The sequence below is a fragment of the Nomascus leucogenys genome, chromosome 22a (genome assembly GCF_006542625.1).
Source record: "Nomascus leucogenys isolate Asia chromosome 22a, Asia_NLE_v1, whole genome shotgun sequence".
Classification (NCBI taxonomy): domain Eukaryota; kingdom Metazoa; phylum Chordata; class Mammalia; order Primates; family Hylobatidae; genus Nomascus; species Nomascus leucogenys.
The window spans coordinates 134505611-134577699 of NC_044402.1; the positions used below are offsets into that span (position 1 = coordinate 134505611).

Genomic DNA, 72089 nt, shown 5'->3' on the forward strand with positions numbered 1-72089 from the left:
GTTGGTAGGAGTGTAAATTAGTTCAACCATTGTGGAAGACAGTGTGGCAATTCCTCAAGGACCTAGAACTAGAAATACCATTTGACCCAGCAATCCCATTACTGGGTATATACACAAAGGATTATAAATCATTCTACTGTAAAGACACATGCACACATATGTTTATTGTGGCACTGTTCACAATAGCAAAGACTTGGAACCAACCCAAATACCCATCAATGATAGACTGGATAAAGAAAATGTGGCACATATACACCATGGAATACTATGCAGCCATAAAAAGGGATGAGTTCATGTTCTTTGTAGGGACATGGATGAAGCTGGAAACCATCATTCTCAGTAAACTAACACAAGAACAGAAAACCAAACACCACACGTTCTCACTCATAAGTGGGAGTTGAACAATGAGAACAAATGGACACAGGGAGGGGAACATCACACACCAGGGCCTGTTGGGGGGTGGGGTTGGGGGAGGGATAGTATTAGGAGAAATACCTAATGTAGATGATGGGTTGATTGGTGCAGCAAACAACCATGGCACATGTATGTATACCTATGTAACAAACCTGAAGGTTCTGCACATGTGCCCCAGAACTTAAAGTATATATTTAAAAAATCTCTCTTTTTCTCTCCCTCTATATTTTGGTTCTCCTTTCTGGAGAACCCTGACTAAGAACACACCTGACATCTAACCATTTACTCCCATTTTATAGATGAGAAAATTGAGGTTCAGAGGTGCTGAGTGCCATGCCCAAGGGTATACACCTGGTACATGATAGAGCCAAGATCCCAGTCCAGGTCTTTCTGCGCCAAAACACAGCTCCTTATGCATGAAATCCACAAATAAGAACACAATGACCTACATACAACACAAACTGTACTTCCAATTAAGTAGTTCTCCTTTTTAATCATTCAAAAACTACCTTGGGACTTACAGTGCATGGGAATCATCAATATGTAAATACCTTATTATCCAGGTGATGTGTAAAAGTGTCCAGTAGCACAGAAGATTGGTTAATAGGATGCTGTGTCCCAGCTTTTTACTGCACTTGTACTTGCTTCGAATATTTAGGACCTCTATATAAAATTATCTTCCCCAAAGTCATAATTTCCAAGAAGATCTTATACCCACACTATTTTCATAAGCAGTCAACTGCAAGATCTTTAGAACCATGAGGGGATCTCAATACACAACAATTTAAGATTAACCATTTTGTTGAATGTACGATTATTTCACCTCCCCCAAAAGAGTGAAATTAAAATAGAGAAAAATAAACAGCACACGTGGAATCCTGAGCCTCTTGATGCCTTTTGCCTTGGGCTAAAGTTCTCTGGTGAGTTGTAAACTTCAAAAGTGTCCTCAAACTGGAACCTTTCCATAGGAAAAGTCAGCAGAAAATATTGACCCCAGGATCAATTATTTCTGTTTAAGTTACAGATTGCTGCAGTCAAAATAAGCAGCCAGTGTTTGATAAAGACAGCTCCTCTTAGGAAGAATTGTCATCCCCAAACACATAGAGAGACACTCTCTCTCGATTACAATCGTGATTTCCAGAATGGAGAAGATGACGATGATGATGAAGATATTGATTATGTTTGCTCTTGGAATGAACTACTGGTCTTGCTCAGGTAAGGTATTCACCAACCTGGCCACCTGCTCTGGATGATGCAGAGCCACGCTGGCGCCTGTATCTTGTCTCACTTTGCCCCATGTGCTTGCATGTCCAGGTTTCCCAGTGTACGACTACAATCCATCCTCCTTAAGGGATGCCCTCAGTTCCTCTGTGGCAAAAGTGAATTCCCAGTCACTGAGTCCGTATCTGTTTCGGGCATTCAGAAGCTCATTAAAAAGAGTAAGTGTACAATGTAATCTTCTCTGCTCCTCCTTCCAATGCTGTCTGCCTTTTGTCAGTTCATTGGATATACTTTTAAGAAATTTTCTCCAGTTTAAAAATGATAGTAGCTAGTCATCTCTTTCATACTGTCTCTTTTCTTTGACAGAGAAAGGATTTAATTACAATTTTTGTCATGAGGCTATCCAAACCACTTTTGATGATTGATTCTTCTGCTGTATTCTCCTCTCTAACCCTGTCTTCTGGTTCCCTGCATCCTGCTTTTGTACTTGAAGTCCTCATGATTCTTTCTGAGGTGTTTTATTAAGAACTTCTCATTTATTGGAAATGAGCCTCCTTTCAAATTCAGCAGTTCTGCTCCTAATACTTACTGGAAATAATCTGGCTTTTGAGCCAAAGAAATCCACCTTTCCTTGTCAATTTGGTAATAGTCTGTTTCCTCTTAGCTTTGGGAGCTAAAGAAAGAGTAATCACTTGGGCTTCCAGTGACTAAGTCTGTGATATGCAAGGAAAGAAATGTAAAAATATCCTTCAAAGGAAATGAGAAACATAAGCAGCAAGTCATCTCCCTTCTTCCTGTTCCCCAGGTAATTTCACTGCCTTATTATCATCTGCATGGGGCTCATTTGGAGGTAGGAATGAACGTATTTTCAAGCAAATTTAGGTTAAGGGGGGAGGTAGAGAGGTTCTATAAAGTTGCACGTCTTAGGAATGAAGGCTCTGTATAGCCAGGCAGCATGGGAATGAGAATGAAGACACGGCTGAAGGTCCAGGCAGCAGAGGCCAGATGGGCATTGCTTTCTCTCTGTCTGCCTGCTGCCTTCTCCCATCTCTCCTGGACTGACTCTTAGCTTGTTCCCTCTGCTACTCTGTGGAGCACATGGCTCATGGTTTCCTAGTTCTAGTCTCCAAATACAAGATATTCAGCTTGATCTTCAGAAACTGGCTCCTAGTTCTGTTTTCCAAATTTCAAGGGAAATGAATCAAAAGGACCCAGTTTTATTTTCTAGTTTGATTATAGTTCATGAAGACTACGGGCTATGCTTTTTTTAGGTGCCATTCCAGAATCATGGCCAGAGTGGGGTCACTTGCTCTGGATGTTGTGGTGTGGAGGCACTGGTCAGCTGCCACACCGAAGGTTGAGCTGCTCCTGGATCAGAATACAGAACCCCCTTTCCTTCCTTGTATCGTATTTCAAATGCCAGTTTCCATTGGCATTTAATGAAATCCACTTGTGGTGGTGTGGAATCGGGGTCTTGTTGCCAACCCTGCAGATGAACAGTTTAAATTTACTTTTGATTTAGCTATTGCTCACTACAGAAGAAAGTTGGCAGTTTATTAGATGAATAAGAGCATGAGGATAGATCCCAAGAGAACCAGTTACTGACACCCTGGAAATCTGGCCTGTGGAGATGAGCTATTGTGAGGCACAGCCACCAGAGCGTGTTCTGGCTCATGCACCATCTTGGTATGGTCACCCAGACTTGAGCCCAGACACACATGCACCTAAAAATAGATACAATTATATGTGATGTGTGTGACTCTTGATGAGCACACGAAAAAAGTTGCCTCTCCACCTCAGGTATACGGCTCCTTTACCTGGAGGTCTGCCTATTCTTGCCTCTCCCTAGCCTTTTCTGATTATTCAAATTCATTGGTCAAGCTACAGTCACTGTGCCCTCTTGTTGAGAACTCTATTTCTTCTCCCACTGGAAGGGAGATTCTCTTCCTTTGATCTCTCCTGGTGATATTTTTTCCTATTGGGAGTGTTTCATATTTTGATTTATGTTGTGTGTATTAACCATGTCTTCTATAAACACCCTATAGATGGCTCCAAATATACCAATTCTCTCTACCCCAGCAGACATGAGGGATACACTAAAAGGCAAAGCCCTCAGGAGAGAGTTGAGTGAATAGATCACTAGCACTGGGGTTACAAACAATTCACAAAAGAGGAAATACAAAAGACTAAGAAAGATTTGGAAAAGTATTCAACCTCTCTGATAGAAAAAATGTGCAGAATTAAAATAGCAATGTGAAAAAGAAGAATAACAAGGTAAAAGAATAACAGGGTAAAAAAACATCACAACTACTGCTCGAGAGTTTGTAATTTTGTAAAATTGTATTTGAAAAGCAAGTTGGAAATATGTGTTAAACATATTTACTAGCATGTTAAACGTTAAATTAGTAAATATTTAAAACTTTCAATTGCATAGTTTCACTTCTAAGAATATGTTCAAAGCAAATAAGTGGTTTAGTCATGAGTATTTGGGGGTACGGTTCAATCATTGTAGGGAGAAGGGTTGGGCCTTTCTGCTTTGCCCCCAGGTTTGCTTACCAAGCACAGTGATTTTCTACTAAGACTGCACATCATCATCGCACGGGAGCTTTAAATATTTCTGATGTCCAGGAGGGATGGTCGACTCCTTAAATCCCAGTCTCTGAGGGTGGGACTCATATTCTTAAATGTTCTCCTGCTCATTCTAATGTGTGGCCTGGGTGAAGAACCACTGGGTATTACCAACAGACCTAGATAAAATATTCTTGTAATTGATTTCAAGTTACTCACCTCCTGGGCTCCAAATCTGAAAAAGGATGAGAAAGGAAAAAATCCACATGACTTTAGCACTGATGGTTTTCTTGCTCCAACCTTGACATTAGGCTCACTTGGACTGTTCCCTCAGTGGACACGAGCAGAGAAAGGAAAGGTGGGCACTGGCCCTGTGCTGGGCAGGGGGAAGCAAAGAGGACAAGTTGAGCTGTGGTTTCATAGGGAGCAGTTTCTACCAGGGAAAGAGAGGGAAAGGAGATGGGGAGGGAGGGGAAGGGGAAGAAAGGGGAAGAGGAAGAAGACACAGTTAAATAAACCAAATTAATTTCCAATAGTGGAGAGTACCATAGAGGAGGGTAAGCAGGTTGACATGATAGGCCTTGCCTGAGGCAGCAGTCAGATGGGACAAGTGTCCTCTGATGTTGCATCTTTGAGCTAAGACTCACTCCAGTGACAAGAAGTTCCCACCATGGAAAGACCTTTTGAGGAATATTGGGGTGAACTGGCGGAGTCAGTGGGAGGGCCCTGAAGGATAAAAGACCTTGAGAGGGAGGCTGGCTAGAGCCAAGTGAGCCTGGGAGAGAAAGGTAGGAATGCAGAGAGGTCAGAGAGGTGGGCATGAGTGGGACATGCCTAGGTCGTGATTTTGAGGAGTTTGAGGTCTGTGTTAAGGGCAATGGGTAGCCCCCAGGGACACTTGCATTTGCAAAACATCTCTGCTTAGCTTGGGCCACCGTAACAAAGTGCCATGAACACATAACAAACCATGGTCTAGGTGGTGCATAAACAACACCAATTTATTTCTCAGAGTTCAGGAGGCTGAGATCCAGGATGAGGGTGCCAGCATGGTCCGGTTCTGGTGAGGGCCCTCTTCTGGGCTGCAGACTGCTGATTTCCTGTTGTATCCTCATATGGCAGAAAGAGAGCTAGCTAACTCTCCAGCCTCTTCTTATAAGGATGCTAATCCCACTTGTTTTTTATTAATTTTTTTTGCACACAAAACAATAAACATTTTCTAAAAATACATATAAACAAAAAGATGCATATCAAACATATTAGGAAGGTTGCGCATGGGAAGATGGGGAATAGAAATGGGGGGTGAGAATTAAAGAAAATAAATGAGAGAGGGACTTTGTATGGATCAATGATAATAACTCAATCCTCTATTTAACAAAGAAGAAGGAGAAGGAAGAGGAAGAAAAAGAAAGTTGGATAAAGGATCAGAAAGGGAGGAAAATAGAAAAAATTAGAGTATGACTCCAGGGTAGACCTGTTTTGTTGTCGCTGGGTTGGTTGGTTGGTTTGTCTGTTGTATTTTTCATATGTTTTGCCATGTTGGCCAGGCTGGTCTCGAACTCCTAGCCTCAAGTGATCAACCCGCCTCAGCCTCCCAGAGTGCTGGGACTACAGGCATGAGCCACCACGTCCAGCCCCTACATTGCGTCTGGCCTCCGTGGTAGACCTCCCAGACAGGGCGGCTGGGCAGAGGCGCTCCCCACATTCCAGACGGGGCGGCCGGACAGAGGTGCTCCTCACTTCCCAGATGGGGCGGCTGGGCAGAGACGCTCCTCACTTCCTAGACGGGGCGGTCGGGCAGAGGCGCTCCTCACTTCCCAGACGGGGCGGCCAGGCAGAGACGCTCCTCACTTCCTAGATGGGGTGGCGGCCAGGCAGAGGCTGTCCTCACTTCCCAGACGGGGCGGCCTAGCAGAGGTGCTCCTCACTTTCCAGAAGGGGTGGCCGGGCAGAGACGCTCCTCACTTCTTCCCAGACGGGGCGGCCGGGCAGAGGCGCTCCTCACATCCCAGACGGGGCGGCCGGGCAGAGGTGCTTCTCACTGCTAATCCCACTTATAAGCGCTCTACCTTGAAGACCTAATAACCTCCCAAAGGCCCAGCCTCCAAATATCACATCAGGGATTAGAGTTTCAATATACGGATTGGCGGCGGGGGACAAACAGTCCATTGCAATCTCTCTAGCTGCTGTGTGGAGTGGGGTGTGAGGGGAGAAACTGAGCATGGTGAGATGCTGGTGTGGGGTCTCAAGTCAGGGCAGGGAAGATGCGGGGAGAAGATAGATTTGAGGTACATTTGGAGGCAAAGCCATGGAGGTTTGGGATCCTTGAGGTCTCCATGCCTTATTTGTGTGTCCATTTTACCTTTCAACCTCTTTGCATTTTTTGATTTTTGGCTTTCTAAATTATTCTCAGCTAGCCATTTCTGATCTTTACTTTTTGTCCATTAATAAGGGATTCATTTGAAAAACCTAAGTGACCAGTGATGCCCTATTAGTGAGGGTTCTCCAGAGAAACAGAACCAATATGACATGCATACATATATAAATGGATGCATATGAATATATGAGAGAGAGAGAGAGAGACATTGAGAGAGAGAGAGAGAGAGATTTATTATAAGGAATTGCCTCACGCAATTTCAAAGGCTGGAAAGTCCAAAAGGAAAAAAGAAAATCTGATGAGGTAGGCCAGCAGGCTGGAGATTCAGGGATAACTTATACTTTAAATCCAAAGGCAGTCTGCCGGCAGAATTCCTTTCTGTTGGGAAGATTTCTGTCTTTATTCTATTAAGGCCTTCAACTGATTCGATGAGGTCCACCCACATAATGGAGGGTCATCTGCTTTACTCAAAGTCCATTGATTTAAATATTAATCCCATTCAAAGAATAGCTTCACAGAAACATTCAGAATAGTGTTGACCAAATATCTGGGCACCATGGTTCAGTCAAGTTGACAATATAAAATTAACCATTACAATTGTCAAATGGAATTGCTATGGGTCTTTTATTTTTATATATTTGTATTTCTTTTAAAAATAAAAACCAAAATGTAATCATTACAAAAAGTCAAAAAATACAAGAAAGGGAAAATGAAAAATAACATTCATTATCCATTTATCTGAGAAACACTATATCACCCATGAGAGCATATCCTTTTGGAGTTTTTTTATTCATATGAAGGTAAACAATGTATTTTTAAAGAAAAATAGGTCCATACTATAATACTGATTGTAAATTCCCATAATTTATTTCAGCAATAATGCTGGGTTTTTAATTTTCTCCAGTTGACTTCTTTCTTTTTTTGGAAATGAATTATTTTATTTTATGAGTATCTTGGTAAGTTTTTTTTACTATACTTTAAGTTTTAGGGTACATGTGCACAACGTGCAGGTTTGTTACATATATATACATGTGCCATGTTGGTGTGCTGCACCCATTAACTTGTCATTTAACATTAGGTATATCTCCTAATGCTATCCCTCCCCCCTCCTCAACTGACAAATGGGATCTAATTAAACTAAAGAGCTTCTGCATGGCAAAAGAAACTACCATCAGAATGAACAGGCAACCTACAGAACGGGAGAAAATTTTTGCAATCTACTCATCTGACAAAGGGCTAATATCCAGAATCTACAATGAACTCAAACAAATTTACAAGAAAAAAACAAACAACCCCATCAACAAGTGGGCGAAGGATATGAACAGACACTTCTCAAAAGAAGACATTTATGCAGCCAAAAGACACATGAAAGAATGCTCATCATCACTGTCCATCAGAGAAATGCAAATCAAAACCACAATGAGTTGACTTCTTATTGTTGAGCATTTAGGCTGTCCCCCATTTCTTGAATTACACAGAATAGAAATTTACTGGCAGAGAGTGAGTTCAAATGAAACAGCAAAAATGTTAGATGTTTCTCCCTATTCTTGAAAGACCCCTTCAAGATGCAAAAGAGATTGCAAAGTTATCTCATAGCTCAATAAAATGATCTGTACCCCCAAAAAGCCCACATTTTCATCTTTTCAGCTAAGCTTTTGTGTTGCCAGTTGCTTCCATCAAATTGCTTTTAGGTGAATTGCTGAAGCACACTCTGCAGTGGAGGGCCCCAAACAATGGACTTCAGTTAACGGGAGAGGTTTTTAGTTTTTAATTTTTTAATGAGACACAGATTTAACGTTCAATATATTAAAATTATAAATATATGAGGTAGTAATTAATGGCGATGTTGAGTTTTTATTTCTACTTGTTTTCAGAAAATTCTACTTTTATCAGCACTCATTATGTGTCCTATGTTAGGAGACATAAAGATCCCCATCCTAAGCTTGGAGTTTTGCCACTTTTTTTCCAAAACAAAATGTTCTGCATGTGCCTATTATTCCCTACTTGTAAGTAGTTCTTGCTCTCACAGAAAGAGCACTGCCTCCATCTCTCTCTTCCCTGGGCGGTACGTTCAATGTGCTGCTGACTTCAATTTGCTGCAAGGTGGGTTCAGAAACTAAGAGGGAAGAAGTGACTTGGATCCTGGGGGTGTTGTCAGGTACTGGACCATGGCGGGCTCCCCACTGGCTTCCTGCTGCCCCCTTGTTCCTGCCCCAATCTGTTTACCTTGCAGCAGCCACGGCAATTCAGGTGCTGCTCTTAAAACCCTGTGATAGCATCTCGCTGCAGTGAGAATGAAATCTAAACACCTTCCCGTGGGCTCCAAGACCATACCTGACACGCTCCATCTCTCCAAAGTCACAGTGTATGGTTCCTGCCTTGGTCAGGTTGCTCCAGCCACAAGAGTCCCCAGGGCATTGGCTCTGCTTTCTATTCACAGGATGAGCTTCTTCCCATCCTTCAAGGCTCAGTTTAAATTGGCCTTCCTTGGGAGGATTTTTCTGGCATTTTCTCTAAAACAGCTGCTTCCTTCCCTCACCCCCATTGCCATGTTGTTGTTTTTCTTGATAGCCCCATAACTATCTGGGATGATCTTGTATAATTTTCTTTGATGTGTCCACTGTGTGGCACCTCCTCTGGAATTTAAGCCACGTGGCATCTTCCCTGCTCTGCCTCTGGTGCTGAACACACAGTGAGTACTCAAGAAGTCACAGGACTTTGTGACATCAGAACTCCCCAGATTTGTCATGGAGTTTAGATTATTTTCCTTTGTGGAAAGGAGAATAAAATCATTTAAATTCATTCACATATCAGAACTGCTCAAGCAGGAAGCTAGGGCTGGAGAATGGTCTGTACTGCAGAGAGCATTTGTTGCTTAATTATTTATTTCAAGAATTATTAAAAAATTATGGAGCAATAGGAAAATGACACTTAGAAATATGTACAGTTGATTCTTCTTACTTGTAGTAGTTATGTTCTATAAAATTACCATTAACACTGAATTAGCAAACACAGAATCATTGCTCCTAGGGGAAATAGAAGGTTTGGTTCCTGTGAGCCTCGGGTCACAACATTTTCATCAACCCATCAATACTAACCTTGTTTTTGTGAGTTCCTGCTTAAAGATGCTTAAATTAATATATATTGTTGATTCATTAACATTGAACTCATGACCAACAGCACTGTGACTCCTGCCTGAACAAAGCTTACCTTACTCACATATTTTCCATGTCAGGTGCATCACAGCCTTGTGCTTTGGAACACTAGTGGGTTCTTCCACAGCAGGCTTGGGGGCCATCTTAAACACTAAAGCTACTAACAAAAAGCACAAAAATGCAAAAAAAAGCCACTAAATAGACCATAAAAAGCACACCTGTTTTCAATATGAGAGTTGAAACAAGAAGGAAGAATGTCTCCTTGTTCGGCTTCTATTGATAACATGCATGTTGGGTGACTGAAGATTTTTGTCATTCTGCATTTGTCCCTAGATGATTGCCAAAGTAAGTGCTACTAGTATTGATTTTGGGGTTACAAATAAATTTTAGTGAGTAGGTGAGTTTGCCAATATGGAATCCACAAATAGTGAGGATCAATTGTCACTGTAAAGTGTTAGAAGCAATACTGGCCTTGGAGTCAGAACACCTACATTCTGCTTCCATTTTTGTCACTAAACTACTGTCCGACTTTGTTAAGTCACTTTTCCTCTCTGGTCTGCAGAAGAAAGGCATGGAACTAGGTGATTGCTAAGATAATTTATTGCTTTCATGGTGGACGATTCTGTAATTTTTTTCTCATGGGGTAGAAAGAATGGTTTATAGCATCATAAACTTCAGAAATGCATTGATCACACTCTGATACTTTATTTTTGTGAAGGTTGAGGTCCTAGATGAGAGCAACTTGGTCATGAATTTAGAGTTCAGCATCCGGGAGACTACATGCAGGAAGGATTCTGGAGAAGATCCTGCTACATGTGCCTTCCAGAGGGACTACTATGTGGTAAGTGGGAGGAGACCCGTCCCAGAAACCAACAAAAGGAAAAGCCTCACTTCTTCCATGACCTGGAGTCACACAAAGACCTCGGTCGCTGCCTGGCTAGCATCTGGCCACACTGCTAACATGTGGACACGGTGTCCCCTGGTGGGGGAAGTGTTACTCCGTGGCTGAGCATTGAGCTGTGGAGTCTGAGATCCTGAGTGATCCTGACAAATTACTTTATCCCTAGTGCCTCAGTTTCCTGCTTTTTAACATGAGGATGAATTTGTATCAGGTAAAGTGAATACAACACCAGAGACAAATCCCAGACACACTTAAAATTCTCTTACAAAGGATTACGAAACATTGACTCTTCCTGGCACATGTCACATTCTTTTGCCGTTGACTGTTGAATGACATCTGTCTTCCCTACTGGTTCAGGCTCAGTGAGATCAGGAACATGGCATGTTCGTTTTCGTGTCTCTCATGACCAGAATGTGTACAGCACTGTTCCATGGTGAGCAGGTCCACGCAAACCTAACCCCAAAGGCCAAGGGAGCTGAGAGGCTGAAGAAAGAGGCTCCCAAATCCAGTTTCTCAGAAAAGCAAACAAACAAACAAACAAAAAACACTTCATAGGGACTAACAAACAGAACCCATGTCTTGGGTGGAGGTGAGACAGTGGATCCCTGTGCCATTACCTCCCAGATCCAGGGCTTACATACTTTAGGGAATTTGACCCAAGACCAGGATTTACGGTATGCACATGAAAGCGGAAATCTTAGAGGGATTCCCAGAAACGGGTTAATCAGAAGTCAGCATGGCAGATTGGCATCCAAGGTGGAATAGCTTTAGTCTCCACAGACACTTAGTCAACACCCATGGGCAATAATCCCATCTGAACAGGGCAACGCCAGCAGTCCAAAATTTGCTTTCCAAAGTGTTTGTATTCTGAGGTTCAAGCTCGTGGGTTTTGTTACTTAAAAGAGGATTGTTTGATTTGTTATTTGTTTCATGAAACTACTCACTGTGACTCTGTTTTACAAAGGACTCATACCAAAGTGTCGCAAGCTTCTATTTCTAATGAAATCTGAGGGCGAAGAAGAAGAGAGTGAAGTCCTATGGGGTTCTTCATCATTTCTTTTTGTCCGAATGAAAATTGACTCAGGGAAGCCCAGTTAGCACTCATGGGGGAAATGTTTGCTTTTCCTTGAGACTTGTAATGGGTCAAACAGCCAAGAGATGATTTACTTGATGGAGGCTATCCCTTTCCACAAGCAGCTGAAGAGAGAACTCACCACTTTGTCTTTTCCAGCCCACAGCTGTTTGCAGAAGCACCGTGAAGGTATCTGCCCAGCAGGTGCAGGGCGTGCATGCTCGCTGCAGCTGGTCCTCCTCCACATCCGAGTCTTACAGCAGCGAAGAGGTATGACTGGGGCCTTGTCTCCTCCCAGACCGCACCTCTTAGGGTCTGTGTGGGATTGTGAAAAACAGAGTGGTTTGCTGGGTAGCTGGGTCATCACCTGGGCTTGGGGACACAGAGCTCTGCTGACACAGTGGGATTCTCTCTTGGACACCTACAGCCTCATTGTCCACATCCCCTACTTCTCCCAGCTTATTCTTTCACTCTTGTATGTTCTCTCTCTTTCTCTCTCTCTCTCTGTCACACACACACACACACACACACATGCACACACACACATACACGCACACACACGCACACACACTTGATTTCCCTGGGATTGGGAAATGGCCTTCAAGTAACAATTAGCAAACCTTTAAAGTTTCAGATCTAAGTATGTGGCTCGCTGGCACTGTGGTTTAGTGCAATCAAGAAGGACATTTTTGTTGGACCAGGGTTCAAAACTATTTCTCAGCTCTGCAGTCCAGGTCAGGATACTTGACTTTCATTTAACCCTTATGATCCATGGCTTCTTCATCTGTTAAGTGCTAGCAGTCATAAAGACCACCTTATAGGTTGTCGAGAGAATCTGTAAGCTGATGGACATGAAGGATCTGGCCTGGCACTGGGATACTCAATGGATGGCAGGAACCTTACTTTTCCTCAATTGCATTGAAGGTGATTTGCAATAATACTGCAATATTAATAATATATATTTTTTTCCTTGAAATTATATTATATAAGTGTCCAATTATTGGCTGCTTTCCTTACTAGACTGTGTGTCTCATGAGGGCAGGGAATGTTTGTTTTTGTCAGCCTAGGACAATATGTTTGACACAGCTCACTAAATACTTGTTGTATAAATGCAAGAAAACTGGGGAGGAAATGGACAAGAATATGATAAGAAGAGGCCATCTCTTCACTTTAAACTAGGGATAAAAACATGACATATTATTTGTTCATGTGTAATAGGATAATATTATTGACAGATATTTTTTAAATATTTCCAACATTATGTGGACGATTCTGTCAAACATAATCTTTCTTTCCTTTTCATATTTTTGTTCAGTTTTTCAAGATTTAACTCTGTAGTGAAAATTACGTTAAAATATTATAAAATTTCTACTTCAAGAATTACATATAAAAGTTAGTTTTCCCATATAATTAATATACTCCTGCCTTACCTATTTTGTCTGGAGGTACATTTTAGAATTAGAAAGTAATGAAGCTAATGACTGAGACACTCCTATCGCAGAGGATGGCCTTATTGGTACAAAGAGGACTTCACACAGTTTATTAGGACTTTCTCCACAAAACGTTCAGTTGCGCACGGCCTTATTGATTGATCCCGTTCACACTGGCAACTTTTGAAGGTCAACTCCCAGGTGATCTCTGAACTTGTCCTGGAGCCATAGTTGAAGAACCTTCTTTTCTCAGTGCTGGGGCGAGTACCATGGGCCTCCTTTCTTAGACCCTATTGAAATATTTAGGAAGTCAAATACATTCTGCTGTAACACACTCATACACTGTGGCCCAGCTAACCAGAAACGACAAGGACCAAGCTTACCACTTCACAAATCTTTTGTTAGTCTTGATTTGTGGTTCATATGAGAAAAAAGACAGTGGGGAGGAAGACAAGCACAGTGCTAGCCTTTGTGGAGTTTATAGACACGTCTTGGGGAAAGGTGCCCACTAAGCAGGAAGTACCTTGACTATCAGGCAGGCACTGGGGGCCACATAGTGAGAGGAATGCATGTCACCTGGGGAGCAGACAGCTTCCCCCAGGAACTGACCTTCCAGCCAAGAACTGGAAGGAGGGTACAAGTCAGAACGAACAGGGCAGAGTGTGGAGAGGGAAGGGTATTTCAAGCATAGGGGAAATCAGGTGGGGTACCCTGAATTGCCAGGAAAGCTGGTGGGTTGAAATGGACAGAACTCCATTACAACAGGAATGAGAAAAACATGGGGAGACAGGCACAAGGTGGGGCTGGAGGAACATTAGCAGTCAAGATGGACTTTGAGGGTCTTGTCGAGGATGACTGGCTCTATCCTAAAGGCACAGGGGCTGTGAAAGGGTTTTAAGTGTGTGTGTGTTGGGAGCAGAGGAGGGTAACAGAATCAGATGATGAATAGATTGGAACTAGGTAAGAATAAATATGGAGTAAATATGAAATAAATAAGAGGTGAGAGAGAATGCTAACTGGGTCTAGGGCTTAGTAGTGAATGTTGAGAGAAATGGATTCTGGTTCATTTTATGACCTTTAACACAAAATGAATTTAGTAAATGGCCAGCTAAGTTAACGCCTCTTCCACCCCTGATTTGGAAAGTGGGTTCTGATTGTTTGCAAAGCCTACAAATCTGTTGCAGCTTTCTAATTGCATAGTGAAGACCACTCTCTTTTCTTCCAATTCCAAGTTTTCTAAGAAGACTCAGATATTAAGTTAGCCCTTGTAAAAAACTAGATCTTAAAATAAACTCCCAGGTTGCTTGTTCTTAAAGGTTAGGTGATCATAAACATTTTTGAGCAAATTTATTTTTTAAAATTCTCAAATTAAAAAATTCTACAATTCAAAAGAAGAGAAGAAAGCAGATAGAGACTTAAGTAATTCCTGGAAACTCTGTAATGAATTTCTTGCATGAAAGAGAGAAGAAATGAGAGAACAGCTGGTAATCATTTTCAGTGAAAAAAATGGTGACATTATAAATGTGAAAGACATTAGACTAGGATACATTTAGTCATAGAACAAATAAATTATTGTTGGAAGGAAGAAATAGAAGAAATAAAACTGAAAAAAACTCCCAGAGTAATAAAAATAAAGATCACTTGAAAAACATATAGAAAAATGTAGAAGAATTTCCAGAGTAAGGAATATAAGGTAAAGAAAAACAGAAGCCATGGCAAATAAGCCCCAAAATCCAAATTATGACCAATAAGGACTTAGAGTAAGTCTGGTAAGGACATAATGAAAGCCCTGAATATAAAATATTTGGACTTTCCATGACATAATTTTAAAAAGTATAGTAACAATAAAAAATTGAGAAAATAAATTTCTAAATTTGCAAATATTCTCCTATCATTAACTAAATAGATAGGTGAATTATCGGTAGTTTTTATTATTTCTTTTTCAATCCCGAAAGAGAAATGTGTAGAGGAGAAAAGCTTTCCTTATGGTGCATAAGCACTCACTCAACCTTGTACTGGTACAGGCGCCGTCAGGAGTACGATGCTGAAATGGTGCAGTGTAGTACAGTTGTAGGTTGGAGCTCTCTTCTTCTTTCTTCAGTTTCTAATAAGTGAGCTTGACTTTAGACAAATCCTTCTGATTTGGAGCGGATAGGATGAAGTCAGCTAGGGTTTCAGACACCAGACCCAAAATAGTCTAAGAGAGAGAAACTGAGGAAGAATAATGACAGGAATTCTGAGCTCAGGGGAGGGGTGAGGGGCATTTAATTTATTTACTGCCTTTCATTTCAAAACATAGATATTCAACTAGAAGTAGTCTAAGCCAAAAAGAGGTAATTCCCTGGATCACATTCCCAGAAAGGAAGGAGAGAAGTTGGCTTCAGGGACAACTCTACTTAGAGTCCTTCAGTCCCGTATGTGCCACATTCTTCTCCTTCCCTTTCTCTCCAGGCCTCCCCTCCCCTCTGCCCCTCCCTCTTCCTCCTCCCCCTCATTTCCTTTTCTCTGTCTCTCTTCCTCCCTTTCCTCTTCCCTCTCCCTCTCCTTCTCCTTCCTTCTCTGCCTCCTCCATCTTCTCCTCCTTCCTCTCTGTCTGTCTCTGTCTCTCTGTCTGTCTCTGTCTCTGTCTCTCTGTCTGTCTCTGTCTCTGTCTCTCTGTCTCTCTCTCTCTCTCTCTCTGTCACTGTGCTTCCCACACTCCACGCCCACCCTTACTGCAGAGAGGCTTTCTCCTTGCAGCAGGAAGTAAAGCCTCAAGCTACTCCAGACTTATGTCCTCTGTACTTAGGAGGGAAAGGAGGCATCTCTCTGTTGCCAGTTAGAGAAACCTCTCGGCATTCCCTCTATTGGCCTGGCTTAGGTGTCCCCTCTTTTTGTTCTTTTATACATATAACTTTATTATTAATTTATTTTAAATTTTATATATTTACTTGTGTACAATGTGATGTTTTGATACCCCCCTTTAAAAATACATTTTGGTGGAGATATAATTTATATACCATAGAATTCACCCTTTTAATGTGTACAGTTCAGCGGTTTTTAGTATATTCGCAACTGCCACCACCATTTAAATCCAGAACACTTTCGTCCCGCGAAAGAGAGACCCCAATAACAGTCATTCTCTATTCCTCATTCCTCCCAACACCTGGCAACCACTAATCTACTTTGTGTGTCTATGGATTTGTCCACTCTGATCATTTCATACAAATGGAATCATACAGCCTGTGTTCTTTTGTGACTGACTTGTTTCACTTAGCATAATGTTCTAGAGGTTTATCCATGTCGTAGCATGCATCAGTGCTTCATTCCTTTGTATTGTTCCATTTTACAGAGCCACATTTGATTGATCCATTCATTCGCTGATCGATATTTGGTTTATTTCTCCCTTTTTGGCTATCATAGATAATGATGCTAGAAGCATTCATGTGCAAGTTTTTGTGTACACATGTGTTTAATTCTCTTGGAAACAGAATCCCTGGATCATATAGTAATTCTATGTTTAATGACCGCATAGTGACTTTACGTTTAACTTTTTGAGGAACTGCCACATTATTTCCATAGTAGCTGTACCATTTTACATTCCCACCAGTAATGTATGAGGATTTCAGTTTCTATACATTTTTGTCAATACTTGTTGGTCCTGTCTTTTTTATTTTAGCCATTCTAGTGAGTGTGACATGGTATCTCATTGTAGTTTGTTTTTGTTGTTGTTGACAGAGTCTCACTCTGTCACTCAGTCTGGAGTGAGACAATCTCGGCTCACTATAACCTTTGTCTCCTGGGTTCAAGCAATTGTAGTGCCTCAGCTTCCCAAGAAGCTGGGACTACACGTGTGTGCCACCATGCACGGCTAATTTTTGTATTTTTAGTAGAGACTGGGTTTCGCCATGTTGGCCTGCCTGGTCTCCAACTCCTGGTCTCAGCTGGTCTGCCTGCCTCGCCTCCCAAAGTGCTGGGATTACAGGCATGAGCCACTGTGCCTAGCTCTCATTGTGGTTTTAATTTACATTTTTCTAATGAGTAATGATTGGCCATTACACATCTTCTTTGAAGAAATGTCTATTCAAATCCTTGCCTATGATTTAATTGCACTATTTATCTTTTTATTTAGTTATTTTGAAATATTTTCTCCCCCTCTGTGGGTTGTCTTTTACTTTCTTGATGGTGCCCTTTGAAGAGCAAAATTAAATTTTGATGAAGTCCGGTTTATTTTTTGTTTTGTTGTTTCTGTAGTCTTACATTAGGTCTATGATCTATGTTGACTTGATTTTTGCATATGACGTGAGGAAGGGGTTCGACTTCATTCTTTTGCATGTGCATATCTGGTAGTATCAGCACTATCTGTTGAAAAGAATGTTCTTTCTCTCTTAAATTGTCTTGGTATGTGTCCCTTCCTGGTCCAATTAGTGTGATGGAGGCCAAGAGATTACCTGACTGTTCAGGACGGGGAGGACAGCCTACCAAGACTCTTGGTAGAAAGACTGTGAGCCAAGCAACCACTTTACTTTGTGATGATTGCATGGACTTCTAGTGGTTTCATGAAAACTTCTTGCAGACACCTTTTCCTACTGAACATATTACGGTGACTTTGTACAGAGAAAACTCTAAAATTTGACCTAAACTTAGTCTATGTGCAAGTCTGTGTAACAGGGTTTTGCTTTTCTGGAGGTTGGCAATGTTTGGGAGTACATTCTCAGTCTGGGGGAAAGATCTGTGGGTAATTTAAACTTCACGTAGGTTGCTCTTCCCCATGTGCTTTTTTAGACTTATATGTTTGATACCATATGAAGTTATTTAATATAACGTATTGCCTATTTCATTAAAAATGGATTATATAACATATATCAGAGTCTTCCAGATGACATTTACATTTTTCAGTGTCTTTCCTTTTTCTTTCTTTCATGTGCTGACACGTCCCGATGCCTGAATTTCTTCAGATGATTTTTGGGGACATGTTGGGATCTCATAAATGGAGAAACAATTATCTATTTGGTAAGTTAAGATCTGTTCTTTTTATCTTTTTTTAAAAAATAATTCCATATTACAACTCTTTGCTAGTGAGTTATTTAAAACTAGAAATACATATGTATGTAGTCTTGCAACAATTACAGCCATAGAAAATTAACATTTTGTTTTGCTTTTGCTTATTTTTTATCACGAGGTAATAATGATACAACTATTCACTTAGATATTCCTTTGTATTCACAACAGAGCTTTTCCATAGATAATTCCATGTGATGGCCCCAACATCTCTGCCAAGTAAATGGAGCCAGTGTTGGTTTTCCCCTTAAGAATGTGTAGCTGGGGGGATCAGAAGTAAACAGGCTGAATTCTATCATCTTTCAGCCATACAACTAGATCTGATCATCTCTTTGAATGTCTTGGTTCAGGGACGAAGGGCTCTCCTTCTTTCTTTTCTTGTGTGGCTTTTAATACAAAGTGGGTTGGGTTAGTGTTCTATGATTTAGGAGGCATTTTTCCTATTAGTGCTGACGGCAATAAAACTCAGTGGTGATCTCTCACTGCTTCTTTGCTTAAGAAGCATATTTGTGGCATTAATAATAAAGTCATAGAACATTCTGGAGTAGTGAGAGGAGTCTTATGATCATTACTGTGTTACAGGTCTCATTCCAGATGAGTCCATAAGTGAACAATTTTATGATCGGTCACTTGGTAAGTGGTTTCTTTCCTGCTGTGCCACTAGACCCTTTTCTGATCAATCTGGACTCCTGAGAAATCCTATTTCATAGCTGTTTCCTGTTTCATGGGGGTTAAATCTCTGAAATACAAAATATTTTAAGTAAAAAATGAATAGTAGGGCCGGGCGCAGTGGCTCACGCTTGTAATCCCAGCACTTTGGGAGGCCGAGGCGGGTGGATCAGAGGAGATCGAGACCACAGTGAAACCCGTCTTACTAAAAAAAAAAATAAAAAATTAGCCGGCGTGTAGCCCAGTACTAGACTGAGCAGGAGAATGGTAACATTGCATGAAACCTTGCCTTTGGCAAATCAATTAATAAAAAAGGTAGCCTTGAGGCACTAACTGACTTAAAAGTTACCAAGAATCAAAATATCAAATCTGGCTCAGGAAATAAGCATTCACCATTTTTTTTTTCCTGACGCTCTGTGGAGCATTTCAAAAGTAGCATGAACTCTAATAATCTTCTATTTTTAAACTAAAAAATTTAATTTTTATGGGTACATAGGAGGTATACATATTTATGGCATACATGAGATATTTTGATAGAGGCATACAATGTGTCTAATGATCTTCTTTTTGCCATACTCAACCAAACTTCTCACCAAATAAATGAAACAAAGTTATTTTGTCCCTCTCCTGTACAGATCAGTTTTCTCATTTGGTCCTCATGATAGCCCTGTCAACCAGGTGTGTTACCTACTTATATAGATAAAGAAAACAGTAAGAACTCATGGCATTAATTGGCATATGCAAATTGTCTACCCTTTACTAATTGCTTAACATAATTTTCTTCTTCAGTGTCACAACCATTCTGTGAGGTAGCACTGTGTTCTTTCCCATTTTGTAGGTGAGCTAACTGAGGCTTAGTGAGTTTCTGTAATCTGCTTGTGGCTACATTGCCAATGTAGGACTTTAATCAGGTTTTGTCAGAATCTAAAACCTGTGCCTGTTTCATGTTGCCTCCCAGAAGAGCTGTGAAATCCGCCTGATGTTCAGCATTCCCCATTAAAATGAATAACACAGATATTAACATTTCAATGAGCTCAAAGTCTGACCTTCGTTAGGCATACTCCAGTTTATTTGAAGTGCTAGAGCTTATAATCTGATGCTTGATTTTTTTTTAAATGCCTGTTTTATACCTCATCCAAGTTGTCACTTTGGGAGAATATACAGTTATTATAACAGCATGACCACTGCTGAAACGTTTTTATGAGCTTTTGTTTTAGAATTGTCTTCAGAATCCATGGCTTTTTTTTTTTTTTAAATCTCTGTACTGGTGGCAAAGATTTGCCCTTGGATTTGATGTTGGGAATATTCAAAAGATATTTGGAAATAAATCTGATTAATCAGATTAATAATCAACTTGGGTGTGTTGGTTATCTATTGCTATGTATCAAATTACCCCAAAATTTGGCAGCTTAAAACAATACATATTTATTATCTCACAGTTTCTGATGGTCAAAGACCCAGGAGAAGCTTAGCTGGGTGGTTCTGGCTCAGAGTCTATCAGAAGGTTTCAGACAAGATGTTGACTGGGCTGTGATCTCATCTGAAGCTTGACTGGGGTTGAAGGAGCTACTTCCAAGCCCACTCACATGTTCTTGGGAAGCCTCAGTTCTTCACAGGCTGGTGGACCAAAGGCTTCAGTTTCTCACCATATGACCTTTCCATAGGACTTCTGAATGTCTTCAAATCATGACAGCTGGATCCCCCCAGAGATGATGATTTGAGAGAAAGAGAGAGAGAAAGAGAGAGAGAGAGAGAGAGAATGAGCAAGCAAGAGCACTGAAGGCAAAAGACACAGTCTTTTATAAATTAATCTTGGAAGTGATATATCATCACTTCTGCATAGTCTATTATTAAACACACAGGCCAATCCTGCCCCAATGTGGGAAGGGACTGCCCAGGAGTGTGAATATCAGGAAGCCATCTTGGAAACTAATTATTGTATTGGACAAATGCCATTTGGGACTAAAAATATTATATGGATATAAATTAATGTGACCAATTCTTTTATATATCTCAGAAGATATTTCTAAGCCAAAATCTTAAAAACACATTGGGCCTGGGAGACTATCATTGACACAGAAGTGCAGTTGTCTTAGAGACTGCTTTGAACATGATGATTTAATTTAATTCAACAAATATGTGTGACAAACACTGGGTAGATCCCATGGAGGACTGAAAGATAAATGTGGTAGTTCCTGCCCTTGAGGGCATCCATGGTAGCTGAGACGTCACATGTAGTAATGCAGAGTGGGGAGAAATGAGCACTGGGCCCAGCTGTAACACCACACAAGAGAGAAGGAGAGAGAGTGGAATAAGGAAGGTGAAGTTATCACGCCCTCAGGTATTCTCATGGCAGATGGGTTCAGGTTATGAATGTCACAATCCTTCTCATTAATTTGTAGTAACATTGTCCACGCTGTCTCAGATCTTGATGTGACTGACAGAGCCTATGCTTCCCTTTTCTATCTTTAGAGATCATGAGAAGGGTATTGCCTCCTGGAAACAGAAGGTACCCAAACCACTGGCACAGAGCAAGAATAAATACTGACTTTGAGTAACAGCCTTGAGGTAAGAAAATGCAGGTGCACACATGTGTATTTAGAAATAGAAGCTATGTGGAGTGAATGCCTTAAAACTGCCGACCTCCAAATATCTGCAATGTGCTATTCAAATCCTTGCTTTTTGGCTTCTCTGACCTCCTTCCCAAGACTTCTCCTCAATTGCCTCTTCAATCTCATGCACCCTCAATCTTTTTCCCATGACATTTCTATCTGTTGCCACTGATGTGATCAAGTCTGTCCATCTGAGGAGCAAACAAACAGTAAGGGCACAGCCCCTTCTTTTGGCCCATCTCATCCATCTAAGCAACTGCCTTACCCCCATCCTTCCTTCCCTGCTAAACTTTTTGACACAATTGTGGTCTCTGGTTGCTTCCTCAACCTCCTCACCTCACATCTATGAAATCTCATCTAGCTTCCTTTTCTGGATGTGTACTTTATTTATTATTTTATTCATTTATTTTTCCAGAGGGAGTTTCACTCTCGTTGCCCACGCTGGAATGCAATGGCATGATCTTAGCTCACTGCAACCTCTGCCTCCTGGGTTTAAGCGATTCTCCCACCTCAGCCTCTCTAGTAGCTGGGATTACAGGCTCCTGCCATCACGCTCAGCTAATATTTGTATTTTTAGTAGAGATAGGGTTTCACCATGTTAGCCAGGCTGGTCTCAAACTCCTGATCTCAGGTGATCTGCCTGCTTCAGCCTCCCAAAGTGCTAGGATTACAAGTGTGAGCCACCACGCTTGGCCGGTGTATACTTTAAATACTGGTGAGCATTTGTATGATCTTAGTTTAATTCTTTCCCTATTCTGTAGATTACTCTTTTATCTCTTCTTCTTGCTTGACTTTAACTATCAATGATGCATAACTATTTCCAAACACATGTCTCTTACCACACTCTACGTCCTGATCCAGGCCTTGATATCAACTGCCTATTGGATGGCGTTGCCATTGTGTATCCTGGGTGTCCCTGAAACTCAACTAGCTTCCTGACAAGCTCCCTTTCTTAATTGATGGCATTACCATCCACCTAATTTGCTCAAGCTAAAAATCTTGAGGGCATCACTGACTCCCCTTCATCCTTCATCTTCTTGGAACGTACACTGAGGTCCAGTCTTATTCATTTCTCCCACACATTTCTCTGGCATTGGTCCATCACTTCACTACCATCACCAATGAACTATTGATTGTATTCTTGCCTCAGGTTCTGATCCCACACTGTCTACATTGCTTGCTGTCTTCAGGTTTATTGTGAAACACGGAGGAGACTCTGATCCTTGCCCCATATAAACTAATGCTTGCTTCACGTGTGGGACTGAGCAGAGGTGGGCAACAGCCAGACGCTCGGCCAAGAGGAGGAACAGCCTATCTGCCCCAGCTCTATAGAAAGCTAGAGACGGAGTCCTGGTTTATCATACTGGCACTGAGCTTCATGGAGTTTCACACGTGTATAAATTCCCAGTTACTAGGGATGGGATTGGAGCAAATGTAGCTATCATGAAGGGCACACATAAGAGGAATCTCAAGATGGAATTATAGATGTCGATTCCTTGCATAAGTATTTTACATGCACACATGTGCACACACAAGTTAATAATGAAGCTGGAGTGTTCCTGGGCTTTACAGTCTGCATAACAGTGCATGCTTTCAGGATAAAGTCCAAACTCCCAGTGTACCTCACCATGGCCTTCATGACCTGGGTCTGGCCACATCTCTAGCCTCACCTGGCCGCTCAGCTTCTGAGACACTGAGGTACTTGCAGCTCCTCTGGCTGCTGCCTCTACTGGGACCATCCACCTGACTAGTTCTGTCTCACCGTTCAGGTCCCAGCTCAGTTGTCGCTTCCCTTTGGAGGTCTACGCTGACACCACAAACCACCACCACGGAATCAGACATGATGTCCCTTTTTGGGCCTCTGTAGGTTCCTCATCACAGGGCACTGCCATTGGTTGTTTCCTGTCACCCATCTGACTACCAGACTCCCCAAGAGGAGGTCTCAAGGAACTTCAACTGCCACTGTCCCCAGTGAACTGCACACAGCCCAGCACACTCAATAAATAGCGCTCAGTAAATATTTTTTAAGCGAATGAAATCCTTCACTTTGGGTTCTTGAAATTCTTTTACCAAAAACATCAGTTAAGCATGGTATAATTAATTTTTAACCATTGAAATTTGAAAGAAGTCAACTGACATTTTACTAAAATAGAAAGGAAATTCACCAGTGAGGCCTTCTTGGATGAAAGACACAAATGGTAGGTTTTCTTTTTAATGTATGGCACAACTCTAAATATAAAAACCAGCTCCATACTGAGATCAAGAATCTACTCATTATGAAGCAACAGATGCATCATATTCCTTTTTTATAAATGTAAATGATATCTTCTTTTTTTCTTTACAGAACATCACGGGTTGGGGGCAGGGAGGATAGAGTTCTCAATGGATAGGCTGTATTTTGTTTATTAGTAATATGATAACGTTGGATGTGTATACATATGTGTATTGCAATATAAATTCATCATCTGATTTTTTATGAAGAAATTGATCACTCAAACATTTATTTTTAAAGACAGCTGCAGCCCTGACCTGGACATTGGATTTGACTGAAGTCCCAGTTATGTCTCTGCCCTCCCGTGACCTTTAGCAGGGCGGGTTTCTACACTGTGCTGGGTTCTCTGAAATCACAGAATGAGGCTGGTAAGGCCGGCACAGTGGGTCTAGTGAGGCGGTCAATCTGATGGGATCTGGAATCCACGGGTGTGGTTCTGAGCCTGCTCTCCCATCTGTAATGGTGATCCAGTTCCTTAACCTCTCAGGGTGCAATTCCTTCAAGGGTTTATTATTACTTTTTGCTTTTTCTTGTTCATACTAGACCATAAGCTTCCTTTTTATTTTGAGACAGTCTTGCTCTGTTGCCCAGGCTGGAGTGCAGTGGCACAACCTCTGCTCACTGAAAACTCCACCTCCCAGGTTCAAGCAATTCTCCTGCCTCAGCCTCCCGAGTAGCTGGGATTGCAGGTGTGCACAACCACGCCCAGCTAATTTTTGTATTTTTAGTAGTGATGGGGTTTCACTATGTTGGCCAGGCTGGTCTCAGACTCCTGACCTCAAGTGATCCACCCACCTTGGCCTCACAAAGTGCTGGGATTACAGGCATGAGCCACCATGCCTGGCCGACCATAAACTTCTTGAGGATGCATTCTTCTTGTTAATTATTGCAGTTTTACAAGTAAAAATATTATTAATGATATGTCTATATGAAATTATTAAAAATATCCTTTGTCCGTTTCACAGGGCTAAGAACAGTGTATAGAATACAATCAATCAGATTGGGAGGAAAGAATGAATGAATGCATGACCAGAAACAAAATTACTCTTTTGAAATTGTGAGTGACATTTTTCCACTGGGGAGCTCTTTGAAGGTAGAGACTTGGGCTATTTGTTATGAAATCCCCAGAGCCCTAAACACTGTTCTACGATTCTTTCATGTTGCCAGAAAATGATTTAATATATGAGTAGATAGTGAAATGCAATATTTAAATAAAATACTCTGAATTTTTTTCTTATTTATTGCTCTAAGGTAGGAAATGTAGAAAATCAGGTCCCAACTCTCATGTTGAAAAAATCTCTTTGAGAATCTTAGACTTTCTTATCTTTGTAGCTGGAATAGTTCTGACTTTTCAATTATGTAGTGGCCAGAAGACCCTCAGCACCCAAACCATAGCCGCGTGAGTGATGCATTTTTCTTTATGTCACAATCTTGATTATTAGTGTGAAGTTCCTAAACTATGCCCAAGAGCAGCAAAGGGGGCAGTTCCTATTGAGGCCTTTTGTCAATAAGGGCATAGTGAAAAGAATAAGTCTCATGATTTTATCCATTTATTCAACAAATGTTCATTAAATGCCCCTCTATGCCCGGCCTCTGTGCCCATGAACATCACAGCTCTCAAGTATGCCTGGGTCTGTGTTTGGACCCATCTCATACATTCTCTTGCATAAACCTTGGAACAATCAAATGAGGTTTTATTCCTGTTGTTCTCTCTGTTTCATTGAGGAGGAAGCAGAGGCATTTAGAGGCCCCTGCCCTCAGAGATAGTGTTAGGATTGGAATTGAACTCTTGATGTCTGTCTGTTTCCAAAGCCTCTTCTCTTTTCCTTCCTGTTTTCCTCATATCTCTGTATTTAAAAAAAATAGTATGAGAGGGCAAAACTTCAAGGCTTATTTGTTTAAGAAGCATTTGTCATGCATTGGGTGAAACTAGAAATGTAGTCACCAGCTAGATGGCAAAGACTTTAATTGATTGGAAGTGTTAGCAACATATCTGCTTATCATCAACTATGTGGAAGGACTGGTCCCTAAAACCCGCACCACCTCCACCAGCTTTCTGAGTGATTTCCACTTTCAGGTGTCAGACTCATTCGTGACAACTTCTTGTCATGGTCTCCCATGACAGCCCCCCTACTGAAGGGAGCCAGATGCCCCACAGAAGACAGAAAAGATCCAACCAAGACTCCAGAGGCAGAGACATGGCTATGTGCAGTTGTATTCATTTACATTTTCTCTGATTCACATTCACAGCACACTCTATTAGTTGCTGCATCAAGTAGAGCTGGTTCTTATTGTCTGAGGCAGCTATGGTCTATAAAGTTGCTTCAAACATTGAATTAGTGAATACTAAACTATCGCTCATATAGGCAATAGAGGGTTAGAGTTCTCTGAGCCTCTGTTCCCAACGTTTTCCTCAACCGATTAGTATATAACCTTGTTTTATGTGTGTTTCTGTTTAGAAGCCATATTTAATAGATACTGTTGACTCATTAACAATGAACTCATGGCCAACAGCGCTATAACTCATGCCTGAATGAAGCTTCTCTAACACACACATTTTCTCTGTAAGGCACATCACAGCCTTTTTGCACTTAGAAACACTTGACAGCACCATACTTGGGGGCTATTTTAAACAATGACATCATCAACAAAAAGCACAAAAATGCAAAAAAAATGGGGCACTAAATAGACCATGAAAAGGACACTTGTTGACAGCAGGAGAGCTGAGACATGGAGGCAAAGCGTTGCCTTGTTTGACCTCAGCTGGGAAGGTGTGGGTAGGATGACTCCAAGGTTTTGCTTCTCCGTGCCTGTCTGAGAATGAATGAGAAAGCACCATGACTACTGATTTTGGGGTTTCAAATAACTGTTAGTGAGCAGTGAGTAGGCAAATTCACAAATACAGCATCTGTGACTAATGAGGATTGACTGCTGAGTGGGTTCCTGGCCCCTCGTTCATCCCTAGCTTCTCATTACTCTCCGTTGGTCTCTTCTCATCCTGTCTTTTTAAAAACACCATCTGCATTAGTTCCCCAGGGCCTCACGCAGTCTCTCCTCCTGCATCCGACACCGCCCTGCTCTGTAGCCACTTCACGGCTATCCTATCCCCATGTTCACCCCTTCTCCTCCTGGACCTCATGGCCACATTGGATGTGGGTGACCAATCCTTCTTGAAACCCTCTGACCTCTGAGATTTGGTCCCCTCTCAAGCCAAGACTTCTTACTCTTCACAGACCGGCTTCTTCCTGCTGCCCCTGAAACCATGATGTTCCCCAGGGTTCCAGCCTCAGCTCTCCTTCTGCTCATGGCCTTCCCTCTCCTAGGTGATGCCAAGCACCCCCAGGGCTTTGACACCCAGCCGTCTGGGGATTCTTCCCCCCTCCTCCACACTGTCCCTCCAGCCTGGACTCTAAGCTCGAATCAACGGCAGCCTGCCAGACACCTCCGTCTGGGTATTCCACACCACGTTCAAAAAGCGATTCTTCCCTCGGAGACTCACCCTTCCCCGTCTCCAACTCATCTTCCAAGGTCCCCCAGGCCTGAAGCAGATGCATCTTAGACCTCCTCCCCACCTCACCCAGTTGGTCACTGAGGTTTGCTAATCCTTCCTCCGAAATGTTTCACAGCTCTGTCCTCTTCGCGCTGTTGGCTCCAGTTCCCGCTGCATCTCTAGCCTGCTATGTTCAGCATTTTCTTGGTGGCTGTGTCTTGTCCCCCTCAAAGGCACCTGTGCACTGTCATCAGAGTCGTCTTATAATGAGTCCGGGGCCTTGCTGTGCTGGAGGATGGGGATGAGCTCCCCCAGAGTGTGCGCCTCAGCAATCCTCGCCCACACACCCGCAGAGTGCTCCCTGTCTGTCCCCAGCCTTATGTGCTGCTTCTGTCTCCCAAGTCACGTGGGAGAGCCTCACACAGCTGACTGTTCTCCCGGGGTCCCAGTCTGGGTCTCACCTCCACTCTCAGGCCCGCTCTGCTGAGATACAGTATCCCCGCCCCATTTTATCCTCCGAGTTCACCTTACATGTCCTCTCCAGGAACCCTTTTCCTCGGGTTTCTGGCACATAGGTGTCTCTGGAATTGGCATTTACCAAGCTGTACTCTAACTACTTCCACCCCCTTCACTAGGTTGTGGGAGGTTTTTGAGGTCAAAACTATGCCTCATTGATCTTTGTAACCCCCAGCAAATGCTCAGTGCATACATGTTTATTGAACAGATGAATTGATAAATGGATGAATGGCTGGATGGCGTATCTTGATCTCCAGCCCCACACCTGCACACGGTGGCAGCTGTGGCCAGCCTACTCTTTTGCTTTTGCTTGGTTCCTTCCTTCCTGACCTTACACCACAAACACCTTCATAGACCCACATGGGGACCAACACCTGGCTGAAGCCTCTGCTTGGGGTCTCTTTGATTCTTCCCTTTATGAGAGATTTGAGCTTCCTTTCTGGGGCTGTGTATCTGCTCCCCAGACCCAGTTACCTGTTCTTCCTCCTGCAGGTGTCTCTCGCCCTTTTGATTTGTTCAACGAGCTGCTGCTTCGCATAGCTGCTCTAGTATCTGGTATCATCGGATCTGGTTTTGAATAATGCCAGGAGTCCTGGGTCCCTGGCCTCCAAAGCTGGAATGTGAACGCATGCCACGGTGGTCTGACCCTCACGCTGCTTTTCTCTTAACAGCAAAATGCAATGGAAGGAAGAGAAGTTCCAACAAAGAATGATTTTGTGAATTCTGTGATTTTTCTTCTGATCAGTTTCAGTCTGGAATAAATGCCTTATTTTTCCCGTAAGACTTTTTCTTTCATTGCCTGGTTGTTGTTTTTGTTGTTTTTTAAAAAGTAACATTAACTATGAAATTTTTCAATGAGAAACTACTAAGATTGGTATTAGCTAAGAATTTTAGGAGTTGAGGACTCTCAAAGTGACTGGTGTATTTCAGGTCAATTTACCATGGTTGTAAATTTCTTGTTATTAGAAAGGCAAGCAGCTCCGTGTCAGAAGAGCTCTGTCTTTCTCTTTATGTCTAATTGTTTTTTTTTTTTTTTTTGAGACGGAGTCGCACTCTGTTGCCCAGGCTGGAGTGCAGTGGTGCGATCTTGGCTCACTGCAAGCTCCGCCTCCCAGGTTCATGCCATTCTCCTGCCTCAGCCTCCTGAGTAGCTGGGACTACAGGCGTGTGCCACCAAGCGTGGTTAATTTTTTTTGTATTTTTAGTAGAGACGGGGTTTCACTGTGTTAGCCAGGATGGCCTCGATCTACTGACCTCGTCATCCGCCCGCCTCAGCCTCCCAAAGTGCTGGGATTACAGGCGTGAGCCACCGCACCCGGCCTATGTCTGATTTCATTTTGAAAAATCATCCATGGAGCTCAGGGGACTTTCGGGACAGTGAAACTGCTCTATATGATACTGAAACGGGAGATGCATGACATTATGCTCTGTGAAAACCCGTAGGATGTGGGAAACAGAGTGCACGCTCTAATGCGCCACACTCATGTGAGACGTTAATGGTAGAGGAAATTCTGTGGGGTGAGGTGTAGGGTGGGGAAAGGAGGTATCTGAGAACTCACTGTATTTTCTGTTCAACTTTTTAAGAAACCTAACACTGGTCTAAAAAATAAAGTTTATTAATAAAAGAATTATCTGGTGGCTAAGGAGTAAGAGGTATCACAGTCATCAGTGTCCCCATAAAAATACCCTTGTTGCTGCTTTTCCTCCAGGTTTCTCAGTCTAGGGAACCTACAGCAAAGGGAGCTTTCTATCAAAGCAGGTATTGCCAGGAAGAGATCCAGAGGACTGGGGCTTCTATTCTCCAAGCCTCTTAGAAATGTGCTCCAAATACGTTGCGTTCCTGGAGCCGGGCCTGCTTTGGGGCTAATTGAGCAGTGAAAGAATTTGAGGATGTGAGAATCCCCCAAACCAATCACAGTCTCCTGCTGGGACTGAAACCCACATGCGTTACCAGGGCAGTGGCTGAAGACATCATGAACCCTTGAAAACTATTTCCTGGATGAATGATACACTAAGTCATTATCAGTCACTTGTGCCTGGGTGTAGATGTGATGATTTAATTCTGCCCCATAGCAAACTGCTTTACTTATTACAGCTTTTAAATGTCTGATAAGGCTAGTCCCTATCTCACCCCGATTCTTCTATAATTTTTCCAGAACTTTCCTGAATATTTTCATATGCTTATTTTACTTCAACTGTAGGATAAGCTTGTCAGGTTATGAAGAAAACTCTGATAGCATTTCAAATCAAATTAATTACATCAAATTTACAAATTAAGTTAGAAAAACATGACATCTTTGGATTTTTGAGATTTGCTCCATAAGACTAAAATATACATTTCCATGTACTAAAGTCTTCCTTTATGCCCCTCTGGAGTTTAAGAATTTTCTCATATGTGTTCTGCATATTTCCTTTAAGATTTATTTATTGCTATAATTCTTTTCATTGTTATTATAAATGGGATCTTTTGTCATTATATTTCATAATATAAAATTGACTAACATATATTAGGATTTTGACCTCTCTTCCTGCTGACTTTTCATAGTGTTAATAATAGATTTTCAGCTGACACTCTTGAATATTCCATCTATTACAACCATAAGTTTTTCAAATAATATTAATTTTGCCTTCTTTTCATTTTTTTAAACTTTCTTTCTTTCTTTTTCCTATTTTCTTTGATGAGTCTATTCCAACAGGACTACATTACAGGGTGATCATAGACTCCTCTGTGTCCCGTTCCTTACTTTGACAGCATTCTAAGAAGCATTTTAGTGTTTCACCGTGGACAATGCTGACTTCTGTTTTGATGTAAGAGCGTCTATATTTTTAAGCACATTAAAGTTGCATCTGTTCTTCCACTATTAAGAGCTTACAACATAAATGTATATTGAACTTTATTAAATGTCTTGAAATTATCTCGTTTTGTTCTTCTTTGATTAAAAAAAGTAGAATGAATTGTTAACAAATCATCTTATTAAACCATCTTTGCTTTCTCGGGACAACCCCACTTGGTCATGGTTTACCACTCTGTAAATACGCTGCTGTTTCATTCAGGTTGTTTATATTAAGCTCCCTAAGTGAGAACCGACTGTAGTTTATTCTATGCTGTCTTTGTTTGGTTTTGGTGTCTGGGTTGTGAAGTCTCTTCCATCTCTGTAGTCTTTCCATGGCATCGCCTTCTGTCTCCAAAACCTCCAACACTCTGGTCTAGTAAAGGACCCATCTGTATTATTTTTTAATTTTTTATATATATTTTTTATTGTAGTTTAAATTCTAGGGTACATGTGCACAACATGCAGGTTTGTTACATATGTATACATGTGCCATGTTGGTGTACTAAACCCATTAACTTGTCATTTACATTTGGTATATCTCCTAATGCTATCCTTCCCCCCTACCCCCACCCCACAACAGGCCCCAGTGTATGATGTTCCCCTTCCTGTGTCCAAGTGTTCTCATTGTTCAATTCTCACCTATGAGTGAGAACATGCAGTGTTTGGTTTTTTGTCCTTGCGATAGTTTGCTGAGAATGATGGTTTCTAGCTTCATCCGTGTCCCTACAAAGGACATGAACTCATCATTTTTTATGGCTGCATAGTATTCCATGGTGTATATGTGCCACATTTTCTTAATCCAGTCTATCATTGTTAGACATTTGGGTTGGTTCCAAGTCTTTGCTATTGTGAGTAGTGCCACAATAAACGTGTGTTCATGTGTCTTTATAGCAGCATGATTTATATTTCTTTGGGTATATACCCAGTAATGGGATGGCTGGGTCAAATGGTATTTCTAGTTCTAGATCCCTGAGGAATCGCCGCACTGTCTTCCACAATGGTTGAACTAGTTTACAGTCTCACCAACAGTGTAAAAGTGTTTCTATTTCTCCACATCCTCTCCAGCACCTGTTGTTTCCTGACTTTTTAATGATCGCCATTCTAACTGGTGTGAGATGGTATCTCACTGTGGTTTTGATTTGCATTTCTCTGATGGCCAGTGATGATTAGTATTTTCTCATGTGTCTGTTGGCTGCATAAATGTCTTCTTTTGAGAAATATCTGTTCATATCCTTCACCCACTTGTTGATGGGGTTGTTTGTTTTTTTCTTGTAAATTTGTTTGAGTTCATTGTAGATTCTCGATATTAGTCCTTTGTCAGAAGAGTAGATTGCAAAAATTTTCTCCCATTCTGTAGGTTGCCTATTCATTCTGATGGTAGTTTCTTTTGCTGTGCAGAAGCTCTTTAGTTTAATTGGATCCCATTTGTCAATTTTGGCTTTTGTTGCCATTGCTTTTGGTGTTTTAGACATGAAGTCCTTGCCCATGCCTATGTCCTGAATGGTATTGCCTAGGTTTTCTTCTAGGGTTTTTATGGCTTTAGGTCTAACATGTAAGTCTTTAAGCCATCTTGAATTAATTTTTGTATAGGGTGTAAAGAAGGGATCCAGTTTCAGCTTTCTACATACGGCTAGTCAGTTTTTCCAGTTTTTGTTAAATAGGGAATCCTTTCCCCATTTCTTGTTTTTGTCAGATTTGTCAAAGATCAGATGGTTGTAGATGTGTGGTATTATTTCTGAAAGCTCTATTCTGTTCCATTGGTCTATATCTCTGTTGTGGTACTAGTACCATGCTGTTTTGGTTACTGTAGCCTTGTAGTATAGTTTGAAGTCAGGTAGCGTGATGCCTCCAGCTTTGTTCTTTTGGCTTAGGATTGACTTGGGAATGTGGTCTCTTTTTTGGTTCTGTATGAACTTTAAAGTAGTTTTTTCCAATTCTGTGAAGAAAGTCATTGGTAGCTTGATGGGGATGGCATTGAATCTATAAATTACCTTGGGCAGTATGGCCATTTTCACAATATTGATTCTTCCTATCCATGAGCATGGAATATTCTTCCATTTGTTTGTGTCCTCTTTTATTTCGTTGAGCAGTGGTTTGTAGTTCTCCTTGAAGAGGTCCTTCACATCCCTTGTAAGTTGGATTCCTAGGTATTTTATTCTCTTTGAAGCAATTGTGAATGGAAGTTCACTCATGATTTGGCTCTCTGTTTGTCTGTTATTGGCGTATAGGAATGCTTGTGATTTTTGCACATTGATTTTGTATCCTGAGACTTTGCTGAAGTTGTTTATCAGCTTAAGGAGATTTGGGGCTGAGACGATGGGGCTTTCTAGATACACAACCATGTCATCTGCAAACAGGGACACTTTGACTTCTGCTGTAAAGGACTCACCTTTAAACATCCACAGAGGGCAGGCATGATTTTTCTTTATGGTCTGAATAGAATATTAACTGTATATAAAGTAATATATATTAATTTACATATTTCTGTAATCTGCCAATCTTTGAATTCAGCAACCTTTTCCAAGGCTTTTTCTTCCACTTTCTTCTGGAAAGTTGGCAAAAATATTCTTTATTTTTTATTTCACTTTCTTCTGGAGAGAGAGAATAGTAGCAAACAAATACTAGGCCTGGAATGTTAGATCTTTGCTTAGCAATGGTCATTGGCCCAGGAGAGTGCTGGGGTGTGTAAGGGGTACTGGCATCGGAACTATCTCATATGTTTTAGAAATGTGTCCTTTGGGATTGTGGGAGCCAATTCCATCATTACCCTGGCTACCAGGCCCCAGCTCAGCCCATGCCTTTTCAGAGCACTGCCTTTCCTTGGGCCTTAGCAGACCAGTAGAAATAGAAACACACGTAGTGGGGAACACTGCTGTAGGCAGCAACAGAGACGTCATGGAAGATGCAGACGGAGGCTGTGGGACCCACATACTCTGCACCTCAGCCGAGCCTGTTTCTGAAAACAAACATGATCTACTTCCTTCAAGCCGGAATCCAGGTGTGTCATTAATTTTCTGTTAAACAAAGAGAACTGTGGCTTTTTTGAGTGGAGCACACCTGTCCCCACTTGTGGGGTTGCAGAATGTGGTCACTGCCAGGATTCCCTCTCAGCTCTCACGTCTGTAGAAATCACAGCACAACACAAACAATGGAAAGCCCCTCTGTTAAAATGTCTGGGTGCCACTGCGAGGCTTGCAGCAGAACAATTTTGGCCTCTCTCCAGAGGCAGGTGTGACCGGAGCCAACCTGTCTGGAGTGACTTTTTTACTATGAGACTATCAGCAGCAGGGACGAACAAAACAATGTTGCATTATTTGGAGCCCCTGGGAATGTGCACACCCTTTATAAATGGACTGTGTTTACCCTCCTGTCCCTTCACAGCTGGGATTAAAAATTGCCAGAGTTCAAATATTTAATGTTCTTTCTTGTTTTCTATCCTTGGAATGTCTCAGTGTCGCCTGACTTGTTGCCAACACGTACACCACATTGTTCCTCCCTCGCCCAGGTTATCGCCTGTATGAGAAGCTGGACGGTCAGTTCTTGTCACCTTTGGTGATGTGTCAGCCTCAAAATTAGCTGGTGCCCTCCTCAAGTTTGGAGGCAGCCTCCTAGGGCTATTCTGTTCTATGTTATTTTTCTTTCCAGGTTGCAACAAGAGATTTAATTTTGATCATGAGAATAATTTTATATTGCATTTCACAGTATGTTATTTCATTTCCTCAGTGATTTTGGAATGTTAGTGGTCACAAAAGGATGTATGTAAGAGAAGTGGGAAAGGGGCAAGTTATGAATTACTCTATAGAATGTTATGTACTGCAAAGACGACAAGTTCTATCTTTCTTTCTTGCTCAAGATCCCTGTCAGATCAGACTGCTTGGCAAGAGGAAGAATTTGAGTGAGAAAGTGGTGCTTCCAGATATTTAGCAGACCAGGCTGAGTCCTGATGTCTAAACACAGGCTGCAGGTGGCGTTGCACAGTCAGGGGTGCAGCTATAGTTGCTATGGTAGTGGCTGGGGCCACTGGTCCAAGGAACACATAAAATCTCTAACTGGGGTGAGCTGTAGGGAGCTTCCAGGATCACACACGGACAAAGGAACAATGGCAGTGTCTTAGTCGGCTTGGGGGGCAATCACAAGATACTATAGACTGGGATGTTTAAACAACAGACATTTATGGCTCTCACAGTCCTAGAGGCCAGGAAATCCAGCATCAAGGTGCCAGCAGGTTTGGTTCCTGGTGAATGCCCTTTTTCTGGCTGGTGGCTGACTTGGTGGCTGACTTCTCACTGTGTGCTCACAGTGGAGAGAGAAGGAGCTCTGACCCCTCTTCCTCTTCTTATAAGGGTACCCGCCAATCCCATCATGGAGCCACACCCTCAAGACTTCATCTAAACCTAATTGCCCCCCAAAGGCTTCATCTCCAAATACCATCATATTGGGGATTAGAGCTTCAACATGTGAATTTTGAGGGGGAGACAAATATTCAGTCCATAACAGTCATGAAGCATTAGACACAACAGAGCAATTAGACACTCCACTGACCACGGGAGCTCTGAGAGCTAGGGTCACATATTTAGCGGCTGACCAGCTTCACCCCTACTTTCCCAGTCCAGTGCTAGCCAATTCCCTAAATCAGCAGGAGTGTGTCTGCTGCATCTCTGGACTCTCACAGTTGCTACAGTCCCAGTTCAGCCCCCCAAGATCACCCTGCAAAAGGACTCCCCAGGGTAAGAACCAGTCTTCCTGTAGGTACCAACAGGCAGAGAAAGAGAAAACTCCTCAACCTGCTCATTCTTATTGATTTTCCAACCACATTTATTTCCATGGAACAGCAATAGGTCAGTGACAGAAGCCACAGTCTGAGACCTGCAGATTTCTCAAATGCAAACGTTTGAGTTTGCATGTATACCCCCAAACCACACTTTTTCTTGTTCCCTCTTTCGATTCCACCTTCATCTGTGCCCTCTACCTCACCAGGATATTCTGTATCACTCCGGGGTGGGGCCCCAGAGCTGACCTCTTCCTTGCCCAGCTCAAGTTTGTACATCTCCCTCCTGGTATTTTTGTGCCCTTATAATGTAGGACGTGGTTTGGGTCCCAAATGTCTGTGATGGACCCCCATGTTTTCCTTCCTTGGTAGTAGATTGCTTTGGATATTATTCTTTTATGATCCAAGTTATGCAAAGTATCAAGCATTTATTTTCTTAACTTTCTTAAGTTAGTAATAAAGTGAGCTGAATATTTCCCTTCACTGTCCATTGTTGTTTTGTGCTATTTGTTGTGCAGACCATTTTATTTCAAATGCTGTCTACTCATTTCTAAAGTCCTATTTGAAGGTGAATATATTAATAAATTAAATGGTCAGTTTCTCAGTCAATATTTTACTTGCTAATAGGTTAACCCTGACCAAACCCTTGGACTGGTAGGAAATCCCTTCCATAAAAATAAAAATCTTGAATTTTCTGATCGTGAAGTTGGAGAGATAGATGAGTGGATACAGAGAGTCTCAACTTTCCAGAGCAGAAATCCGCAAGCATAAACCTCTGGAGAAACCATGCCAGGGTAGGGAAAGCTGAGCTGTAATTGGTGAATTGCGATGGCTCAGGATGGACAGGTCTAAGTTTTAAAAACTCCAGGGGACACACTCAAAGGAAGTCTCCACACATTTGTGTTTCACCCTGAGATGCTCTAGCATCCTCACAGTGAACACTGGAGAAAAATACCCTGAGGAATCATATTTACCTTTCAATAAAAAAACTATAAAACATACCAAAAGGGAAAAAACCCTACAGTTTGAAGGGTTTTGATATTTGAACGAATATCAGAACCAGAGTCAGATATGGCAAGAATTTTGGAATTTTCGGTACAGTAATAATTTTTAGAACTCCAAAATTATGATCAATATGCTAAGGGCTTTAATAAAAAAAAATAGACAACATCCAAAAGCAGATGGATAATGTAAGCAGAGAGATCGGCTAGAGATAAAAAATATTGAAAGAGAAATGAAGAATGCTGTTGATGGGCTCGTTAGTAGACTGGACACAGACAAGGAAAGAATCTCCAAGCTTGAGGTTATGTCAATAGAAATTTCCAAAACCAGAAAGCAAAGAAAAAATAGCCAACCCCATCCCCCATCCCCAACCAAAACCAAAACAGAGCAGAATATCCAAGAACCGTGAGATGACTACAAAAAGCATAATATATGTGTAATTGGGAAACTAGAAGACAAAGAAAGAGGGGAAGAAACAAAGCAATATTTGAAGCAACAATGACTGTTAGTTTCCCCAAAATAATGTAGACGCCAAAACTACAGATCCGGGAAGCCCAGAGAACACCAAGCAGGATAAATACCCAAAAGAAATACACCTAGGCCAGGCATATCATATTCAAACTTCAGAAAAATCAAAGACAAAGAAAATGTCTTGAAAGAAGCCAGAAGAAGAAAACACCTTACTTATAGAGAGAGGCAAAGACAACAATGACATGTGACGTTTCCTCAGAAACCACGCAAGCAGGGAGGGAGTGGAGTGAAATATCTGAAATGCTGAGAGGAGAAACCCACTTCTCTACTCTGCATATAATTATCCTTTTCAGGTGAAGAAGAAATAAGGACATTCTTAGACAAAAATTGAGAGAATTTGTTGCCAGTAGGCCTGCCTTTGAAAGAAATGTTAAGAGAAGTTGTTTGACGAGAAGGAAAATGTTACAGGTCAGAAACTTGTATCTACATTAAGAAATGAAGAGCATTGGAGAAGGAATAAGTGGAGACAAAGTAAAACTTTAATTGTTCTTATTCTTATTTGATCTTATTTGAACAAACAGATAATAGTTTCTTCAGAATAACAATAGCTACACTGTGTTCTAATACATATGTATTATGTCAAATACATATGGCAAAGTGTTATTTGAAAGTGGACTTGGATTAGTTGTAATGTGTGTTGGAAACTGAGGTAATCCCTAAAAAAGTAAAGAAAGAAAAAAAGAAATATAATATGCTAAGGAAAAAGAGAAAATAGCATCATATAAAATGCTCAGTTGAAATAAAAGGCAGAAACAGTGTAGAAGACAAAAATAAGAGCAAAGAACAAGTGCAACAAACAGAAAACAGTAACAAATTTGGTAGATATTAGTTCAATGATCTCAATAATCACTTTAAACATCAATTTCCTAAATATTAGATTGGTGCAAAAGTAATTGTGGGTTTTGCTATTACTTTTTTTTTTTTTTTTGAGATGGAATCTCACTCTGCTGCCAGACTGGAGTGTAGTGGCATGATCTCAGCTCACTGCAACCTCCGACTCCCGGGTTCAAGCAATTCTCCTGCCTCAGCCTCCAGAGTATCTGGAATTACAGGCATGCACCACCATGCCCAGCTAATTTTTGTATTTTTAGTAGAGACAAGGTTTCACCATGTTGGCCGGAATGGTCTTGATCTCCTGACCTCATGAGCTGCCCACCTCAGCTTCCCAAAGTGTTGGGATTACAGGCGTGAACCACCATGCCCGGCTTGCTGTTACTTTTAATGGCAAAAACTGCAATTAATTTTACACCAACCTAGTACATCAATTAAAGACAGAGGTTGTTAGAATGGATCAAAGTATGACCCAACATCTTGTCTAAAAAAAAGTCCACTTTAAATATAAAGACACATGTAGGTTAAAAGTAAAAGGATCTATCATACTAACACTAATCAAAAGAAAGCAGGACTAGTTGTATTAGTTTCAGACAGAGCAGAATTCAGAGCAAGGAAAGTTATCAGGATTAAAGAGGGTGATTATATAATGATAAAGGAGTCAATACTCCAAGGAAAAAACAATCATTAATGTGTATGTGCCTAATAAAAGAGCATCAAAATATGTGAGACAAAAACCAATAAAACTGCTTGGAGAAATAGATGAATCCACTATTATGGTTGGAGATTTTAACATTCTTCTATCAGAGATGGACAGATCCAGCAGGCAGAAAATCAGGAAGGACATAGTTGAACTCAATAGCACTATCATTCGGCTGGATATAATTGACATCTACAGACTACTTCATCTAACAACAGCATATTACACGTTCTCCTCAAGCTCATATGGAATATTCACCAAGATGTACCACATTCTGAGCCATAAGACACACCTTAACAAATTTAAAAGAATAGAAATCATACAATGTCTGCTTTCATACCACAGTGGAATTACATTAGAAATTAGTACGGAAAGATAGCTGAAAAATTCCCCAATACTTGGAGATTAAACAACATACTTTTAAGTCACAAATGGGTCAAATAAAAAATCTGAAGGGAAATCCCCCCAAAAATTGAACAAAATTAAAATGAAAATAGAACTTAATTTGTGGGGTGCTGGAAAAGCAGTGCTTAGGGGAATTTTTTAGCATTGAATGCATACAAAAAAGAGGAAGAAAGATCTGAAATCAATAGCCTAAGTTTACACTTTAGGAAACTAGAAAAAGAAGAGAAAATTGAATCCAAAATAAGCAGAAGAAATATAATAAAGATTAGTGCAGAAATCAGTGAAATTGAAGATAGGAACTCAACAGAGAAAAGTCAGTAAAACCAAGAGCTGGTTCTTTGAAAAGATTAATAAAATTTATCAGCCTCTAGCCAGGGTAATAAAGGAAAGAAAAGAAAGGAAAAGATAAGAGATAACACAAATTACTAATATCACAATAAAAGTAGGGACATCACTACAGATCCCATGGACATTAAAAGAACAATAAAGGAATGCTATGAATAAATCTAAGCCCACAAATTTGATAACCTAGATGAAACAAACTAATTCCTTAAAGGATACAATTAGCCAAAACTTACACATGAAAAAATAGACAATTGGAATAAGCCTATACCTATTAAGAAATAGAATCAATAATGAATAAACTTCCAAACAGAATGCTCAAAGCCCAGATGGATTCACTGGTGAATTCTACCAAATATTTAAGGAAGAAATTATACCAATTCTCTATAGTCTGTTCTAGAACATAGAAGCAAAGGAAATGCTTCCTAATTCTATGAGGCCAACATTAACTTAAAACCAAAACCAAACAAAGAGGTTACAAGAAAATAAAAAGTATATAGACCAATATCTCTCTTAAACATAGATGCAAAAATTCTCAACAAAATATTAACAAATCAAATATAATAATGTATAATTAGAATTATTCAAAACAATCCCAGTAAAGATCCAAGGAAGGTATTTTGTGATATCAATACTGATTCTAAAGTGTATATAAAGATGCTGAAAACCCCAAATACAGAAATCAAGAACAAGAAAGCCAGAAGATTGATACTACTCAACTTTAAGATGTAAGTAGAACTCATCAAAGAAGATATACAAATGGCAAATACACATATGAAAAAATGCTGACTATCACATGCCATTAAGGAATTGCAAATTAAAACAGTGTGATACCACTACACATCTACTAGAATGGCCAAAAACCAAAACACAGACAGTTCCAAATGCTCTTGAGGATGTGTAGCAATGAGAACATTCATTCATTACTGTGGGAATGCAAAATGGTACAGCCACTTTGGAAGCCAGTTTTGTAGTTTCTTACAAAGCTGAACATACTTGTACCCTAAGATCAAGCAGTCATGCTCCATGGTGTTTACCCAAATGATTTGAAAACTTACACTTGGATATTTACAACAGCTTTATTTATAATTGCCAAAACCTGGAAGCAACCAAGATGTCCTTCAGTAGATAAATGGGTAAATAAACTGTGGCATATCCAGACAATGGAGTATTATTCAGTGCCAAAAAAAAAAATGAACTATTAAGTCATGAAGACATAGAAAAAAATTTAAATGTATGTTACTAAGTGAAAGAAGCTAATCTGAAAAGACTACATGCTGTACAATCCCAACTATATGACATTTTGGAAAATGCAAAGCTATGGAGACAGTCGAAAGACTGGTGGTTGTGAGGGGTCGGGGAGAGGAAAGAAAGGATGAAGAGTTGGAGCACTGGGAATTTTTAGGGCGGTGAAACTCTTTTGTATGATACTACAATGGTGGAAAAATGTCATTATACCTTTTTCCAAACCCACAAAATGCACAACATTAAGAGTAAATCCTAATGAAACTATAGATTTGGGGTGATGATGTGTCAGTGCATGTTCATCAGTTGTAACAAATGCACCGCTGTGGTGTGTGGGATGTTGATCATGAGAGAGGCTGAGCATGCGTGGTAGCAGGGAGTATACAGGAACTCTGCCCTTTGTACTCAGTTTGACCATGAACCTAAAACTTCTCTGAAAATTAAAGTGTATTTATTTTCAAAGAAGGAGCCTGACCCAATGTCACGATTCATGTGACACATTTGGGGTGTGGGAGGGGTTGGTAGTTATACTTCCATTAGTTTCCTATTGCTGCTAAACAAATTGCCACAAACTTAGATTAAAACAATTCAGATTTATTACCTTATAGTCTTGGAAGACAGACATCTGAAATGGGCCTCATTGGACTAAAATCAAGGTGTTGGCAGGGCCAGTTCCTGTGGGGGCTCCAGGGGAAAATGTTTCCATGTTGTTTCCAGCTTCTAGAGGCCACCTGCATTCCTTGGCTCATGGTCCCTTTCTCTGTCTTCCCCATGAGAAATTCCAGCTTTGGTTTCCATCATCATATGGCTGGTTTTCTCCCGGACTCTGACTCTCTTCTCTCCTCCTTAGAAGAGCCCTTGTGGTTACATTGGGTCCACCTGGATAATCCAGAATAATCTCCTCATCTCAAGATCCTTAACCTAATAACACCTTTCCCTTTTACCATGTAAAGGAACTGTTATGGACGGAATTGTGTCTCCCAAAACCCGTATGTTCAAGTCCTAATCTCCAGTTTCTCAGAATGTGGCTATATTTGGAGAGAGGGCCTTTAAAGAGGAAATTAAAATAAAATTAGTTCCTATAGGTGGGTCAACACGAGTAGTGTCCTTATAAGAAGACGAGATTAGGACACAGACACACAGAGGAAAAATGATGTGAAGACACAGGGAGAAGACGGCCACTCACAAGCCAGCGAGACAGACCTCAGGACAATCCAAACCTGATGACGCTTTGATCTCAGACTTCCAGCCTCCAGAACTGTAAGAAAATACTTTTCTACTGATCAAGTCACCCAGCTGGTGGTATTTCGTTATGGCAGCCCAAACAGAATGGAAGTAGCATTTTCACAGATTCTGGGGATGAGGATGTGAACAACTTTGTGGGTGGGGAAGGCATTTTTCAATCTACCACAACCACCACAAACCATCCAAATGGCTGCCACATGTTGAATGTTGCAGGCCAGGCAGGAATCTTACATGTATTATATTATTTAATTCTTGAAACAACCCTACTGGGTAGCTACCATTACTATCCCAATTTTACAAATAAGGAAAAGGTGACATAGAGAAAACTTGTTGCCTTGCTAGTAAGAGGCCAAATCAAGACTTACATTTTAGCTCTCTGGTTCCTATCTTCTCCCCTGTATTAAAAGAAAAAAACAATCGATGGAGTTGCAGCTCTCTGGATAGATATGAAGCAAAGGAGATGATAGCCACACTGCTGGCCTGATATACCTCTCTGGCTATCAGATGTTGTCAGTGTTTGCTTCTGTTTTTTTTTTTTTGAGACAGAGTCTCCCTCTGTCGCCCAGGCTGGAGTGCGGTGGTGTGATCCCCAAGCTCTGCCTCCCGGGTTCACGCCATTCTCCTGCCTCAGCCTCTGGAGTAGCTAGGACTACAGGCGCCTGCCACCATGCCCGGCTAATATTTTGTATTTTTAGTAGAGACAGGTGGTTTCACCATGTTAGCCAGGATGGTCTCGATCTCCTGACCTTGTGATCTGCCCGCCTCGGCCTCCCAAAGTGCTGGGATTACAGGCATGAGCCACTGCACCCGGCCCAGTGTTTGCTTCTTACAGAATGATTGCAACCCCCCTTGCAGTCCCGCCTGCCTTTCTAAAAAATGTGCATTGAGTGGCTTCATAAGGAAATCCAGAGACCTTGGTTCTCTGAGTCTGATGCAGCTACAGAAACTGTGCAGATGTGGGTGTGGAATTATTTTACACTAAAGGACCGTGTTAAACACTCAGACTTTTGCCTAAATCCTAGACCGAAGGCCTGAAGTTTTCAGCTCATGAAATTAGACAAGGAGCTGGGGTTCATTCCAAGTTTCCCTTTGCCCATGACCCTGGCATTCTTTCTTTTGACATCAAAATAGACACTCCCTTGGCTTCCACTCAACAGAAGATTGGCATCCTGAAAAGCCAAATAAAACCTGCCTCAAAAGGGAAAACAAAATTAACGAACAGACAGGAAATCTGAGACTTATTTTTCTCTGAAGTAGGATACGGGGGAGGTAATGGCTTTGTGAATAAACTGGAGGAGGAGGGAGAGAGAAGCAAAGCTGGGTTTCCAAGGTTGATTCCCCAGCTGCTAAGGGTGTTTTGAACTAGAGGGCACTCAGTGGCAGAGTTTGTTAAGCACCGTGGCTCCGTGGGCTCCCAGGGCCCCAGGCTCATGGCGACGAGAGCAAGGCTTGGTGTTTTCTCCAGGTTCCAGTCAATTATCACAGTTAAATTGGAACATGCATGTCCTGTGGACAGAAATGCAGGAGCTGCCGCAGCTTCTTCCAAAATAGAGCTCTCCTGGCTGCTGCAGCTGCTGACGTCTTCCTGTGTCTCTCAACCTGCTCTTCCTCTCCTTTCTTCCCGCCACGCCATCTCCCCTGGCCTGCTTCCCCTCACTCGGACTGGGGCCCGCTGGGACATCACCCAGTCTACCACCCTGGTGTCTCAGAGGCCACTGTTTTCCATTCCAAACCACACCTGGCATTAGGGACATTCCATTTTCAGATCTTCACTGGTTTGCTTCTGTGGGGGCAAAACTCAGATTTTCAAGAAAATGCATTACATTGTAAAAGGATCCTTCAGATTACAAAAAAAAAAAAAAAAAAAGAAATCAATTCACCAAGAATCCCACCACATACATTTTGTGTCTCTTGTGCTCCCTTTAAAATCTATTGTGGAAATCCTCCCCTGACCAAGAATGGGATTGCTGGCTGACCATGGCTACTCTCAGATAATTAAAAGCTCTGTGGTCAATTCCAGTGCTAAAATAGACCCACGTCTTTAATTAGGACGATGCCATGTTGCAGGATACATGAGCATAGTGCGTATGAATACATACATATTAGCATATGCCCTCAGTACAGTCAACACTCTAAGCCAAGTATCACATTTCTTGCCTCTTCCTTTCAGTTGGATTTGCAGCTGAACCTGCGAAGAGGAAAAGGAGGTGGTTCTGTTATCCACCCTCACCCTGCAAGCACAGGCTGGGGACTGGACAGTTTGCAGGGGACTGGGTAGCTTGGGGCCCTGGCCCTGGCAGACGGTAATCCGGTTCTTCCACTCAGGGCTCCTAAGAAATGCCCTGTGTTCCCTTCTCCCTGGTGTTCTTTTCCCCTGGGCTTAGAGTAGACCCAGCTACATTCCAAATATTACCTGCAGCTCCTCGCTCAGCCCCAGGCCAACCTGCAACACACCTGCCCTCCTTCCCTGTGTCTCTTACCCCTCCACACTTCATGTGAACTGACTCAGGATGACCCCATCTCGTCCTGGGTTAAATAGTGTCACCTCAAAATTCATGTGCACGTGGAACCTCAGAAGGTGACATTATTTGGTAATAGGGTCTTTGCAGATGAAATCAATTAAATTTAAATTAGTTAAATTTGTTTAAGATGAAATCATACTAGATTAGAGTGGTTTCTAATCCAATAATGGGTGTCCTTATAAGGAGAGAAAACAAAGACTCTGAGGCAGAGGAAAGAAGGCCCTGTGATGATGGAGGCAGGATTGGAGTTGCACGCCCACAAGCCAGAAAACGCCGAGGGGTGTTGGAGCCGCTGAGAGCTAGGAGGGAGGCAAGGAACAGTTTGTCCCTCAGAACTTCCAAAGGAAGCAATCCTGCCAACAACCAGATTTCAGACTGTCAACCTCTAGAGCTGGGAAAAAATTAATATGTGTTGGTATAAACCCCTCCATTGGAGATAATGTTTTATGGCAGCCCCCGGAAGAGAATACACTGGCTTGCTCTCCACTTGCCCACATGTAATCCCAGGAAGCACCCATGCATCGTTTGTCTTCATAAACCCCAGAGGGCAGGCTGGTCCTCCTAGCACAGCCCTCTCCTGGCCCTTCCTCCAAAGTGCTTGCACAGCTCTGCTCTGGTCCTTCAATCTCCTGGTGGCAGTTGAATCCCAGTCCTCTGTCCATTTTCTCCATCTCAGTTTTGGATTGGACACCAGGCATCACTAACTTCAAATGGTCCCCTTGAAGCTCCCTCCAAGGCTATGGCTTAGCACTAGCATCCCCTTCCTTTTCCCCAAGGGTGGGCTTCCACAACAAGGAAACTTCTCTCCAGAGAGCTCTTCACAGTCTGTTCCCCAAAGTCTCCTTCCCTCTGACCCCTTTGCAAATCTGTGGTCCTGCCAAGAGCTCCATGCCATAGGCCACAAGTTCTCCTTCATTCCTTTTGAAAATTCTGCATATGGGCTTAGCAGCAGGGTCTTTTTGGTCATTTTGATTTTCCAGGCCCGTCCTAGCATCCTGTTACATGTCTATGTTCTTCCACTGTGGAGGGAGGACCGTGTATAGTAATATCTACTGCCATTCTGACTCATCGTAGTGGGTTGGTTTGTGGTCCCCTCATTCCCCCTCCCCAAAAAACATGTCCAAAGAGAGCCTGTGAATGTGACCTCAGATGAGAAAAGGGTCGTTGCCGATATAATTCAGTCGAGGAAGACACAGAGACACAGAGAAAAGGCAACGTGACCACAAAAGCAAAGGTAGCAGTGATACCACCACAAGCCAAGGAACACCCGGAGCCACTGGAAGCTGGGGGAGACATGGAGCATCCTCTCCTGGAGTCCCGGAAGCTGGGGGAGACATGGAGCATCCTCTCCTGGAGTCCCGGAAGTTGGGGGAGACATGGAGCATCCTCTCCTGGAGTCCGGAAGTTGGGGGAGACATGGAGCATCCTCTCGTGGAGTCCCGGAAGCTGGGGGAGACATGGAGCATCCTCTCGTGGAGTCCCGGAAGCTGGGGGAGACATGGAGCATCCTCTCCTGGAGTCCCGGAAGCTGGGGGAGACATGGAGCATCCTCTCCTGGAGTCCCGGAAGCTGGGGGAGACATGGAGCATCCTCTCGTGGAGTCCCGGGAGGGAGCAAGTCCCTATCAACACCTTGATTTTGGACTTCTGGCCTTCATAATTGTGAGAGAATACGTGTCTGTTGTTCTAAGCCATCCCGTTCATAGTACTTTGTTATGGCAGTCACAGAAAACTAATACCCAAAAAATATATACAAACATTTTTCCTGACGGCAGAACATTATTCTGTAGTATGAGGAAGCCAATCTATTCTTTATCATAAAATATTTAATATTTGAAAATTGAACTACAATAACTAATAAGAAATTAACTACACTTGAACATACATTTTGAGTATCTGACCATTTCCTTAGGAAATTTTCCTAGAGATGGAATTACTGGGTCAAGGGATACACCCTCTGCGTTGGCGCCATATGTGCCTCTCTTGCCTGAAGCCTATTGCTCAAAGCCTATAATTTCCATAAATATTATTTTCTACTAGTTGGTAGAAGACGTGTAATAACTATGATTCATTTATATAACAATGATTTCAAATGAGTCCTTGTGAGCATGAAAAACGACCATCTGAAAACCAGGCACAACCCAGTACTTAAGCTGTCTGGGTTACCCATTTAATATATTTTAGTCACGATTAGCTCACATCCCTTAAATTTGGTGTCAGATGTGTATTTAAAAATGTGCTTCTTTGTGGCTTTTCTTTTATTGGTCTCAACTCTAAAAGCAAATTCTGAAATACAGCAAACTATTCTTAAGTACCACCAACAAAAGTGGTTTGGGTCAGCTCCCTCCTCATTTTTTAATGCCTAATAAAATAAATCCACCAGCTGTGGCAGTAAAGTTAGCTCAAGAAGTCTTTGAGCATCTTTGTTTTGAAGAAGTCGGTCTAGAAGAGCTACTGAAAACTGTGTTCATCTACAGCCAAAGGATCTGGGATTCCACTTGTATTTTGCTAACTTTTAATTATTTTTTCCTTGGGAGTGTTTGTGAGTCACTTAAACTTGGTGACATATTCTGGGCAACAAGGACGGTGGGCTAAGTAAACTCTAAGACTTCCAAGATTTGATCTTCCTGCTAACGTTTAAATGGCCCACATGAAGGCCACTTGCACATCCATTTCCAAGTATTGAGGCAAATATGTCTGAACCACATCATGTGGACAAGTCATTCCCTGTGCTCTGCTCAAAGACGGTGTTCATAAGTTAAGCCCTTGCTAAAATAACCATCATAAAGGTCATAATTATATTAAACAGATGCAATTATACCAGGAGCTGGGCTTGTTTTTTTTTCAGTTGAATAAAACATTTGATTGTTATATAAACAAATATCTTGATACTCAAGGTTATAATTAGGAACAATATAATAAATCACGAAATTATTACCCAACTAGCTATTGTGCTGAGGCACAAATACTAATTGCAAGTTTATAGGCGCCCTATGGCCTCTCATAAGCTTATAAAAAAAAAGTCTGTGTAATTTTAACTCAGGGTCAAAATTACACAGACTTTTATTTTTTTATTTTTTTATTTTTTTTTATTTTTTTATTATTATACTTTAGGGTTTTAGGGTACATGTGCACAATGTGCAGGTTTGTTACATATGTATCCATGTGCCATGTTGATTTCCTGCACCCATTAACTCGTCATTTAGCAATAGGTGTATCTCCCAATGCTGTCCCTCCCCCCTCCCCCCACCCCACAACAGTCCCCGGATTGTGATGTTCCCCTTCCTAAAATTACACAGACTTTTAAAATGATATTAAAAATTTAGTCTAGAAAGAAGTTGATTAGTATAATCAAATAAGAAAAACATAATTACTTTGGCCAATAACTATTAAATAACACTCCTTGATTATAAAAAAGAAACACAAGCACACATGCACCCATTCGTACACACAGGAACACACACACCCATTCATGCACACATGCACACACACACCCGTTCATACACACGTGCACACACACGTGCATATGAACACATGCACACGTGCACACACATGTGCACACAAAGCAGATGCACAGTAACTCTTTGCCTTCCTCTTTCTAGCATCTTTTTCCCAGTGTCTCTTCTTTAGGAAGAGAGAACACCACCACAGAGCATGAAGAGAGGCTGTCTTAGAAAAATTGCCAGGGATAGGATGGTATAACATCCCTTTTGAAGTATATGAAAAGCTAAAAGACATTCGTCCTTAAGTTGCACACAGTATCACCAGAAGGCCCAGGGACAATTTAACTAAATTATTTGGAATTAGGTTTCTTTAATAGCATGCCTCTAGTTTGGTTTCCTTGATTTTTCTAAGTTTTAATTTTTTTAATTGTTTTACAAAACTTGTTGACTCTTTAGAGTTAGATGAAACTTTAGAGACCTTCTACAGTAGATGCAAAAATTCTGTTCCAACATCCTTTCTGTCTCTTTCACAGTTTGGGCCAATGTGGTCTCAGCCAGTGGTGGGAACAGCAGCTCCTTCCAGTGACTGGTTCAGAAATGGGCCTATGAGTCCATGCAGGCCAGGGTTGAGCAAGGGCGACTTTGCTGGAGCCTGCTAGGTACATTTTCCTGCCTTATGGTCTCTCCTTCCTCTACAAAGCTGAAGATGAAGTTGCCGCCTGGCAGAGGGCAGAGCTGAGAGAATCCGAGACATGGAGCCAGAGCCACAGGGTTCAATTAAGCCTCAGACCCATCCTGCACGTCCAGAGCCAATGCATTCTTTACTGTTTAAGTCATTGGGCTGCCTGTTATTGCAAAAGTGTCATAAGTGTGATACACTATCATGTTCGATACATTTCATTTTATGCAAGAAACCAGAGTCCAACAGGCCAAGGCCAAAGGATTTGTCCAGGATCACTGGTTGTTTAGAGCAAGATCAGAAACCAGGACCCAGTCTCCTGATAACAGTCTACAGTTCTTTCCATCTCACAGTCCACAGTCCTGACGAGCTGGAGCAGGTCTTCCACACACCTTTCTAAACACACTGCGCTTTGGTGGATAAACAGCCTTCTTGGAGAGATCTTTAATGTTCAGAGAAAGTGGATAAGGTCAGTGAGGCAGCATTTGTTTGGGACATCATATCTTCATAACCCAACTTATTGAGGTTTTTCTTTTCTCTTTTTTTCTTTTTTATTTTTTTTTGAGACAGGTTGCCAGGGTGCTGTGGCGCGATTATAGTTCAGCGCAGCCTGGAACTCCTGGGTTCAAACAATCCTCCCACCTCAGCCTCCAGAGTAGATGGAATTACAGGTGCCTGCTACCATGCCCACCTAATTTTAAAAATTTTTTGTAGAGATAGGGTCTTGCTATGTTGCCCAGGCTGGTCTCAAACTCCTGGCCTCAAGTGATCCTCCCTCCTTTGCCTCCCAAAGCACTGGGATTACAGGCTGGAGCCCCCTCGCCCAACCTGACACCTTTCTTGAGGCTTGCAGAAGCACCAAGGTGCCTGCCTGTGCCTGGCCAATAACATTTTAGTATTTTGATACGGGCATGCATACTAATTGAGAGTCCAGTTCTCCAGTTAGTTCTTGCTTTTTGATTGGAATGTTCCTGCCCATTGCTGTTGGAATGCTCAGAAAGGGCCTTGGCCTCCTGAGGACAGCTTCCTCACATGCCTGCTCTAGCCTGTGCCTTCTCGGGGAAAAGGAGAGGACCAGGGAAGCCTGTGGACATCCCTTCCTCCCACAGGCTGGGACATCTTTCAGAGTGGGTGAATCCACTCTCTTTTATCTCCTTCCTCTTTGTGGCTTACATTATTCTTCCCCAGACTCCTTCCCTCATTAACACATCTTTTTTTGTTGTTGTTGTTGTTGTTCTGGGCAATATATTGAAAACAAAGGTTACTAGACGGCACATCAGACGACCTGCTTTAACATCTGGAAATGACTTTGAACAGAGTAACTTAATGTCTCCAGCCTCTGCTCACACATCTGAATATGAAAATAACAACATCTGCCCAGCACATTTTTCATCTGAGCTGCTCTGCATCCCAACCTCGTTGCGGTGATCAGTTCTCCAACACGTTTTGGGTAACCACTACGTAAAAGGCACATTGCTAGGGAGGAAATATCAGTGTAAATTGTAGAGCATTATCTAAATGTAAAGTCTTGTTACCATTAGTAAAACACTCATCTGCAAACTATATACAACATTTTATTTCTTCTTCAACTACTGGTCCTCGTCCACCTCCATAAACTTCCCAGCTCTTCTATTACCCACATTAGAGAGAAAAACAAAATGCCATCTTTTTCATGCTCTGTCACCTTCCTTCACTGGGCAATAACCATGTCGACCGGCAATATTAGAAAGGTCATCCGGTGAAGCGTTCACTCTGCAGTTGTGCACCATTGGGTTTTGAGAGTGTGGGCTAAATATTTTAAGTGATGGATGTCCCTGCCACTTCTCACTTTTCATTTTTTATTTAATCAGTCTCACACGGATCAGGAAAAACACAAACCTTTACTCCCTGTGAAAACATTGTAGTCAAAACAGATTAAGCGTGTTTAACTCAGGCTACGGTAGCATGCTAGTAAAAAGCATCCTTGGTATAGGCTACGAATTGAATTTTTCACTGCCTCCCACCACCTCACTAAAAAAAGATATATCTAAGGTTCTAACCTTTAGTACTTCAGAATGTCGTTTTGTTTGGAAATAGGGTCATTGCAGATGTGACTGGTTAAACTGAGATGAGGTCATTCTGGACTAAGGCGGGCCCCTAATCCAATATGACTGGTGTCTTTATGGAAAGATGGTCTGTGAAGACAGAGCTGCACAGGGAAAAACCATGTGACAACAGGGGCCAAGATTAGAGTTAATGCAGCTATAAGCCAATAAATGTCAAGGATTGAAGCAACCACAGAAAAGGGAGGTATTCTCCTCTACAGGTTTCAGAGGAAGCACGGCCCTGCCAACGCATTTATTTCAGATTTCTAGCTTCCAAAACTGTGAAGCAGTACATCTCTGTTGTTTTAAGCCACCCAGTTTGTGGCACAGTCATCCCTCAGTATTCCTGGAGGATTAGTTCCGGGTCCCCGCATGGATACCAACATCCACACATGTTCAAGTCTTTTATATAAAGTAATGTAATATTTGCATATGGCCTAGGTACATCTTCTCATATACTTTAAATCATTTCCAGGTTACTTGTAATAGTACCTAATACAATGAAAATGCTGTGTAAAGAGTTGTTCTACTGTATTGCCCAGGGAATAATGACAAGAAAAAAACTCTGTACATGCTTCAGCACAGATGCAGGCATTCATTCTTTTCTTTCAAATATTTTCGATCCATAGTTGGTCAGATCCATAGATACAGAACCCACAGATATGGAGGGCTGGAGATACTTTGTTGCAGAAGCTCTGTGAGACTAATACAGTACAGAAGAAATTTGAGAAAAGGAGGTTTTCCAAATGGTGCTGTATTTACCTATCTATTGCTATATAACAAATCACTACAAACTTAGTCACTTAAAACAACACCCATTTCACAGTTTCTATAGGTCAGGGACCTGAGCATAACTTACCATCTTCTGTTTCAAAGTCTCACATAGGCTACAGTCAAAGTGTTGGCCAGGGCTGGTGTCTCGTCTGAAGGCTCAATTGGGATAGGAGTCCATTATAAACTGGTGGTGGGGCCTGGTCCTAGCTGTAGTTAGTGTGCAGGTGACAGAGGGGGCCATTGGGTAGGCTCTTAAAATCTGCGATAGAGGCTCATCTATCTTCAGATACTAAGAGAAAGGATAGCTTATCTTAATGTAATAGGTTAAAATCTGTAGGGATGGCTGGGCATGGAGGCTTACGTCTGTAATCCAAGAACTTTGGGAGGCCGAGGTAGGCAGATCACCTGAGGTCAGGAGTTTGAGATCAGCCTGGCCAACATGGTGAAACCCTGTCTCCACTAAAAATACAAAAATTAGCCGGGCATGGAGGCAAGTGCCTGTAATCACAACTACTCAGAAGACTCAGGCAGGGAGAATTGCTTGAACCTGGGAGGCAGAAGTTGCAGTGAGGCAAGATCAGGCCACTGCATTCCAGCCTGGGTGACAGAGTGAGACTCTGTCTCAAAAAAAAAAAAATATCTGTAGGGACAAAAGAACCGAATATATTTAATGTAGGTAAACTGTGGCTTAAACTAAGACTACATGTTTGGTTATCTCTTCTGTAGTTGACATATTTTTGGAAGTGTAATATTTTTGACCATGTCGAAATAAGATAGATTGACGATTGAAGAAATGAAGGCTTCTTGTCATTTCCTTTTGTGATATTTTAGGGAAATTTGTGGTAAGACCTCAGTCCTCTGAAATGTTGGGACTGTAGGTGAAAGCAAAACAACAGCAGCACAGCTGACCTTTAACATAAAATTGTGTGCCCAATACTTGTATTTACATACTCAATTACTTTCCTAGAACATGTGTGTTAAGACATATATCTACCATTTTACGTATATATTGAGCCTGCACTATATGCCAGGGACTATGCTTGGCACTAGAGATATGGCAGATAACAAGACAAGCTTTGTGGTTAAGATTTAAAGGGATAAATAATTAAATCCCTTGTCCTCAGAGTGCTAAATTGTGTCACTTAGAAACACAAGTATCAAGTATGAATAAAAACTGCTTTGTGACTGATGGATTAGAAACTACAGTGTGATTCAAAGTCCAAAATTGACTTCCTACTTCTCCATGGATGTATAGTGGAGACCCCGTGAATGCTTCTGCCCATGATAAAGTGGAGGCGAAAACCTTTGTGGTCTGTGGGTGGGGGGAGAATGACGAGAGATGGAGAGACAGAGACAGAGGGACAGGCGACAGAAAGAGAAAGGGACAGAGACAGAAAGAGACAGAAGGAAAGAGGGAGACAGAAGAAGAGAGAAAGGACACACACACACACACACACACACACAGTCTTGTCCAAAGTCTCTTCCCTTTTATCCTCCAGGGAGCAGGCATGGTGGGCATGGCCAACACGGGGGGTTGTTAGCAATCTGGCTCCTGGTTAACACCTCATCAGAGATATGGCTCTCTGTGAGATGTTTTTGAGGAGAGGACCTTCTGCTTGGTTTGCCTACAGGGCCACATGTTAGCCGGCTCTGGGGCAAAGAGCGTGGGCCAGGGAGATTGAGAGTTGAAAGTGATTTTGCTATTAAAGGGTCTTTTGACTTCAGGTGTGTTACTTATCTTCACTGAACCTCAGGTTGCCTACCTGTAGGGTGGGATGTTTCTACCTACCATAGTGGGTTGGGAGGATTAAGAATGAACACACGCTAACCATGACATGTGTGATATGTAGCAGGTGTTCAGCAAATGTTGGCTTCCTCTTCTCCCCATTCAAGGCTGGTTTTTCCATCCCCTTTCCATTCTTATTGTTTTCTTCTAATATTCCTTCCATTCTGAGAAGGAGTAAGCTCAAATTTCTTCAGAAGTTTTGCAAAGGTTTGGTGTAGGTAGGGGAAAGAGTAAGAGGTTCTTTTGGCACCAAGTTTATTGCACTTTGGAGTTTTCCATGACTTGTCAAGGGATGGGGTGAGAAGAGAGAATGGGACCATAGACTTGGAGATATCAGTGTCAGGAAGTCACACAGAGGTTGGAAGGTGGAGGCAGGAGTGCCCACAGTGACCTATGCCCTGCACAGGTCGTTGTCATCCTGCAGACTCTAGGAGGGATAAGCAGGTCAGGTGAGTTCTGTGCACACCAAACCACTGGACTACAGAGACTCCTTTGTATTAAAGAGAGTATTGCAGGTGGTTGCTTCCTGTCAGCCACCTCTGATGTGAAATGGCTGAGTTAAGAGGAGAGACCTTGAGTAGAGTCAGGCATACATTTCAGTTACAGTTCAGCTACTTTTTAGCTGGATTTCTCTGAGCAAAAAATTTGACTTCTCTGAGCCTTTATTACCTCATAGCACTTTTGAGAGAGTCACATGGGAGAATTTCTAAAAATGTGCTCCATAAATAGCGCTATTTTGATTTTGTTGTCTACGCAACCCCAGCATCAGCTCTCCCTGTTGCTGTCCAGAGTTATCTTCCTCCACTTTAAGTTAATCCACCTGCAGGGGCCCTTGGCCATATAAAGTATACATTCATAGTATAGGGCTGGGGAAGTATTCTTCAATCTACCAAAATATAAGTAAGAAACAAGAGTCTCACTGCCCTTCCTGGGACAAGGATGGGCAGCAAATACTTTCCAAGGTCTCCCCTGCCTCTCTCAGCCAGGGCCTGGGACACTGCTTCCTCTCTTGCTGGTTTCCTCCTGGAGCTCTGGTGGAAAGAAGGCTACCGTTCACTTTCCTGCCTCTTCCTGAATTTTCCCAATAAACCAGTAACTTCAGAATCTATCTATCATCTATCTATCTATCATCTATCTATCTATCTATCTATCTATCTATCTATCTATCTATCTATCCATCTATCCATCTTCCTACCTATCAGGGTTTGGCAAACTCTTCTGAATAGCAGGAAGGTATTACAGTGTAGAAAGAAAAAAAAAATCAGTCAAGTATAACTGTTCTCATAGTTCCAGGGAAAAGAATAATAAATGAACTAACTCATTCGCAGACAAAATGCACCAATCCTGGCTTTACCCCTGGTTTTGAAGATAGCCTTCCTATCCTCATTCCATCCACATTTCGCTCTTAAATCAATAAAAGGCAAAATCCCAAACTTCTGTTTAGAAATGTGGAAAGGAATATGCAGGGAAGCAACATGATCTTCCCTAAAGCCAGTCTGGAACCAACTGATAGAGGCCCACATAGGCACATGATGTGTGTAGAAGTCAGTCTAGGTGTATGTCCAGGTGTGTTCAAAGACTGAATGGAGACCTCCTCTGCAACTGCTGATCTCTCTTGACTAAGGAAATTGGAAACCTAAACCTAAAACAAAATAAAAAACTCACACATAGACCTGGGTCATGAGTAACTTCACTGGACACCAGGAAAAAGTCCTTCAGCCTGGGAGAAGGCCCTGGTCCATAGGCCCCAGCAGCCTCTCCCTATAGTTTGTCCAGGAGCTTAGCTCACTAACAATGAGTCTGAATAAAGAAGGAATCAGTACAGAATCTATACAACAGCAATATATAAAAAATGAGAAAATAAACATCAAACATATATAGCAGATAAGCAAGCCTCACAGAAAAAACGTTACCATGGGTCAGATGAATGTTGTGATTAAACCAACTGCTGAGAATTTTCTAAAGTCTTAGTGAAGAAATAGTTTTATAAAAAAATAAGCCAGGCACAGTGGCTCACACCTGTAATTCCAGCACTTTGGGAGGCTGAGGTGAACAGATTGCTTGAGCTCAGGAGTTCAAGACTAGCCTGGGCAAAATGGCAAAACCCCATCTTTACAAAAAATACAGAAATATGCAGGCATGGTAGTGTGTGCCTGTAGTCCTAGCTACTTGGGAGGCTGAGGCAGGAGGATCACTTGAGCCCAGGAGGTAGAGGCTGCAGTGAGCTATGACTGCACCACTGCACTCCATCCTGGGCAACAGAGCAAGACATTGCCTTAATAAAAAAAATAGAATTCTTTAGAAAACCAGAGCCCAAAGATAGGAGCTCAGGGATGACACGATCAGATAAGGGAACGAGATAAAGCATGAACTGAGAGAGGTCTTGAAAGGGGTGGATGAGAAATAAAACAACTGTAGGAAGGAAAGCCAGATGGGAAGCAGCGCAGAAGGGAAGAGCTGATGTTGAAAATGTCAAAGGTAATGGATGATAAGATGGAGAAAGATGGGAAAAATAAAATTCATATGAGCCAAGAGTCGTAAGAGGATTGCAGAGAAAGTGAGAAATAAGCAAGACAGACAAAGAAGTTCAAACCACCCATAATTGATGCCTCCAAAGAAGATAACCAAATACGTTATTACATATTTTAAGAAGGTTGGGGGTAGAAATTGGGGAGATGTTGTTCAAAGGATGCAGAATTCTGGTTTATTAGAGGAGTAGTTCAAGAGATCTATCGTATTATACACTAGATATACAATGGTGACTATAGTTAGCAATATATTATATTCTTTAAAAATGCTGAGAGTGGATGTCAAGTGTTCTCAACATGAACATGATAAAACTATGTGAGATAATGCATAGATTCATTGGCTAGAGTCAGTCACTCCACAACGTGTACATACTTCAACCGTATGTCACACACAGTAAATATGTACAATTTTATCTGTTATTAAAACATAAATAAATTCAACCTTCCTACCAAAAAATAAAAAATAAAGATGTAATCCAAGTACAATTACTAAAAATAAAGAAAGACTTGGCTCTTCAACTTGAAAGATCATAACAGTATGTCTTAGAGGGAAATATTTACAGAACCATTGACACGGAGCCTCATCTGAGTGAAGTTACTGAATGTCAGAGAGAAAGAAAGAATCTTTTGGACAGGTAGATCAAGAGATCAAATTACCTCTTAACGGGAAAATATGAGCCTGGCTCAAAGCACTTCATAGCCTCAATCGACCCTTGAAGTCAGTAGAACAAAGTCTACAAAGTCCTAAAGAGAAAACGTGTATTTTATAGCAGTCTATACCATGCATCATAAATAAGACAGCAGAAAAGCATCTTGGAACCTGCAAGCGCTTAGGGAATGTGGTTCCCATGAGTCACTTTCGAAGAAACTACTAAAGGATGACATTCGGGCAATTTTTTACTGGAAAAAAAAATATGGTCAAAAGACCACCAGGGAGCACTGACTGACTCCATTAAGATGTAGGATTAAGACCAAAGTGATCTGGTTACTGGCATGTCGAAATTATGCAGCTGATGAAAACCAGGAGACAAGGAAACTGTGTACTGGAGAAGGTAAAGGAGGCAGGTGTTTCCCCTTGTTTAATATTTGCTATTTTCTGAATTTTGGCCCACAGACACTTATTATCTATTCAAGAAATAAATAATGTATTTAAAAACAACAAGAAAAGGATGAGCCAACAGTTGAAGCTTCACTGTCTGTCAGCTAGAAACCAAAAGATGTGTACAGTTCTGTATTATCTCAACCACAACAAATGGGGGTGGACAGGATTTGTTCTCTCACACAGTCAGAAAAAGGAATAAGAAGAAAAAGGAAAGGAAAGGGAGCATTCTTTCTTAGGGTTGGCATTTTTCCGGCAACCAGCATTCGAGTGATCCTTCTACAAGGACATCTTGTTACATTGGTGTGCATTTGTGAAACGAAGAGGTTCTTGGGCTGACTTTTCATATCAAATGAGGTCCATAGTGAGCCTGTGGCTTTTCATCCCTGTGAGCCTCACTAGATCCCCATGGCTTCCTTCTCCAAGTTCTGCCCTAACCTTGGTTCCAGAGTGGTTCAGATGGCATCTAAGCCTCAGCAGCTGGTCTGTGGTGGTTCAGTCCTGGATGCCTTCTCATCTTCAGAGCCACCCATTTCCCATGTTGTAGTCTCATTCGTCTCTCTGGGCCTCAGTTTCCTGGCCTGGGATTCTGCTTTGCTTTGTTTGGCTTTCTCCCACTCCTCCTGACTTCTCCCGCAAGAGAATGTGGCCTTTTCCTTGAATCCCAGCCCAGTAGCAAGACCCTACCATACCTTAGAAAGCTCTGTTGGACAATGATAGACTGAACCCTGTCCTCATTGTGTCAAAGCCTCCTCGTTGGGACCCTTCCACCTTCTCTTTGCAATGTCCAGTTCTATTTTTACATTAGGCTTATTGTTATTGTTGAGTGGCATTTGGCCACCTGAAGTCCCAATCTGGACCAAGTTAACTTCACTACCTTTGACTTGAATGGGTAGGTTTCTTGCCAAGCTCTAACTTCCCTCTCCTTCTGTTGGAACATGGAATCATCAATTCTTTTGCCTGATTATTTAAATCAATTATCCATAAGAGTGCACCTCAATCTTAATGTCCCTATGAATGATCTGGGTTCTTATTAAAATGTAAATTCTAGTTCATTAGAGCTGGTGATAGTCTACACATCTAATGAGCTCCCAGATGATGATATCAGTCACTCCTGGATATATAGACCACACTTTGAGTAGCAAGGAATCTGTGTCATATCACTTTAATTGGAGAGAGAAAGATTTTTTTAAAGAAATTTATTTTTTGCAAATCAAAACCACAATGAGATAACCATCTCACACCAGTCAGAATGGCGATTATTAAAAAGTCAGGAAACAACAGATGCTGGCGAGGCTGTGGAGAAATAGGAATTCTTTTACACTGTTGGTAGGAGTGCAAATTATTTCAACCATTGTGGAAGACAGTGTGGCGATTTCTCAAGGATCTACAACCAGAAATACCATTTGACCCAGCAATCCCATTACTGGGTATATACCCCCCAAATTCTAAATTATTCTACTATAAAGACACATGAACACATATGCTTATTGCAGCACTATTTACAGTAGCAAAGACTTGGAACAAACCCAAATGCCCATCAATGATAGACTGGATAAAAAAAAGTGGCACATATACACCATGGAATACTATGCAGCCATAAAAAAGAATGAGTTTATGTACTTTGCAGGGACATGGATGAAGCTGGAAGCCATCATTCTCAGCAAACTAACACAGGAAGAGAAAATCAAACAGCGTGTGTTCTCACTCATAAGTTGAATAATGAGAACACTTGGACACAGTGAGAAGAACATCACACATTGAGGCCTGTTGGGGGTTGGGGGGCAAGGGGAGGGAGAGCATTAGTACAAATGCCTAATGCATGTGGGGCTTAAAACCTAGATGATGGGTTGATAGGTGCAGCAAACCACCATGGCACATGTATACCCATGTAACAAACCTGCAGGTTCTGGACATGTATCTCAGAACTTAAAGTAAAATTTTTTAAAATTGTTTTTAATTGGCAAATAATAATTGTGTATATTTATGAGGTACAGTGTGATGTTTTGATATATGTTTACAGTATGGAATGATTAAATCAGGCTAATTAAGCAATCCATCACCTCATATATATATATTTTTTGCTGTGAAAACATTTAAAATCTACTCTTAGAAATATACAACACGATTATCTTTTTGAAATAGACAATGCGTTATGATTTATTATAGTCCCCATTTTGTGCAACAGGTCACTAAAGCTTATTCCTCCTGTCTAGCTGTGCCCTTCACTCTGTGCTCTTTACTCTTTGACCAACATCTCCCCTTTCTACTATAATTGCTTTTCAGGCTCTTGGGTTCTGGAAAGATGTGTTTTTGACATTGCAACTTGGAAGTCACAATGCATTTTTCACAAAACAATGCAGCTAGATGTAGTAAAAATAGTCTGATTAGAGCTGTAATTTGGGTGTTTGTGGGTTAAATAAGCTTTTGTGCACTGTCTGAAAATCATACCACCAGGAATGAAGTTGTCACTGAGGAAGAATCTACTCAGGGTTGCAACCAGCTTATATGCAGAATTCAACCTGAGCTTAATTGGGGTAGTGGACTTTGCTGGATTTCTCACAGCAAAGCTTTTTCTCAAGCTTAAAATATGCACCCCTTTTTGAATGACCGAATCTAACATGAATGGTTTTTACTTCTTGCCAACTTATGTGCCTTGAAATCCTGAGACATGTCCTTTCATGTTGAATTTTCCTTAGGAATTAAAGAAATCCTTAATAAATGTCTTGCAATTATAATAAACTTTAATTACTTGTTGCTATGGAGTTTTGCTTGGTTACAAATTCTTCATCTGCTGTTTCTAATTCAGCTCAAGTTTCTGCAGCTAAAGGGATATTTTGACTCTAATGAGAGAAAATACATAAATTTTTTAATAGTTTTAGTCTTTCCTCTAGCAAGGGCTATCCAAGCAGTACCAAGAGAAGAAAGCAGAACAGGGGAGAGTGATATTTCATAAGAGCTCTAGTACTGATTTTTTTTTTTTTTTGAGACGGAGTCTTGCTCTGTTGCCCAGGCTGGAGTGCAGTGGCACGATCTCGGCTCACTGCAAGCTCCGCCTCCTGGGTTCACGCCATTCTCCTGCCTCAGCCTCCCGAGTAGCTGGGACTACAGGTGCCCGCCACCATGCCCGGCTAATTTTTTTGTATTTTTAATAGACACGGGGTTTCACCATGTTAGCCAGGATGGTCTCAATCTCCTGACCTCATGATCCGCCTGCCTCGGCCTCCCAAAGTGCTGGGATTACAGGCTTGAGCCACCACACCCGGCCTCTAGTACTGATCTTAAGAAGAAAGATTTGGAATGGTTTGCCTTTTCCAGGATGGAAATTTTGCTGTAATAGCTTGAGAACAGGAGAAAAAAAATATTTGTCAATAGGCTAATCCTAAAGCTTAAGCTACTAGTTAGAAAGCAGTGTCCCCACCACAAGTTTTGTGCTGCTTTTTCCTGAAGAAATTTTTTAAAGTTTCGTATGTGTCAAAACAATTTTGATGGTTTCATTCTACATTTAGTAGAGGAAAAATAAAAATCATCTCCATACCAGACCAGATGAATCTAACAAAATCTTTTTTTTTTAAAGAAGGTATTGTATTAAATGAGAGCAGCATCAAACTGCGATCATGCATGGCCTTGTTGCAAACACTTATATCCATGCCACTCGTGAGAGCTGAGCATTTGCCTTTGTACGTTCCTTGGTCTGCTGTTCTCTTCTGCCATATAAGAGTGGGCCTTGGGCATGAAGGCTGAAGCATTTAGAGGTAAAGGGCCAACATTTTTTAAAACCTATTTTGAAATCATGGCTTTATAATGTGTCAACTTAACTAAGCTGAACTACGTTCCCAGGATTCCCTCTCCTGTATGTTTCTCATTAGGTTGGACCACAAAAGACAAACGGAAGATTTTGAGGACAGAGGGGAAGCCACAGCCATTTGGCAGCTCTAGTGCATCATCAAGGAGTACCTGGCTCCCTTCTCCCCATCACCTGTTGGCAAGCATTCTGCCTTCCCCGGGACCTCCTCCAGCTGCTCCAGCTCCTGGGTCATGTGTGTGCTTTTAGCTTCAGGAGGAGGGACCAGTGTCTTCCCCCTTCCCCTCACCTATTGGTGTGAGTCAGTGGGGCCTGCAAGCATTCTGCCTTCTCTGGAACCCTCCTCCAGTTGTTCCAGCTCCTAGGACAGGTGTGTGCATTTATCTTCATAGGGAGGGACCCCTGGCTTCACTAGGACACCCACTTCATCAGGGTTGGAAGTGACAAGAATGACGGGAGTCTACCAATGGTAGACTTACCTTCTCCCTGAAGACCAGTCGTCTGTCCATCCAGGTGAAGGCCCAGCTCACACTAGTGGGTTCCAGCCTGCTCTTGGTCTCCCCCATTCCACATCCATCTTGCTTTCTTGACTCTTGCTCTGTGAGCCTCAAGCTCCAGTATAAAACGTGAAGAACAGCCTTGCAGATATGAAGAAATACAGATAAACAGTGACTCTGCTTTTCTGATTGAACCCAGCTGATACACAAGCCTACCTACATATACAAATAAGTACATATTATGTATGCATATTATATGTGCATATATATTCATATATATAATATAAATATTCATGTTTATATAATATATACATTTCATTTTAGTATAAACATATTTGTATATTTATGCTTATATATACAAACAAACATAAATGTATTTGAAATGTTAAAAGAAATCAAATAAAGTGTTAACAATTATTAAACCTAGATAGTGAGTGTGTGATTATTTTACTCTTATTTCAGCTTTTTCTTGTGTTTGAACTTTCCTATATAAATAATTTGAGAAAAGAAAGAATAGATCTTAACAATAAGTAAAGCCTCCAGATCCTTAGTCCAAAGAGCTGCGGAGTAAAGTCTCAGCAAAAGTTTTATTTTTCATTGAAATTAAATATCATTACATAAGTATTGAAGTGCCTACTGGGTGCCAGGCACTGTCCTAGGTGCTGAGGAGTCAATGCCAAGAAAATCACGAGTTCCTTGCTTCCTGCGGTTTATATTCTAGGGTTTCTCTAAACAGCCATTGTTCTTTGAAGTCTTACATTCTAGCTCCTCATGGCCACTCCTGGTATAAACCAAAAATGCAAATGGTAGTAACCAATCATAGATTTCCCATGCTGTCTGAAGAGTAGCCATTAACTGTCTCTTTTGTTTCCAGTGGGAACCTATCATATGCTTGGCCCTGATTAACGAATAAGATGCCAGGGACCTTTTTTGGACTATGGTCTTCCAGTTGTACCTGGACAGCAAAACTGACCTCAGTAGAGGAACTGTTGGTGTTTTGGGGGTCCTTTTCAGTTGGGGACCAGCCACTGAGTTGCATATCTGGTCAGTGTTTTGTGAGGATTGTGGTCGGGGGCTGACGGAGGTGTGATGCTGGATCACAGGTACCTGGACTCAGAGTTAAGGGGATGATGAGTGGAGAGGAGCTGAAGACATGCACAGGCTTCACAAGCTGAGATCCTCCTCTGCCAGCAAGTCTCGGTATGCCTGTTATGACACATGTCTTTTTGATGAAAGGTTCTAAATGTCTCGGATGACAGTATTTTATGAGTGTTCTTTTGCCTTTTGGCAAATACAACATAGGAAAAGCTTTTGTAGTTTCGGAAGGGAAAGAGTAAGTGGAAGATTACAATCTCAATATGCTTAAAACCGTTTGGTTTCTATAAGCTCAAAAGCAGGGCAGGTTGTCACTTTTATTATCATCATCTGCCAGTGAATCGTCCCTATGACAGCACTGTCCCTCTATAATGATGGCATCAGCTTCTAGCCGTGGTGAACCTCTGGGCTGACTCTTGCTGGGCATCTCAGCACAAAGCCTCAAATGATGGGAATGAAAAAATATATATACATATGCACACATTAATTATACTTATGTATTGATTCATATATTCTTCAGCAACTCTCTTGTTAAGCTGCATTTCCAGTTGTATGGCCCCACTTCCTACTGGTAGTACCATCACAGGGCATGCCACCATTTAATCAAAATAAACGGTGATGTGTTGTAGAAATGTTTTTATAACTGGTGTGCATTGATTCCAGTTGTCTCTTTATTCCTGAATAAAAGCAGGCAAGAACAACATTGCTTTAAGATGCTTATGCAAAATCTCAACTGTTAGACTGCTATTGTTCTTTCATTGCATTAGGAAGTATATTACTATATGGTACTCTATGATCTTAAATAATGATAACCCCACCCATGACATTTCTGTACTTATTATTATCTCAGAGGCCAGTAATAGCTGGCCTCTGAGATGACTGTCTGTGATCTCACCTTCTGGTATTTATGCCCTTGTGAAGGGCCCTCTACACTGAGTCAGAGTTGGCCCTGTGTGCCCCGAAGAATATGGCAGAGGTGCCAGTGTGTGACTAAGGATAAGTCATAAAAGGAATTTCAATGCCCATCTTTGTCTCTTGTTCAAGTTTTCCATTGCTTTGATGATTTTTGTCTATTTGCTCTATAGTTGACTGAGAGAGAAGGATTGAAATCCCAGACTATAATTACAAATTTGCCAGTTTCTTTTCATTTCTATCATTGTTTTGTTTATGTATTTTGAAGCTGTTACTAGACACACATGCACGTAGATTATTATGTCTTTTTAATCAATTAACTCATTTATCATTATAAAATGCTTCCTCTAAATCCCTTTTAATATTGCTGGTTCTAAGATTCTTTGTCTATATTAATATAAGCACTCCAGGTTTTTTGATCGATATTTTCATTATATATATAATGCAAATATATGTATGCAAATATATATATATATCACACGTGTGTGTGTGTATTTCTATCATGCTACTTTCAGCTTGTCTGTGCCTTTATATTTAAAATGCATTTCTCTTAAACAACATGCCGTCGAATTTTATTGCTTTATTGATTCAGAAAAGCCTTTTAATTGATGGATATATGTTGGATTTCAACCAGAGAAGCAAAACCAGTAGGAAATATATAGTAAGAGATTTACTGTAAGAAATTGGCTTATGTGATTGTGGTAACTGGCTAGGCAAGTTGGAAATCATAGGGCAGGTCACTGGGAAGGGTGAACCGGAACTCAGGCTTGGTGGATGCTGCTGTCCACAGGCAGGATTTCTTCTTCATCAGAGAGGCTTCAGCTCTGCTCTTCGCCCTTTCAACTGACTGAATGAGGCCCACCCAGATTATCTAGGATAATTTCATTTACTTAAAGTCAACTGATTATAGACTTTAATCATGTCTACAAAACAACTTCATAGCAACACCTAGATTCATGTTTGATTAAGATATTGTGAACTGTAGCCCACAGAAGCCAACACATCATTAGGCCATCACAGTGAGGTTGATTACAAGCCATTTACATTAAATGTAATTATTAATAGAGTTGGGTTTAAATTTACCATGCCGAGATTTATTTTATATTTATTTCCTATTTCCCTTGTAATTTTTCTGTATTCCCTGACATCTTTTGGACTGAGCACTTTCTATGGTAGTTACTCCTCTTCATGTTACTTTTTTAATGGTTTCTAAGGGATTTTCAGTATAATTTTTTCACTGAGTGATGAATTCTAGGTTGATATTTTTTTTTCTTTCAGCACTTTAAAAACATGGCTTTGCTGTATTCTGATGTGCATAACTTTTTATGTTTCCTGTTTTCCTTGTCTTTGTTGCCTCTCTTTAAAGTGTCTTTTTTTTTTTTTTTTTTTTTTTTTTTTGAGAAGGAGGCTCACTCTGTCACCCAGGCTAGAGTGCAGTGGCACAATCTCAGCTCACTGCAACCTCTGCCTCCCGGGTTCAAGCAATTCTCCTGCCTCAGCCTCCTGAGCAGCTGGGATTACAGGTTCATGCCACCACGCCAAGCTGATTTTTGTATTTTTAGTAGAGACAGGGTTTCACCATGTTGGTCATGTTGGTCTCGAACTCCTGACCTCGTCATCCTCCTGTCTCGGCCTCCCAAAGTGCTGGGATTACAGGCATGAGCCACCGTGCCCAGCCCTAAAGTGTCATTTTTAGGAACAAGTTTTAGTATTCTTTTTTTGGTCACCAAGTTTTAGAAATCTGGTTATGATGTGGCTTGAAATGGTTTGAAAGTTTATTTTACTGACCTTCTTGGATCTGAGGACTTACGGTTTTCATAAAGATTTGTAAAACATCAGATGTGGCCATTAATTCTTCAAATGTTTTTTTTCTGTATCTGTTCTTCCTCTCCTAGAACTCCATACATGTGTGTTAGAACATTTAATAGTGTACATAGTCACGGATACTCTTGTTAATTCCTCCCATCTTTTTTCTGTTTTGTTTTGAATAGTTTTTTATTGCTTTGTATTCCCGTTCATTGATATCTTTTTCTGCAGTGTCTAATTTGCTGTTAATGGCTCTTCAGATATATTTTACTTTTCGTCTCTAGAAGCTCTATTTGGGCCTTTTCATATGTTACATCTTTCACCTCATCATATTTATGTTTTCCTATACGTTCATGAACAAATGTGGGCTATTTATAACTGTTTTTATCATTCTCTTCTGCTAGTTTCATCCCGTCTATCATTTCTGGCTCAGTGGCTAATGAGTAAATTTTTTTCATGCTTCTTTGTATGGTAATTTTTGTTGGACACAGAACATTGTAAAGTTTTTGTTCTCAAGTGCTAGATTTTTTGAATTCCTTACTGATGTTTAATTTTGTTTTATCACTTAGTTAAGTTACTTGGAATCAGATGTTTTAAGGCTTTGCTTTTAAGCTTTGTTAGGGCTTGTTCAGTGCAACTTTTAATCCAGGTCTAGTTCCCAGCCCCACGAAGAAAGCAATTCTCTGAGGGTTTTACCCAATGCCTCATGTATAGCAAAGTCTTTTTGGATGGTGGGAACACAGACTATTTCCAGCTCTGGGTGAGCTCAGAGAATTGTTCTACATTCTACTTTCTGGTGACTTTTTGCCAGACTCAGATAATTGCCTCTCCTGTATTCACAGATGAACTCTTAGCCAAAGATTTGAAGGCTCTTCTCTGGCAATCTCCAGAACTCTCACTCTCTCTTTGTAGCTCTCTCCTCTCCAGTATTTTGCCGTGAAAATTCTTGCCGTCTTGACCAAACTTCAATTTCTTTTTCTCACCTCGGGGAGCCCACCAGGCTCTGTTTGGATTCTCTTACCTTTGCTGAATCTTGAAAACTTCTTCTAGACAGTGAGCTGGAGAAATCTTAGGGAATTATTTGCTTACCTTCTCTACAGGCCCCTAAACTTTTTAAATTGCCCAGTTTATAGAAAACATTATTTTTACCATTCTCTAGTTGTTTAAGACAGGAAGGTCGCTGTTACTCCAACTTGGCCAGAAGCAGAAATGTCCCTTTATTTGTTTTTAACAGAATAGAATATTGTCATAAAATAACCTTTTAATATTTAAAATTTAACATCATAGAAAGAAGGAAAGAGACCCAATTATAAACACAGGATAAACCTTAGAGTTATGTCTTACATTTCTAACTTTAACACAGCAATTGAAGTGTAAAATTCTCATAGGGTAATTACGTTAATAAACCATTACCCTTTCACAGTTTTAGCAGTCAAATTTTGCACACCAACAGAGTCCTTCAGGCTCCATGAATTTGGTTACAAATTCTGCTTGATAGGAATCTGTCTCAGGCCACTGAGCCTCGAGTCTATTTTTCCCCTTGAGATATGTAAATATATTTCTAGGTAAATAAGAATTGGAAATGAGCCCCTTACCCTCACTTTAGTGATGGGCTAGGTCAACCCGATATCTAATAGTGCTGACAACCCAATAACTTACTTTTGAAGACCATCTAACAAACAGCCAAGATTACTTAGCTAGATAGCAACAGAAAAATAATTTGAGAGCTTCAAGTATATTGAACTTCTGGGATGAGGTTTTGCAATGAATCCGTAAAATTCTCACGCATATTTGATTTTTTATATTACATATAACGACTCCTTTCATTTAAATATGGCTCTAATTTTTATCTTTTTCTCTAAGTTACCATAAAAACTAAAATTTTGTTTTATATACACAAATGTTGGTTCTGTACACTGATTTTTACTGTTCTCCGAACACACTAACCACATCACTGCAATCATCATTCCTATGAAATACTTCTGTTTTGTAAAAGAGCTGTATATGCAAAGTAACCCCCCAAAATGCTGAAGGAGCCGAGAGACCAAAGGGAAAGGTAGACAAATCCTGTTTGTCAGTATGGGATGATTCAGTGGGAGAACTTAGAGTCAGAAGTGTGGTCGTGGGTGGTCACAAGACAGGTAGATTGCCACACCACAACCCCCTAGACCCAGGGATTATGCTTGGGGAAAAAGGACACGTGCTCTAGAAGGAATGTGTAGGTAGCTACAGGTATCACGGCCTATGATTTCTGCAACAACATCAAGCGTTGTTTGGAAGAAAACTTAGAGTGAATAGGTGTTCTTACATAAAGAGTAGTTCATCGACAACATTTTGGAGGCATTGCCAGACTTGAGGTTAGTTAGAAGTGACATGGCAGATTAGCATTTAAGATTAAGTCATTCTTGTCCCCATATCTTCCTTTTTAATATTTCTACTCTTCAACTGGGAAAATTATTTTTGTTTCAAAACCCTTCAGAAATTAATTTTGGCATAACCCTTTTACTCCTTCGAAGCTTCTTTGAAACTTTCATCATTTCTCTGAAATTATAACAACAGTATTTTTGTTTCCTTTGAAAAAGAAAGTCCCTCATTTCACTTTGAAGCGTATTTTTAAAAGTGTATAATACTCACTGGGTAAAAATATGATAATTTAAATTTAGACCAATGTCTATAAACTCGTATCATTGAGGAATTGTTTAATACACTTATTTCACAAACTTCCAGTATTTCAAATGCTTAAAAATCTACTCAATACCTACTGCAATGTAAATCATGTCTTATAAAAATTGACAATTTGGGAGCGATTGCTATTTTCCTATGTAAGATCCATTTTCTTGTCTTTTTTTAAGAGAACCAGAGAAATAACCCTAATGTTAGCTGGTTGGAATAAAGACTACATTTCCCAACTGCCCCTGCGTGTGGGTATGACTATGTGATTAAGTCCTGGTCAATGCGACATAAGCAGAAGCATCGTGTGGGACTTCTGAGAAGCTCCTTAAAGTCAACTGGAGGAAGAAGGCAAAATACTCCCAGCCCCAAAGCAATAACGACCTTCAGGTTGTCCCAAGAGAGCAATAGGGACAGAGGGACAGCTCAGTACTTAGCTTTCCAGAGTGTAGACTCCACTGACACATCTTCTGGGGACATCTGCTGTCCAACAGGTGTGGTCACTTGCTTCTGAGCAAAGAGTAGGAACCTGGGCACCAAGTCCCAAGAGTGGGGATGTAAAGCATAAGCCTTACTCCCTGACCAACCAGACCAGGTGAGAACTGCCCTGTGGCCAAGACACGGGGGGCATCTTCTCCCCCTTCCCTGGTGCTGGGCCCTTGTCACTATCCTCCCTTTGCCAACACATAGGAAGGACACAGATGCTAGATGGGTCATTCACAGACCCTAGGATAATGTGGCTCACAATAATTTGTACAGATATATATATTTTGGAGACCATATATGTTGACAAGGTTTTGCTTTAAAAATGATGTTAAGATAAACAAACTACCTTTTCTTAGCACCACCAATTTACCAAAGAAAGGACATTCTACTAGAAAGAAAAGGTTAGAAAGGACACTATCAGAATAAAGAGGTGCTCTTCAAATGGAAGAATTTGGCTTTCTTCAAAATGAACAGTGCCCTTGGTTCTCTTTCTTGTAGGTGGTGGAGCCTGTTTGTGTTCAGCACGGGAGTCGGAACCTTTCTGAGGATCCACCTTGAAATGGGCCCCATGTTCTTTAGGAGCTTGGGCATAGGAGTCTGATGCCCTGGGCTGGCATCTGCTCTGGTCCTTAGTGTCTGCATGGCCTCAGGGGAATTTCTTAGGGTCTCTGGGTCACAGTTGCTTCCTGGGTAACATGGAGAATGTGAGATGGGCTCAAGAGATGAAAGCAATTATTTTTATCATCCAGTTAACTCTGGATGTGCATTCAGGTTGTGGTGAGTGACAGCTGGCATAGTTATCCTCTCCTCTGCTCTCCCCTGCCCACATAATAGAATTGTTCTGAGGATAATTTAGGTTAATATCAGCAAAGCACTTAGGTCAATATCCAGAATTAAGAAAGGGGTTTATAAGTGAGAGCTGCCATTATTTTTCATTATTTTAACTTTAGATCATCCAGAGACTGCTATGTTTATCTAGGAGGTACTGTTTTCTACTAATTCAATGATATCACTTGGCTAGCTTTAGGGACTTTTGATAATATCCATAACATACTCATGCATGCCCGAAAAAAGGCCCTCATGTCAACCAAGTTATGGAGTGATCTAGAACGTATTTTACAATTGCCTTACGTGAACCAGGTAAGGGGTCTGACCCTCACCAGCTTAGCCACCCATTAACATTCCAGCGTTTGGTCCTGAGGCTTTGGGCAGAAGTCAATGCTGATTCCATAGTCCTCCCAGGAGATGAGTCTGCCCTCTCCCCTTGCACCTTAAAGGAGGTTAATCTGGCCCTGGGTCTTCTGGAGTTGAGTAAGGTTTTATTCTGAAGGGTGATTCTGAGATATGCCTTATTTCTCCCTCTCTGTCTCCTTGTCCTCCCTCACCCTACTCCTTTCTGCAAATACCGGGTGTGTGACTGTTTGGACACAAGTTTGGACAGAGCCATTGGAGAGGTGGACACTAAGCACTGTGAGCCCAGCCCTTGGCTCACTGTGCAAATGCACAGCCCTCAACAGTGGGTGCCCAATAAAGCAAGTTCTGTCTTATTTCTTATTCTTACCCTTCTGCTTTCATCCCAACTTTTTGGCTTATATCTAAAAGTGGAAAAGTACCCCATACTAGATTTGCTTTTTGTTTTTTTTTCTTTTTGGAGACAGAGTCTCACTGTGTTGCCCAAGCTGGAGTGCAGTGGTGTGATCTTGGCTCACTGCAACCTCCACTTCCTGGGCTCAAGCAATCTTTCCACCTCAGCCTCCCGGGTAGCTGAGACTACAGCTGTGCACCAGCACGCCTGGCTAATTTTTTATATTTTAGTAGAGATGGGGTTTTACCATGTTGCCCAGGCTGGTCTTGAACTCCTGAGCTCAGGCAATCCACCCGCCTCGGCCTCCCAAAGTGCTAGGATTACAGGCTTGAGCTACCGCGCCTGGCCTAAATTTGCTTTGAATATTAAAAAGATGGGGATATGTATTACTTTCTGTAACAATAATATCAAATGCTGAAAGCATAAGTACTTTATACAGAATGACTTGAGTAATTCACTGAACCAATATAATGAAGTAAAAGATACTTAGATACACCCCTATCAATTTATAGGGATGAACACATATCCATGACCATTTGTCTGGAACCAAAAGATCAAAATTCACAGCTCTGATTGCAGACATGTCCTAGAGTCCATCTCCTGTGATGCACAGTATTGTAAACATTGCAAACACATCACCACATAATAATAATGCAAAGATATCATAGAATCATATAGGGAATCTCTGGAGAAAGGATGAAGTGATAAGCCAGGCAGTTGGAAAATGGGAAAACGATTGGTCCTGTAGCCCCTGAAAGCTCGTCCTGTATTGAGAGGGAGGCCCCATGTAATGGGGCTAACAATATGTTGTCCATTCCTCATATTACAAAATCACTCTCAGTACAGTTTTGTTGACTGTATCTGACTACTACAATAATAATAACAATAATAAACAAAGAGAATCTGGGACTTTTCCTACTTTTACCAGAAAAGAAGGAGACATTGTAAAGCATCCCTCTGAACCCTACCCTAATTTTATTTCTTTAGTTTCCCAATTGGAAGATGCAGATTTCTGTAGCCAAATTTGAAGAAATCAAAGTCCTGCAGTTTGTTTGTTTGTTTGTTTGTTTGAGATGGAGTCTTGCTGCAATGCCCATGCTGGAGTGCACTGGTGCAATCTCGGCTCACTGCAACCTCAGCTTTCCAGGTTCAAGAGATTTTTCTGCCTCAGCCTCCTGAATAGCTTGTAGCACACACCACCATGCCCGGCTAATTTTTGTATTTTTAGTAGAGACAGGGTTTCACCATATTGGCCAGGCTGGTCTCAAATTCCTCACCTCAGGTGATCTGCCCTCCTCAGCCTCCCAAAGTGCTGGGATTACAGGTGTGAGCCACCACGCCCAGCCTAAAAGAATAATTTGAACTAAATGAATTTCATATTTTTAATTGAAAGTCTGGACTTTTATGAAAGAACGTATTTGTCTGTTAAACATTAACTGAGAAATTGGAATGAAGACAGCCCTTTTCCATTTAGTTAGGAGAGAAAGACAAATGAATAATAATAATGGTATTAATATTATTTTTAAAAGGCTTTAAATACAAGTATGAGTAGGATTATTATATAAAATGATGGTCATTAGGTATCAAAACTGACTTTTCCACCCTTAAAGAGCTGCTTTTTGGAAACTAAGTGTGATTAGAAAGGAGGGGAGACCTTTGGTCTCCTAGCTGCACCTGTTGCCAGAAGGCGTCTCTATCTAGATGGCAAGAGCGGGTACGTGGATCTCGCGCAGGAAAGAATTCAAGGTGAGTCACAGAGTGCAGTGAGAAGACAGAGTTTATGGAGAGCTACTCGGAGTAGGGCGTCCTCAGAAGGCAGGAGGAGGAAAGCCTCCTCTTTGTTTTAAGTTTTTCTTACTTAGGGGTCTTATCTATGTAAAAACTAAGCTATATCTACACGTGGGTGGGCTGACAGCATGACAACATTTAAAACTTTGCTGATTTAAAGGAAACGATCCTTGGCATTTACTGCATAAATACATTTAGCACATAACTATATTGGGCCAGCCAAACAGTCCGCTCTCGGAGGAGTGTGTCCTTGCAGGTGTTATTAAGCTGCTTCCTCAGCCTTAAACATCTCATGACCGTGGGTGATGACTAGCAAGGAATGTGCCTTGATTTCAAAATGGTATCACTCTGGCTCTCCTATGCTCCTGCTTCCCTAACACACCCATCAATGAACGAGACGTGCCTCCTTTCTGATGATGCCATATCTAGGTCCTGAGCCCCCCACTGCCTGATTAGTGGGCAGTGCCATCTTTTCCTGGTGACTTCTTGCCCAAACGCTCCTTTTTGGAGTCCTCAGTGGGAGGAGAGGGTGGTTCTCATGGGCCCCCTGATTGAACCTGGGGGTATTCACCACCCACCACACACCCCCTAGTGAGGTTGGGGTCCCTGGGGGGTTGTGGTGGCTGTCCAAGCTGCCAGCCTCTTGCTGCTGTCCCTCCCCCTCACCACCAGCCTCCAGGGTGTGCCAGTCCAGCTCTTCCCCTGGGGCTTTCTCTAATCATTTTGTCAATTTGTCTTGATTGTGGAGTAGATAAAGGCATTAAGCATAACAAATTTACATCTTCTTTCTGTTTGTGCACTTAAAAGAGATAGTATAATAAAAACAATGCAAGTAAACTCTTTTAGATGGAGTTGCATTTATGTAAAATTGGGAGATGGCGTTTTCTAAGATGG

General features: G+C 41.4%; 1 protein-coding gene across 1 annotated transcript; it reads left to right on the forward strand.

Moving 5' to 3' along the window:
- The first annotated feature begins 1463 nt into the window (after positions 1–1463).
- On the forward strand, positions 1464–28515 carry SPP2 (secreted phosphoprotein 2). Its single transcript, XM_003278554.3, has 8 exons — positions 1464–1629; positions 1729–1853; positions 10451–10573; positions 11865–11975; positions 18073–18127; positions 18758–18808; positions 21317–21412; positions 28227–28515. The coding sequence occupies exons 1-7, from the start codon at positions 1557–1559 to the stop codon at positions 21400–21402; spliced, it is 624 nt and encodes a 207-aa protein (XP_003278602.1). The 5' UTR covers positions 1464–1556; the 3' UTR covers positions 21403–21412; positions 28227–28515.
- Positions 28516–72089: the final 43574 nt, after the last annotated feature.

Bases quoted from the DNA above. Each gene is read 5' to 3' on its own strand.
- SPP2 (XM_003278554.3), top strand. From the start codon at position 1,557: ATGGAGAAGATGACGATGATGATGAAGATATTGATTATGTTTGCTCTT. The intron at 1,630-1,728 runs GTAAGGTATTCA...TTGCATGTCCAG, and splicing joins GAACTACTGGTCTTGCTCAG to GTTTCCCAGTGTACGACTAC. The intron at 11,976-18,072 runs GTATGACTGGGG...GAATTTCTTCAG, and splicing joins AGTCTTACAGCAGCGAAGAG to ATGATTTTTGGGGACATGTT.